At 42.7% G+C, this 72,089-nt stretch overlaps 2 protein-coding genes across 2 annotated transcripts; both read left to right on the forward strand.

Moving 5' to 3' along the window:
- Window positions 1-23,254: 23,254 nt before the first annotated feature.
- On the forward strand, window positions 23,255-26,276 carry LOC142604084 (uncharacterized). Its single transcript, XM_075768674.1, has 9 exons — window positions 23,255-23,596; window positions 23,687-23,836; window positions 24,044-24,214; window positions 24,390-24,431; window positions 24,594-24,678; window positions 24,783-24,836; window positions 24,993-25,062; window positions 25,355-25,530; window positions 25,824-26,276. Exons 1-9 carry the CDS (start codon window positions 23,565-23,567, stop codon window positions 26,274-26,276), a joined length of 1,233 nt encoding a protein of 410 aa, XP_075624789.1. The 5' UTR covers window positions 23,255-23,564.
- Window positions 26,277-26,436: 160 nt separating this feature from the next.
- LOC142600158 (uncharacterized) lies at window positions 26,437-33,851 on the forward strand. Its single transcript, XM_075742958.1, has 5 exons — window positions 26,437-26,587; window positions 26,824-26,949; window positions 27,233-27,288; window positions 27,375-27,534; window positions 32,047-33,851. Exons 1-4 carry the CDS (start codon window positions 26,486-26,488, stop codon window positions 27,493-27,495), a joined length of 405 nt encoding a protein of 134 aa, XP_075599073.1. The 5' UTR covers window positions 26,437-26,485; the 3' UTR covers window positions 27,496-27,534; window positions 32,047-33,851.
- Window positions 33,852-72,089: the final 38,238 nt, after the last annotated feature.

The following is a 72,089-nucleotide window of genomic DNA, read 5'->3' on the forward strand; positions in this document are numbered from 1 at the left end:
ATAGACCCCAACCTACAAGGTAGGATGAATTGCCCTTTGGAGGTGCTTGTCGTGGGATTTACTTTCAGACTCAGACATTGGAATTCAGTAGTCTACAATGTAAGTATTAATGTGTGAGCTAAGGATCTGGACTTTAAGAGTTTTAAGGCCTCCTCCTGTACCTAATCTGTCCCTTTCTTAGAGAGCACGAAATGGTAGCGAAAGATGAAACCTGAGGAGAGATTGAGCTCTGTGTTCAGACAACTAACTTTGTATGACTACAATACAGTTTTAGCTCCCAGTACAGTGAGTGAAGACATAGGGCTCAATTTGTTTGACTAAACAGAAAACATATGATTCCCTAAGGTATCTCTCCTAATCTACAGTGGCCACTCAAGAAAGGCAAGGATCTCTTGTAGGCCAGGCCCATGAGGATAAGGATGTCTTAGGTAATCTGGAGCACCTCAGACAGCAGTAGATGCTTGTCAGGTTGCCCGAATCAAGCCTTAGATCTCCACTGACTAGTATAGAGTTTAGACACCTACATCACATGAAAGGAGGGATTCAGTTATCTAAACACAACTATCTAGTGCCATTTGAAGCACCATAGGATCTGTCAGGGCCTGGTCTCTAGCTGCTGTTCCAAAAGGGTGCAGGTTTCCCATACGTCCTGTGTCTCATCTGCCATGCCCATGCAGTTGTCCTGATTAGCCTAAGTCATCTCACATAGTGGTAGCTACTGAACTCTGGGGTTGAATCCAACTTTTAAAGACCTGTAAATGATTACAGGCTTTAGATAGTTAAACTTAGGACAGATAAATCCAGATTTAAGTGCATATATTCACTGTTTATTTAATAGAAAATAACTAGAGGCTTCTGAGGACCTGAAGTGCTTTCTGCCTAAATGTAGGTTTCTAAGGCACCTAGATCTCTCTAGTGACTATACTGGAGGGGCTTAAATTAAATGACTACCTTAACATTCACTGGATTCTCCTAGTTATGCACACATAGGCATGTAGGAGCAATTGAGATGCTCCAGGGTATGCCATCTGGCATCCAGGTCTCATTCCAGAATGGCACTTCTGTATTTCTGTATCCGATGTTGTGGCTGCCAGCCCCATCTGAATGCCCCAGGTATCCTAGAGCATTTCAAATAGCACTAAATGGCATTTAGGCAACTGAATTGACTCCCTACTGTTCTTTTGGTGCTTAATCACAGACAGATTAAAAAACTACCAGTTTAATCAGAGGCTCATGAACAAAATAAAAGGCAGTTTAATGTATATAAGTGAATGTAACAAAATACTACCTTGTAGACATACAGCAATTGAAGCCATAAGGTGGTAGCTGGAACTGTAAAATGTGATGCTGATGTCCTCTTCTCACTAGACTTTTAGCATGTACATATGAGAATGCCATAGATGCACACACACCTCTAAGTATACATAATGTTGCCATAAATACCCCCCCCTATTTTTTATCAATCCAAAAATAACAGTGAAGTCTCATTTCAACATGAAGACTGAGAAAGCAGACAGGCAAATGATTCCCACCGTAGTAATGAGCTATAATTGTGTGCACACTTAAAGTATTTCCCAGTACAGCATACTGAAAACGTTCCTCCAGGGGGTCTATCTCTGAACTGAAATATGCTGAAAAATTAAAAGCCAAAGGTAAAACAGCTCTCAGTCCTTCCTGGCTATTACAAGAATCTCTAAAAGTATTACAACATTTTATGTAACTTCCTGCAAATGAGGCAATATCTTAATGTAGCAAAGGTAGAAATGTGGAAAAGGTGGAAAAAGGGTAGAGTTGTAGCCCTAAATCATAGTTTTTGTGCTTTTGTTGGACCTACTAGAACATTGCTGTTGGGATAGGGGAATAAAGAGTAGTAGGTTAAAATGTTAGATCCCATAAAGCAGTGCCATTTTGAAATTAAATTGTATTAACACTTAGATATTTCAAAGCCTGCAACTTTTAATGAGGCTATCAATGACTGTTTGTGACCTGTAAGTACTGCCATAGAAAGTGGTATTTTTAAGGACAGAGCTGGGAAAAGAAGCAGTGGACATTTATGGAGGTATTCTGGTAAAGCATTGTAGAGCAGAGTTCCCTTACATGACAATACATATGTCTCTCTTTAAACAGTCTTTTAATTTCACAACTTTCACAAATTGCCCAATAGTTATAGAATTTGCACAAAATGTTGAAACAGTAATTTAATGGACTGGTTGCAAAGCATCTGAAGTGTAAATAAAACCTAAAAAACAACCAAATGATGAGCAACTAAATAAGTAAACAAACAAAAAACCTGAGTTCTGATCTCTCCAGCAGGTAGCTGAAGAGTAGTTCTAAATAAACTCATACATACTATTTAATCCAACTATTGCATCCCCATGTCCTTTGCTGAGCCTATGTCTCTTAGGGCAACATGGACTGTATGAGGGACTACTGCTGTGCAACTGGAATAATCCCCTACAGTTCAATATGGAAGAGACAGAAATATATAAAACCCTCTGGGAAAGCTCTTCTTTAGTTTCTGGATTAGGGACAAAAGGCCTTTGCTATCCTCAGCAATCAGAAAAGTTTGAAATCTCAATCAACCTCTTTTCTGCTGTCTCTCACTGTGACAACATTTTTCTCCTCTCTTTGGATGATCCCTATTTCAGTGCTGTAAGTCACAGCAGTTTCCAGCTGCTGGCTCTTGCCCAACTGACTACAGCAATCAGGAAACAACCTGTTCACTTTCTTACAGTTTGGGGAGATCTCTGAGGAGTGAGACACAGACATTTTTCCTGCTAGTTTGACTAGCCACCTCCAGGGAAGAAAGGCAGCCTTATTATCAAAGGTAATTCCAAGAAGAAAACCTACATCTTTCCAGTGTTTAGCGGGTCCCAGAATCCTTGTGGAACTTCTGCAGGCTAGAAATTACAGTGCCTGGCTCCACTGAATACATCTGAAACTGTTTAATGGAGATTTAAGGCAGGATATTTCAGAACTCCTTCCATCAGTTTGAAGAGAAACTGATCCAATTAATTCTCAGCTGTTCTTCCACTAGTGAAAATACCGGGAATAATCTTAGTTCCACTTCATTTATAATTTAAATGACTATTTGACTGTTTAAATAAAGCTGTATTTTATTTTTGAAAGGGCTTTATTGTCAAGTTAATTGACACTTTAGAATCTGCTGCAAATCCTGGGGAAAATGCTATAAAATAAATGGTTTATTAAAATTTAAATAAACCCTAGTTCATAGGAAATTCAACCAGACCATATATGTCAGGGGAAAAATTCAAATCTGAGTGGTTTGAGGCATGAAATAGGGATGGGGCTTTTTAGCCCAGCTGCAAGGGTTGGCAGGTCTAGAAAGACTGTTTACAGCAATCTAGGAACCTGCGGAACTCTATTGCTGAAACAGCTATCTGCAGCCATTCGGGTACCTGGAAAAATTGTGAGGTTTATGGTCAGACCACAGTATCAAACTTTTCTCTTAACAGGAACACAGACATTCTGAGTGTAGACCACAGCTTAGGTCAGTAGACAGCAAGTGACGGCAAACTTTGTAGTTTGCCTCTGTTCTAGTTCGACCAGCTCATCCCAACGTCCTGTCTGCACAGTCCTTGCCTCTTCGTGTTTCTATTACAGGCATATAACAGCATAGAAAGGTCTAGGAATGAGAGAGGGGATATTCCAGCTGATGCAGGAGTAACGAGTTTTGCTGTCTGCAGTTTTTTCTGGCTCTTCTCACCCTTTAGTCTGGAACAAGATTAGGAATGTATGGACTAGTAAGAGGGGGCAGAAATGGAAGTAGGGAAGTCTGTAGCACCTAGACTGAAGATTTCAAGGAGGTTTCAAGAAAGAAGCTGTTTGAGGGAGTGGCAGGGAAATGATCCTACAGAAGGAAAGTAGACTAGAAGAAAAGAAAGAGAAAAGGGTGGTGCTGCAGCAAATGTTAAGTCACAAACTATATCCTGAGATGCCTATGACTTTACCATTAGCCTGGTTCCCCACTCAATATCCACTTGAGGCTCTCACAACAACTATTGCACACTCCTATCATTTAACAGAAAGCCGTGGTCCCTATTTTCTTCACACAGAAGGTGAAACACACCAAGATGTTCACACTGACTCTGCTGATCATGCTTACAATATTGTGATATCTTACACATTCATGTAGAGGAAGCTGCAAAATACAAGAACAACAGTCTTACAGCTGTAAGGCACATGGATTTCCTGTTTACATGTCCCAAAATTGAGAAGGACAATTCCTACTGGGCCAGGGAAGCTCTGCCTCACCAAGTCTTGTGAAAGTTCTTCAGTAATTCCCAGGGAGTCCCTCCTTTTACAAATTTAACCTCATGTCCCAGCTTATTCTGTTCCAGTATTGAAAAATACCACTGCTTTACTTCTCATCTTTTTTTTTTTTTTCTTCCCCCTCTTGGTTATTGAGTTAATTAGTCACCAATATCTGTCCTACACAATTACTAGAGGGGACCTCATCTGGTTCAAAGCTTCTCTCCCCTAAGCCATCTATATAAAGAAATACACACTCCTTTACACCGTGGATATTAAAAGGAAGATTGCTAATGATTGTGTAGTTCTTGTGCATAACTCCCCAAGAAGTAACTGGGAACTCAGTACACAGACTGCAGCATGTGGGCTTTAGTTCCTTTAGTTTCTCTTCGGAGGTGATATTTTCATTTTAGCTGCCCTTCTTTAAACCTGCCTATCTTTTTGGTACCTAAATGCAGTGTGAAGTGCAGGCGCAAGGGAACTGTTAGTGCTGATTAAGTGACTGATAGGTCTGAGGAGAAGGGAAGACACAAAGAAGAATTATCTACAGCCTTCATTTCCTCATGATTCTTGCTTAAACAGTGCTCACCAATATCTGTTTTCCTAGATGCTGAGAGCTATATTCTCTGTTCCTCTAAATAAAAGCATGGCCCTGCTATCCTACAGAGGAAGTAAAGACTTTTGGCTAAGAGACTAGAAAACAATTCAGTTGGTATTTTCTTAAAAAGCTCAAGATACACAAATATTAGGATCCTGTGGCTAAATAATTCCTGGGTATTACCACACTGCAATTAATAACTTTTGATTTATATGTGTTAGCCTGATCTGAAAATGAAAACATCTGTTTTCAGAAATGGAGACTGTTTTGTTTTATTAAGCTGTAGTAACAACCCAGTATAACTCTGATATTTCAAAGCTCAAGATGTAACCTCTCAGAGATAATAAAGGCAAGGTGCTGTTAATTGCTTGTAATGAATTACATCATCTTATTTCTGAAAACCTTGACATAAACAGGATGTACTCCTTGCCTTCCCCTTTTGAACTGCAATAGCCTTTTTCTGACCTATCTGAAAAGATTTGCTGTCATGAAAAAATAAAACTGCCTCAATTTTACATATTTCAGCACATACATTTCATGTGAAGAATAAGAAGTAGACTTCAGGAACAACCTAGTGACACATACATTTGAAAATGTATAGAACTTGTTTTGTGAAGCCTAGAAAATGGAATGCTACCTCTAAGTATACATTACTATATTCACATTTTCAAAAGTGCATGGTGGTTTGGAGGAAGATCAGTTAAGTGGCAGACCAGGCACACTTTGAAAAGACTTGATTTTCAATAAAACGTTGAGCAACCATCCTTTTATAAACAAGTCTTATTAGGTGTGTTGAGTTTGTGTGGCAAGGTTTTGGTAGTGGGGGGGGGGCTACAGCGGTGGCTTCTGTGAGAAGCTGCTAGAAGCTTCCCCTGTGTCTGACAGAGCCAATGCCAGCCGGCTCCAAGATGGACCCGCCACTGGCCAAGGCCAAGCCAATTAGCGCCTCTGTGATAACATATTTAAGAAAGAGGAAAACAGTCAGAGAGAGCTTTTGCAGCCAGAGAGAGGAGTGAGAAGATGTAAGAACATCTGCAGACACCAAGGTCAGTGCAGAAGGAGGGGCAGGAGGTGCTCCAGGCACCAGAGCAGAGATCCCCCTGCAGCCCGTGGTGAAGACCATGGTGAAGCAGGCTGTCCCCCTGCAGCCCATGGAGGGAGGATGAGGGGGTGTAGAGATTCCACCTGCAGCCCGTGGAGGACCCCACGCCGGAGCAGGTGGAGGCACCTGAAGGAGGCTGTGGCCTGTGGGAAACCCACGCTGGAGCAAGCTCCTGGCAGGACCTGTGGACCCGTGGAGAGGGGAGCCCACGCCAGAGCAGGTTTGCTGGCAGGACTTGTGACCCCGTGGGGGACCCACGCTGGAGCAGTCTGCTCCTGAAGGTCTGCACCCCATGGAAGAGACCCACGCTGGAGCAGTTCGTGAAGGACTGTAGCCCGTGGGAGAGACTCATGTTGGAGAAGTTCATGAAGGACTGTCTCCCATGAGAAGGACTCCATGCTGGAGCAGGGGAACGATGAGAGGAGTCCTCCCCCTGAGGATGAAGAAGCGGCAGAAACACTGTGTGATGAACTGACTGTAACCCCCATTCCCCATCCCCCTGTGCCACTGAGGGGGAGGAGGTTGAAACTGGGAGTGAAGTTGAGCCCGGGAAGATGGGAAGGGTGGGGGGAGGTGTTTTAAGATTTGATTTTATTTCTCATTCCTCTACTCTGTTTTGCTTAGTAATAAATTAGATGAATTCCCTCTCCAAGTTCAGTCTGTTTTGCCCATGATGATAATTAGTGAGTGATCTCTCCTTGTCCTTATCTCAACCCACAAGCTTTTCGTTCTACCTTTTCTCCCCTGTCTAGTTAAGGAGGGGGAGTAATAGAACGGCTCTGGTGGGCACCTGGCCCCAGCCAGGGTCAACCCACCACATTAGGGAATTTGAAGTTAGATGGCCAAAACCTAGTTTATTTTCTTTAGACAGTGGAGGAGATTAATTACACCTTTTCAAAGCAGTAATTTAATCCAGTGATGTTATGATTTGGATGAGACCTATATGTGGCTCACCAAAAACCACTTGGCTACTGAATGCAGACTGCAACTCTTAGACAATTGATTGGACCAAACCCTACTACTACCCATCTACTCCTCAACTGTTCTGAGAAAGAAGACATATGTAGTAGATCATATGCACTCACATAGTTGGACACAAAGCCACTCTTTCACAGCATCACAGCATGGTTGAGGTTGGAAGGTCATCTGGTCCAACCTCCCCTGCTCAAGCTGGGGTTTTGCCACTTTCTTTCTCATGAGGACTTCACTGCTATTTACTTTCCACACAAATACTGCGGAGTTCACAAATGGTAAACCAAAAGGCTACCAAGTAGGCACTGTCAGGCAGATTGTGGATGTGACACTGCATAGTCACTCACTTGTACGTGCACACTTGCTCCGGTCATGCGGCAGACAAGGGAAACATTGCATAGCCTCTGGTATCCCCTAGAAAAAAGTATGGTTGCTACTTCATTCAGCTGGCAAGGGTGTGCACTTGGGCTTAGTCTATTAAATTTAAGGGCTGAAGTAAGATTGCAGTGCCTTATGTTTATTTGTTGCTTACTTTTAAGACAGCATTGAGCTGTTTACCAGTGTGAGGAATATGCACTTACAATAGTCAGAAAAGTGGACAATTCAGGCATCAGTTTATCAAAGTAGAATACATTATTTTCTTGCTTTCCATTACAATAACATACAAGTCCCCCTCCTCCAGCTCAATCCAGCCAAGACTCTGTTCCACTTACTCCCCAGTCCTTCACGTCCATTGTTTGAGAAACCAAGCCACTTCCTTGGCATCCATATGTTTAACACATCTGTCTCACTTTGTCTGGCTAAATTCCTTGAGGCACTCTTGTGGTGCTCCACAGAGAGAAAAAATAAGTTTTTATGTTAGACAATTCCCCACAAATAAGTGAAATGGAGGGGGAAAAAAGTAAAAGGATCCTTATGAGACATTAAATCATTGGAATTTTAATCTTCAAATAAAAGGACTCTTTTTCGGTATTCTCTTTTACTCTCAGGGCAAGCACTAAGAATAATGAAAAATTTTGTAACCCTTCCGTCTCGTTAAATCAGATGGTCATTTTCAGGTCTATGGAATTAAGATAAACATTTTTTTACAACATACGGAATTATTCTCTGCTATGTATTCCCCCTGTTTTTTTTCATTTTTAAGTCATTCAGATAATGGCATTTCTTCTACTTCTCACAAGGAATCTTTCTTGGAGTATTTCAGATGTGCATGTTATTCATACATCATTTTGCTTTGTTTATTTTTCAATATTCATGTCTGATTGTACCAAGCTGAATTATTTCTCCAAATTATTCATTCAGCTTTACTTGTTTTCACTTACACCAATAACACATCAGGAGTAGATATGCCATAAGCCAAACCCACAATTGAGGCGGGACCTCAGCTGTCTGTATATTGAAAATACATGCAATTCCAATTGGATAAACTCTGCCATGAACAAGCACGATGGGGTTAACAGCGAGCAGCCAGTTCCCCAGCTGTGGCTCAGTGACTGACTCACAACAGCTGGGATAGAAGGTTGCAGACCAAGCAAAGTGGGGTGACTGCCGGAGAGGTTGGGACTTGCCTGAAGGAGACTCTTTAGGTACAGTTTAGTAGTGAAGTGCTTTGGGAGTAGTCTGAGAACTCAAAGCCTTAGGTATGCTGGCTGGGAAAAGGCTGAAAATTATCAGTCTTTTTAAGGCTTCTGTTGAGTCACTGAAGGATATCTGATGTGGGCAGCAGGCCAGGAAGCTAGGGTCCTTGTAGGCTGAATATCTTTCCTTACTTCTGGAGTAGGCTCGGGGAGACTGAACCATTTGGGTACTCCCTATGTTCTTCTTCTCATAAGAGAAAATGGTGCTTAAAAAGGAAAGTACCAGACAGTGGAAAGATTTTAAGTAACTCCAGTGAACTACATAAGGTACTGTATCACCACAGAGCAGCAAGTGAAGGGTCTGTATTCAAGGAAAGTGAAATGATCTGGGCATCTGTGGGCTTATAAGCCTGACCTAAATAGGAAGGGATAAAGAGACATCTAAGCAAAGAGATTAATGCTAAGCATACGTTCACCAAAGGTGGATGTGGCAAATTGAGCTGACTTGGAAAAAGAGATTGGATTTTTATAGAGAGAAGAAATGCAGAGCATCTATGTCACTTCAGCAAAGAAGCTGATATGCAGATTGATGAAACAATTGAAAGGTGGATAAAGCGTACTTCAAGGAGAAACCAAAATAGTGTGTACTGACAGGAAATTATTAGTGTTCTATGAAGTTCCTCTTATTTACTATAGTCATTTACTGGTCTTGGCACACAAAAGAAGATGTATGCTGAAGTTACAAGGGTAGGAGACAACACTAACATGAAAGGTGAGCAGAGTATTGTACAAGAAGTGTTAGACGGGAGTATCAGAAATGGGATGTTTTTCTATATGTTCCAAGTGCAAGGCTGCAGCTGAGGGAATCTGTGCTGCTGAGGGAACTGGAAGAGAAACTAGTGGGAGCTCATCACTGGGAAACTGGGGAAGGAAGAGCATTGATTCTGTAATGTCTGAGGGTTGTCAGACAGTGGCTAAGGTAACATTTGTGAAAAAGGTATACAATTCTGGTGAAATATTCCCAGTAAAAGGCATGGAAATATTCCTGCTGTATAAAAGGTGTTAATTAGTCCTCATCTTGAATACCACCTACGGTTCTGATTGCTCAACTTCAAGAGAATTAAACCAGTAAAGGGATTACTAGGATGACTGTGGAAATGCAAAGCAATTGTATGAGAGAAGACTGAAAAAAAAAGATGTGTTTAGTCTAGCAAAGCAAGACTGAATTGAGAAGGGATGTGATTGCTCTCTATAAATACATCGGGGAGGTTAAAGAACTATTTAAGATGAAGTATAGTGCTGGCACAAGAGCAAACATATAAAGTAGCCGTGAATAAATCCAGACTAGAATTAAGCAGAAGTTTAAACCATCAGAGAAAACAGCTTCTGAAACTGAATTTCGATAGGAGTATTGGGAGTTAAATTTAATTGATTTTAAAATGAAACTAGTTCGTTTCAAGAAGAGATCATACCACATAATGCTTATGATTGCTTGGGAATGTCACTGAAAATGTCATGTTCATGGTCCGTACCCCTTTGGTTCTCAAAATACCAAATACCCCTTAGAATAGCTAAGCGCAGTTATCTACCTGCATGGTAAACCCTAACTGCTTGGGAGACTGCTAAGTTAAAAGTGAATTGTTAACCTCTGGTATGATACAACGCTGTTTCTACCACAGAAAATTACGTTCATACTTCAGCCATATCATACACAGAACCCAGCTTTTCACATAGACATGTTCATTGCCAGCCCGTGCTTCTAGAAACAACTGAATGAGATTAGTACATGCAGGTCACTGCTGGTTTTGATGAGGATGGTACAGTGGTAACCAACCCCTTTGAGCTAATAGTGGATTTGGGGTGAGCTGACCCCAAACCCTGCCTCTGAGAGATTACATGAATATCAATTAAAGTCTTATACATACTTCAATTTTTTGAAAGCTATGAATAGATGTTAAAAATGTATTTCAATATGAAAGTCTTGTCATATAGATATGCATAGATATTTAAGATATGATTTTTTTAAATAAAACTTCTTAATAACTCTCAGACTCTACAAACATAGAGCAAATGTTTTTGATTTCACTGAAGAGAAGGTAAACCACCTTTGGACTGTGTTCTGGTTTAGTGCTACTTTTTCTAATTCTAAAAATGTAAGTTAACTCTATTCAAAACTGTAAAGAACTGTAGCTCTAACAATCAGCTCCAACTGCTACTGCAAATACCAATTTCGGAAAAGCAGTATTTTCAGGGCACAGAAAACTAGAAAATTAAGGACGGAGTTTGATTTTGTGCTATTTGTAGTCTAACTTATCCTCTGAAGAGTCCAGCTGGAGACACATTGTGTCATCCATCCATTGGCAATTTTCAAACTCTTTCACTCCAGAGAAGCCTGGTTCCATTTTATATTTCTTTTACTTTCAAATTTAACTTCTTTGACTGTTGATTATCACCAAAATGGACTGACAGATTTACAGTTCTTATAAGCCTTTCGCAATAAGTGCAGCTACAGAGTTTGTAAATCAAGCAAGCATTTGGCCACCTTCCCCATCATGGTAGATGTGAATTTCTTGTACCCTACTTGACAAATGTCTGGAATTCATAATATGCCTTACTGCTGACAGAAAAGTGTGATTTCTCATACTTCCCATGCTGTTTGCAGCACTTACCAATGGCCAGGACTGTGTGTATTACAGTGTAACTGCAGACAAAGGAGAAAATTGTGCTACAACCACCTGCTCCTACATATTTTGTGGAAAATAAGAGTTCAAATTGTAGTGTAGCACAGCCCTATCCTACCAGCAAAAGGTGCTTTTGGTATTGGGAGTAGGGTAGCTGAGGCAAACCCTTCCTGAAGGAAAGGCTGTCCTCTAGCTCCAATCGTCTCGGGGACTCAGAGTCAGATCATGTAAAGCTACGCTATGTTATCCTGAAATCTTCAGCATGGTATATCCTAAGATAAATGGCACTAAATTACTGGGCAAGCAGTCTCCCTGTAGTGTCTGAGGTTAGCATGATTACTGTACAGTTCATATTCACCTTTGTGGTTTGTCCTCCTGGATAAATCACAGACTTAGGGTTTTTTTCTTTGCTATTTCTTCCTCCTCATAACACACTTCCTTCTGAGCTCTTTGGGATCATTAACAATGTAGATTGATGCAGACAGCCTACACTGCAAATGGAAAAGGCTGATTAAGTTATCATGCGATGCTTCTGTTAAGCAAGGATTATCCTCTTGAGCTATTCTAGAGCACTGTGTAATAACATAGTTTTAAATAGATATGGGCCCAAGTGATAAAATTCAGATGAGGTTTTTCTTCCTGAAGTTAGTAGCATTCATATCCAGATTTTCTTCAGGGTCACATTAAGGCAATCAAGGACACTCATCACACCAGGATATGAGGGCCTCACTCTTTTTATACAACTGTGCCCTCGACCCTGCTTGAGAGGGCTGAAAAGGATTCCTTCTCTGCTCCTGGGGAGAAAAAGGAGGAGAATGGTGACGGGAGGAAGAAAAGACCTCAGGAAGAAATACTGAGTCCACTTCCCAGTGGTGGTACCCAAAACAACGTCCACCATTTAATTTGGAAAGATAAATGTTATTTTTAAAGCATATATAAATTTTTATTGTTACATATTCCACATGACTTTTTGTGTATTTACTCTGTTTTATTTGGGAGACTATTCAGGCTGTTCTCATTCATTAATTCTAACCTCTCCCAGCCTGAACTTCTCAGTCTAAAAACTTGTAAAGGTACTTAAAAATGTATTGTCATAGCAAAAATTCTTATTTGTATAAGAAAAATGTATTCCTTCCATAAGTAATATTGCTGTGGAAGAAACAAACTATAGAGTATTAACAGAATAGAGACATACTAAACAGCATTGTTAATTAGTTTGCTTAGTCATGCTTGTGTATCTTTGGTAATAGTTAATCACATTACATCACTGTAAAACCATAGCAGTATTTGTAATGTCATTATAGATTTTTATTTCAGAAGGGAGCATCGTCTTCCAATTGCCTAATGCAAAATAATTTCTAATTAATAATTCCTTTGGAGTAATTACAATTAGCAATATGAATGTGGGGAAACTAATGAATTAGGAAGAAAACTTACATTTTGTGTTTGGATCTGTATGCTAGAATGATTTACAGTTTTTTCTGCTTACTCTGGTAATGGCTATAATTTAATTATGACAACTTCAAGAAATGCTCCTTTTCCGCCTCACTGATTCTATTTTTCCTGCAGCTGTCATTGCATTTGCTCTTTGAGACTGAGTTTTAAAAAAAATAGCTGCAAGAGGTTATGAGAGAAAGGGAGTTAGTCGCTCACCTTCTGCAATGGAGCCTATATGGAAGAGCTAACTTCAGTGGACTGGTCTCTGCAAGATACACTGTGAGCTGCTCATAATGAACCTTGCCTCCCCTGCCCCTCCTTCCTACTATGTTTTGATGTGAAGACCTGTACAGTAATTCGTCCATTGGACTATGTTTCCCAAAAAGACCTGAAGGACAGACAGAGCAGCTCCTCATCCATTTCAAGGGTCTGGTTCTCAGCACTGGGATACAGAGGACAAGCTCTTTTTCAAAGCCACTATCCTGGGACACCTTTGCCTTCCTCTGCCATTATTTTCCATGCCCTCAGGTGTGTCTTAAAAATTCCTTCACTGGAATAGGATAATATGACCCTGAAGACTTTACACCTTTCCTTTAAGACATGTAAACTTTTGCTTTGAATCTTACTGAAATTGCTGTTGTAGGAAGATGGTCATACCTGTGCAATGGCTTGGCAAGAAACTGGATCCCAAAAGTGTCTTAATTCTGGTAAATTCACATATTAAAAAAAAAAAAATAAATAAATTAGTCAGTCCTGGAGAACTATTTCAGGGAATACACAGGCACTGCTCAAAACTAGGACTCTCCAAACAGAAACAGAAAGAATATTCAGGTTGTGAATCCTGGGCAGATCACCTATCATGCTTTGCTTCTGTGAAAGGCAGACAGGCTGACAGCTGTTACCATGCTGTTTTTGGAGCCAATGCTTGAAAATAGTAAAATTTCACATTACCTCAATGCATGTTCTGCTAAATGCTGAAATTATTTTTTGCAAATGGTCTCTGATTTTTTAATAATGTGTGTGTATGTGATCTCTTCTACTTTGAAAAGTGTCCGGTTTACTGTGAAGATAGAAAAAGTAATGAAAGTGGATGTTGGCACTATAGTATCACCTGTCATCTGGACAGACCGAATACTGAATAAGATGTAAGGTCTGGATGACAATTTTGCTGTGCTTGGTCCTAGAGTTAGTATGCGATTGCTGAAAAGCATCTGTACAGAAACAGTTAATGATGTCATCCAGGTGACATGACCCACATTAAGAGTACAAAAAGCTTCCGACCACATTATGGTCTCTAATGCCAATTATGAAATACACTGCAAAGGCTCAGCAAACCAGTAACTCCATCCTTTTAAATAACTGAATTACTCCTATGTGACAATGACCACTCTCAGCTACCATGTCAGCTGGTCTTAACTGACTTTTTTAATCTTAGCCAAGATGCTGTCTGAGTTGTGCTCAGTACAGGATGGCAGAAGATGTAGGACAGGGCAAGGGGAAGCCAAGGGGACTCAGCCTGATCATGTCTGTCATCGTGTTCCTGGGGCGGCAAGCTGATTTGGCCCTTTAGGCTGCCTAAGAGTTGCTCTGTGTGGCAGCCAGATGCCCATGTTTGCAAGGAATCTTTCAGCACACTGCTAGATCATCTTAAAAGGGCCAGAGTAGTTGCCAGGATCCCTGAATTTAAAGTGAGTTTAAAGATCACTAGCATTTTTTATAGCATATTTGAGAATGCTTAATGTACTTTACTTTCTGACTGCTGAAATACCCTTTGTGGGCATCGATGGACTTCAAAAAATTTGTCCTGTGGTTTGTTTCACTGTTTTTAAAACAGTGTTTCCTTTCAGCATGGCTATTCTCATCTTTAAATGTATTATTTCTGCTGAGACATCAATTTTGATTAGAGTTGGCTTCCTAGCCAAGGGGTCTGAAAAAGCAGTCTGGGCTTCCATCGAGGCTGTGATCAGATGTTGTTCTGTCCTACTAGCTACCTTAACAGTGTGTCTTTTTGTATTTATCAGAAACTTCTAAATCCCGAAGAACATGGTTTTCATATATAGCTCCTCAGTAAATGCAGAAATAACATAAACCTAAAGTGTATCCATTTTGGTCATCCTATTATGTTTCCAAACCACTGTTACAATAGAAAACAGTAGTAATATTGAATTGACAGAGTATTATTCATTTGCGTTCTCTCCCCCACAACCCTTGCCTGTCTACCCTGACTCTGACACTAGATAGACAATTAAATCATTTTTTAATCCCTGGGGATTCCACATTCAACCCCACACACGCTTTTTTAAACCAGCGTACTGTCTGCTAATTTCTTGCCAGTGCTGGAGGTTTCTTCTCCAGTCCTTACAATAGGACTCGTGGACCTTCACCTGGGAACATGTGGGAGGCAGTACTGGAACTAACTTGTAGGTCTGGGGAGGCAGAAGCTGCAGGGTACCCTATTTGGAGGGGGTCATGAGCTGTCCTGTGATGGTTACAGCCAGGTCCAGCCAGCTCCAACACCAACCAGCATGAGCACCTCATCGTGACCCAAAGTTGCAGCCAGGCAGGGAGCCCCTGGCGCTCTGGCTCACATATGTTTAAGAAACAAGGGCAGGATACACATGAGAAGATACGTGAAGAAATGTAATTTGGAAATGGAAGGGGACATGCGATGGCACAGGTGGAGATTCACTCATGGAAGGAGGTGACCCACACCAACGCAGGGGCGTCACTCAGGGTCTGAAGCTGTGGGCTATCTATGACACCCCTCAGGGACTGCAGCCCATGGAGGAAGCCCAGAGCAAAGGAAACCAATTCAGCAAGAAGCAGCAGATGGAAACCCTTACTCACACAACCCCAACTTCCTGCATCTTCCAACACCTCACCAAAGGAATTGGAAGGGATGAGTGTATTACATGGCAAAACCAAACAAAATCGAGGCTAGAAAGTGGGGAGAAGAGGTGTTTGACTGAAATAGAGACTCTTTTGCTTGTGACAGAAGCGAGCCTTTTCACCAGTTTTATTGGGAAGGGAAAAAAGGTTCATAAGGATCCTGCAAGAGCAAAACCTGAATTCCATTCCTACCAAGGAATTCCATCAGAGATGTTCGCACATCTGTGATCAAGGGTGACATGATTTGGTCAGGAAATCTAGCTCATGGAACAGAAGAGGGCCAGAAAGCACAAAAATCTTGTGGATTTGGGGAAAAGTCTTATTTCAATAGAAAAATACTGTTTGGGTTTTTTTTCTGCTCTGTGAAAACCAGGTAAGTAATTTCAATGGAAAATTACATTTTTACAATTTATTCATTTCCAAGTGGGAAATAGTTAATCAGTCTTGCTTGGAAGTCTCACTCCAGACCGTTTAGGTAGAATATTAATTAGAGACTTTTCCCAAAGAAGCTCTGTGGGAAACCAGACACAGTCCTCTTAGAAATAAAAGTTGTGGTTGTTAGGAAGGAGAATTAAGTAGTCTATGATAGATTCCCCTTCCCCCCCAGATGGAAGGATGGAAGGTATAGAGGGCTGAGAAAGCCACTTTCATAGATGGGCTGATTCTCCATTTACACTCAGAGCAAGATGAGAGTTTGGATAAAAGGCTAAGATATTATTATATTTCAGTACATACAGTATTTGATACTATTTTGGACTGAATAAAGTAAGTCTTTCATAAGCAAGTGGAATCACTCCAGATACTGCTCAATCTTTATACTGTTCTGCATGGTTTAGGTGAGACACCCTGAAGATAATGTTCTGAAGAAAAGGAGGTCAAAAAGAAAAATTAATGTACCATTTATTAGACATGCAAGAACAGTTTTGCACTACAGTGACTTAATTTCTATTACTTCTCTCAAAATTCTGAGTTTATAGGCATAGCAGTCTCAGAGAACACATTTAATTTCTAGTCCGGATTCTCATGAGGACTTGCAGAAAGACTACTCTCCAGGAAAGTGTCCAGACCTTAAAAATTCCTTGAGATCCAGTAGCATATGTTAAGCCACACAGGAGCATCTCAGAGCTGAGTGTTTTCCACTTCAAAATATACCTGTGTGGGAGCTTTTGAAAATGTAGTCATTATTTAAGGGAATGAACAGAGCAATCTGGTTGTTACATTTCTGAGAACCTGGCTTTTCTGCTATAACTTTTCCAGCTCTCAAACTCCAAATGTTTTGGTAGTGGTATAATCTGAAAATGAAACAAAATGTCTGAGTAGACATTTCTTCAGACTCTTCCGGATGTATTACACCTCAGATACGTTATAATGCAGTTTACCCTATCCCATAACATTTCACAGTAATTCAATAACTGCAAAATTAACTTCATGACTAAAGTACTTAAAGGCCCTCTGGCCTTATGTAATGTATGTATTTTCAGAACCAAAAAATACTGTCACAAATGAAGTTTCAATTGTAATTTGAGGTCTTCTTACTGAAACCTGACTTTATAAATAAATCCCTAATTACAATTGTTTTTTCTGCTCCCAGAAGATTTGGTAATAGGTTCAGGTATTTTTAGAACCAAGGAGTATTCAAATATATTTCAGTCTCCTGTTACAAAGCACAAGCACTCCTCACATGATTACGCAGCTTCTGCAATGTCAACTTTATTTTTCTTGGCAGCTTCAACATATTGCCATGAAATAGAAATTTATAAATAGCTGTTTAAAAATCTCCCCCCTCCTCAATGACTTCTGGGTTTTTCTCTCTCATTTCTTCTTGAAAAGACCACTTGAAACTCAGCTTTCAAGAGACCCCTGGGAGCTGGTTTGTGCTGACCAGACAGAATTTTAGGTACTTAGGTAAGAAAGGGAACTTTATAAAGTCATACAAATAACAGTAATAATAAAAAAAGCTGGTATCCAGTTCTGTGCTTTCCTAATGTCCTCAAGAGATGACATAAAAATGTTAGTGAAGTATAATGCATTTTAAAATGATGCTTAACTAACCAAAGGAGCTTACTGTGATTAAAGTAAAAAAAAAAAAAAAAAATCCAAAAAACTTTGTATAATTTCTAAAAGGCATTAGCTACTTATATGACTAAACAGGCTACTCAGGTTCACCCTGAGAAGAAAGACCTGCACAGCTGGTATAAGAGCATTGAGCGGGCACATCTGGGTTGTTCGTTGCCTGGGGTTTTGGGGGTGTCTCTTTTTGTATAGAAGCATAATTAACATTTAAACAGAAGCTAGGGCTGAAATTTGTATTTGTGTGATTACAGCTTTTTTGAACAGATACACTGCACCGGGTGCAGGTGCCCCAGCGCTGGCAGCAGCAGGGGCTGCAGGGGCCTCTGTGAGGAGAGGCCGGGGCTGCCCCGTGCCGGACACAGACGGTTCCAGCCGGCTCCAACCCACCCACCGCAGGGCACGGCTCAGCCCCACAGACACGGTGGGGGGCACCTCAGAGAAAACAGGTTTAAGAAACAGAAAAAAACTTCACAGAGAAGATGAGGATTGAGGGGGGATAAATGTGTGAGGCACAACCCTGCAGACACCCAGGTGAGGGGAGGAGGTGCTCCAGGTGCTGGAGCAGAGATTCCCCTGCAGCCCGTGGAGGAGACCACACTGGAGCAGGTACTTCCTTCCCTGCGGCCCATAGAGAGGGCCATGCCAGAGCAGATATCCCCAGTGCAGCCCATGGAGGACCTCACGCAGGAATAAGTGGATATGCCCCAAAGGATTGCAGGCCATGGAGAGCCCACGCTGGAGCAAGTTTAGACTGAAGGACTGCAGCCCATGGAGAGAACCCACGCTGGAGCAGGGGATAAGTGTGCAGAGGAAGGAGCGGCAGAGAGGAGCTGCTATGGACTGACCACAGCCTCCATTCCCTGTCCCCCTGTGCTGCTTGGAGGGAGGCAGAGGAGTCTGCAGTGAAGAAGTGAAGTTGAGCCTGGGAAAACAGGGAGAAAAGGTGTTGGATTAATTTGTCTTTGTTTCTCACTATCCAGATCTATTTTATTAGGCAATAAATGAAATTAACTTTCCCCAAGTTGAGTCTGTTTTGCCCATGACAGTAATTGGTAAGTGATCTCCCTGTCTTTACCTTGACCCATGAGCTTTTTCATCCTATTTTCTCCCCCTGTCCCCCCCTGTCCTGCTAAGGAGCAGCTAGCTGGGTGGGCATCTGGCAGCCAGCCAAGGTCAGCCTACTCACACATGCAATAAATTGCTTAGTGGATGAATTGCTGTGGTGGAATTTTGAAAACTTTATATTCCATGGTCCAGGCTTGCAAGATGTCAGTATTTGGTTGTGATGTTCTACCTGAACTCCTTAAGAAGAAATGCCCAAATTTTCACTGAGAAGGGATACACAGTAGCTTGGATTGGCTTTCTCATTGCTGTAGAAGCTTATTGTTTTAGAATATGAGGGCCAAGTTCAGAGTCATTGTAGGGAGATGATGACACCAACTTGGCCTATTAAAATACTCTTTAAAAGGTTTTGGCATATCTTTAAAATGGTAATAAGCCTGATGATCTAATACAACAGACTCCGATAAAAGTGCTGGAAGACCGTCTTAGGGAAATAGGAAAATGTTACTTCAGCATTTGCAATATTTTCTGTTCTTCTGTAATGCATATTTCCTATGAATTGGTGAGTAATATTACTTCATCTAAGTCAATTAGCCAAATGGTCTGTATTTCATATTTTTAAATTTATTTCCCATCAGGGATACAATTTGCTTATCCTCAGTATTTCTATCCTGCACAATTGATTTCTACAGAGTTTTAATTTTCTATTACCTCTATTACCTTAGGCAGTGAGCTGAAGTCTGCATTGAGGGAAACTTGCAAGGAGGAATTTTGCTTTTAGCAAGACCTGAAAATTTAACCTTCCACTCCACAAATACAGGGAAAATAAGAGTTCTGCATTTACAGTGTTCGTGAAAGAAAGTTATTGAGCTGTTCCTCCAGTCACAACCTATAAATGGAGCTATAGAGAGGAAGAGAATACAGTAAAGAACACGATGAGATCCCAACATTTAATCTGTTTCAGGGACTGTAGCCAAATCTGTCATGCATTTGACTTCTGTGAGACTTATGCTTAAATATAAGAATAATCTAATTGCTTATGTTAACGTTTTCTTTAGTTGAGGCCTAAGGAACAGGGCAGAAAAATGAGACAGTGTCAGGGTGAGCTGCTGGCTTTCTAGCTTATGTGTTTGCCGTAGGAAGGGTGGATTATCAATCCAAAAGGTAATTGAGAGAGTGAAGGGCCAAAATGAGTGTAGAGAGGCAGACAAAGCTGTAAGAAGAGACTCTTTATAGGAAAGCAAGGTAGATGACAACAGATGACAAGAGAGACTGATGGCAACAAAGGGAAGTGGCTTCTGTTCACAGACCAGCTAGTCTTGCTGGAGGACCTCTTGATAGCTCACAAAGACCTATCATTTGCTTGGTGCTTTTTAAACTAATCCGGTGGTAAACTAGTACCACACAATGAACTAGCTGCAATCAGGCATTTTGCTATGGGCACAACCTATTGCTTTCAACATGTTAATTTACCAGACACTATCTGTGAAACTCACTCTGGTATTAAAGGGAGAGCAGGAGTAACAGGTGGAGCTGTGTATTTACTGTAATTTTAAAATGACTCTTCAGCAGATGTATTATTTTAAAATGTCATATATTAATATAATTTTTTAAATAACTCAACTGTGTTTATTAGCAATTAACAACACATAGTTTTTTAAAATGCCAAAAACTTGTTTAAATAAGTACTTTACATTGTGTTTATAGAAACTGGCCAAATGCAGATGGTTAGAACAAGAAACAAACAAACAAAGAGTACTTTAGCCCCAATATTTGCTCTCAACTGCACAAGCTATGAAAAATGTATGGAGTATGCTCCCACTAGGTCTCAGCTATGGGGATACAGGATACAAACTTCCTTGGTAGAAGAGGGAACTAAAACTAGAGTGGGATTCAGCTCACTCTAACTTCTGTGTCTATGTTTGGACAAGGTGTCCACACAGCCATTGTAGTGAGTGGATATCAAGGGCTTGATGCAGTGGCCTACACCTGGGCATCATTTGGGTATGATCTGATATTCTACAGGTATGTCCTCTGGCCTCCAACTGTCCCCTCAGAAGGGCAATGCTGTCTATAGGTCCTGTGTCATATCTGCTAGGCTTTAGGTGCTAGTTTCATTACAGATTCTTAAATGGCATTAAGACGTCTGTGTGTAGGAAATCAAACTGAGACCCTAGTCAATACAGTCAGTTAAGTCTAGAGATGTCCTAAAGACATCTACTTTATGACATCATTAATAACTTTTTACTCCACTAACTTAATGGGATCTGAGCCTTCTTTTTTTTTTTAAATATAAGTATCTGCAATATAGCTATCTAAAGTCAGAGGAGCTGAATCTCAACCTGGGTGTCTCATGTTTGAATGGGTGGTCTTAGCATCTCTGGCTAGCTCTTGAAGACAAGCTTTTACTACTCTATCATATGCAAAGGCTGACTAGTAGTGTTCCCGGACTAGATTTTCAGGATTCAGCTGTCATGTGCAATGGGAAAGAGCCTCATGGAGTGGGCTATGGCTGTCCATGCTCAACTGTGACTGAAGTGCTTTTGGAACATCCAGAAAGAAATTTAAGTTTTTGGAGATATTATTATCAAAAACTTTGGTGCTGACAAACTCTGTCACCAGACTGAAGAAAAATATTTTTTAATGTTTTTAATTAATTTTTTAATGATTTTTTTAAGCAATCCCTTACACGATATGCCAAAACCATATTTACATCATGGTTCAGGTGACCATTTTCTCTTGTGAATCTGGAACTTATATACACAAGCTTTACTGTCACTGGTGCAGAAAGGTAAGAGAGCATCGCTGTTCAGGAGAGCTGAACAGGCTGTCCAGGAGGGATAGGCATGGCAGGCGAGGTGGAGTAGCAGCACTGTATGTAAGGGAGAAGTTTGACTTTACAGCACTTACAGTTAGGGATGATGTTGCTGAGAACATGTGGGTGAGGATTAGGGGGATGGAAAAAAAAGATGTCATTGTAGGTGTCTATTATCAATCACCCAGCCAGGATGATAGCACTGATGAGTTATTCTATAGGCAATTACCTGAATGAGGGGACAGAGTGTACCCTCAGCAAATGTGCTGACAATACTAAACTCGGAGGAGTGGCCGACACACCAGAAGGCTGCACTGCCATTCAGTGAGATCTTGACAGACGAGAGAATTGAGCAAAGAAGAATCATATGAAATTCAACAAGGGCAAGTGTAGAGTCCTGCACCTTGGGAAGAACAACCCCAGGCATCAGTACATGCTAGGGGTTGACCTGCTGGGAAGCAGCTCTGCAGAGAAGGCCCTGGGAGTCCAGGTGCACCACAAGCTCTCCACGAGCCAGCAATGTGCCCTTCTGGCCAAGAAGGCCAATGGTATCCTGGGGTGCATTCAGAAGAGCATGGCCAGCAGGTTGAGGGAGGTTATCCTCCCCCTCTACTCTGCCCTGGTAAGGCCACATCTGGAATATTCTGTCCAGTTCTGGGCACCCCGGGTCAAGAAAGACAAGGATCTACTGGAGAGAGTCCAGCGGAGGGCTGTGAGGATGATTAAGGGACTGGGGCATCTCTTGTATGAGGAAAGGCTGAGAAAGCTGGGTCTGTTTAGCCTGGAGAAGAGAAGACTGAGAGAGGATCTCGTCAACGCTTATAAATATCTAAAGGGTGGATGTCTAGAGGAAGGGGCCAGACTCTGTTCAGTGATGCCCAGTGACAGGATAAGGGGCAATGGGCACAACCTGGAATGCAGGAGGTTCCATCTGAACATGAGGAAAAACTTCTTCATTTTGAGGGTGACCGAGCACTGGAACAGGCTGCCCAGAGAGGTTGTAGAGTCTGGAGATATTAAAAACCCTCCTGGACGCAATCCTGTGCAATCTGCTCTGGGTGATTCTGCACTAGCAGGGGGGTTAGACCAGATGATCTCCAGAGGTCCCTTCCAACCCCTACCATTCTGTAATTCTGTGAATTAGGAGAAATCTCTGCACTGGCAGCCCTTGTCCTTATGTGAGATTTCAATTTCCCACACATCAGCTGGGAATACCATACCGTCACTGCTGGGACAAGTAAGGCTGGGAAGTTCCTGAAGTTTGTTGAAGATTGTTTCTTTTCACAAGTGCTCAGTGAGCCAACTAGGAAAGGTGCCCTCCCAGACTTGCTGTCTGTGACTAAAGGAGTCGTGGGAGATGTGATGGTAGGAGGCTGTCATGGCCACACTGATCACAAAGAGGTTGAGTTTCAAATGTTCGGTGTAATGAGAAGAAAGGTCAGCATAACTGCTACTCTAGATATCAAGAGAGCAAACTTAAAGCTACATAGGGAGCTACTTCCTGTGGCCTTCCAGTACCTAAAGGGGGGGGGCTACAAAAAAGCTGGAAAGGGACTGTTTACAAGGGCTAAGCAGCTAGAAAGCAGCATGGTAGAAAAGGCCCTGAGGGTTCCGGCGGACACCAAGTCGACCAGGAGCCAGCAAGGTGCCCTTGCCCAAAGGCGGCTGCGAGTGGTGCCCTGGCCTGCGCTGGGCAAAGCATGGCCAGCAGCTGGAGGGAGGTGACCCTTCCCCTCTGCTCAGCCCCGGGGAGGCCAAGCCTGCAGCGCTGTGCCCAGCTCTGGGCTCCCTGGTACGAGGGACACGGACATCCTGGGGAGAGCCCCCCAGGGCCCCCCCCCCCCCCCCCCCCCCCAGTGCGACCGTTGGGGTTAGAATGCCAAGCTGTGTTGTCCCAACGCTGGCCCGGCAACGGCCCCAGTGCCTGCAGGGACGGTGCACGGAGCGGCACTGGTGACAGTCCAGCTCTTGCCCGGCAGCACCGATTGGCACCGCGACCCCCTTAGTGTCCTCGCTCGGGCCGGCTGGGCACCGCCCTGAGCCCCACCAGCGTGTTCCAGGCGAGACTTCTCCTGGCCTCGGCGGGATGGGCCAGGTGAACTGCTGCCGCGGCCCCAGGTAGGCTCCCCCCGCGGCTCGGGGACACGCCGGCACAGCCGGGCCCCGCAGCAGCCGCCTTTCTCATGCCCGACGCCGTCTGCTCTGCAGGGACGACCCCGACCCCGTGCAGCAGTGCACGCCTGTCCCAGCATCACCCCAGCCGCTGCTCCGCCAGCGCGTGCAGCTGAGCCAGGGCCGTGCGACAAGGAAGAGGGACCTCCTCCTCTTCGGCGACGCCTTGGTCATCGCCAAGCCCAGGTAAGACTCGCGCAGCCCGGCTGCCTTGCCTCCCAAGCCCTGGCCCTGGCCCCAGGGCAGGGACACCCAAGCAGCAGCCCCAGGCCCCCGGCGCCCTGCTGCCGCCGCACGCACCCGTGGCCATGCCCGTGGCAGGCGGACGCTGGAGGGGAGCCACCGGGCTGGGCCACCTCCAGGTCACTCCCTGCCGCTCCTCTCTCTCTGCAGACGGGGCAGCGCCCCGCGCCCGCAGCTCTGCCTGGCCCTGGGCCAGCTGCAGGTGCTGAGCGGCGGCAAGGGGGCAGCCGGGGATGCCGCCCAGGAGGAGGAGGAGGAGGGCCGGCACACCAACTCCCTCGTCCTCGTCTGGCCCTGCGGCTTCTGCGCCGTCACTTTCCCGTGAGTCTGGCTGCCCCGTCCCGCGGCAGGGCTGGGCAGCGCCTCTGTCCTGCCCCACGGGCCTTCGTCCTGCCTCTGCGGCTGTCCCCACGGGGCAGGGCTGTGCCGGCGCCCGCCTCTGCCCGCAGCCTGGGCAGCAGCGGGCACTCAGGCTGTTTCTCCTCTCTCGCCGCAGCTCCCGGGCACTGAAGGAGCTCTGGCTCCGCGCGCTCCTTGGGTAAGCCCAGGCCTGGGGGTCCATGCTCACACCAGGGAGGGTGGAGGGATGCTCGAGGCATAGTGGCCCGACCACGCGCACGGAAATCCCCCTCCGGCGCTGGGGAGAGGTAGCTGGGGTCTCTCTCACAGGGCTCTTTCTCTGCCCCTTCCCCTGGCACAGGCCACCAGAAGGAGTGGAGGGAGCCCGGGTGACCCAGCTGCCCTCCATCAAGCTCCTGCTGCAGGAGCTGAGCGGCCGCAATGCCGTGAGTGTCCCTCCTGCCTCCGCTCTGCCCAGCCCCGAGGCTGCTCCAGCCCAGCATCAGGGGCATGGCTGCTTCTCACCTGCTGCTCTCTTCCCCTTGCCCAGGCCACGACGCTGCACGCCAGCAGCCCGCAGAGGCTGGTCCAGGGCCAGGCAGAGGTGCGGATCGCGCGGATCGCACGGCTCGGGGTGCCAGCTCGGCCGTCCTCACCTCGCACGCAGGGTCGCGGGCCGAGGCAGCTGGCCGGGGAGGCCCCGCCGGGGGGGCCCTTTCTGCTGCGGGGCCGCTCGGTGAGCGCAGCGCCTTTCTTGCAGGCTGGTGCAGAGCAGCGGCCACCTCCCGTCCCCTCCGGCAGCAGCGAAGGTGGCCTTGGCCCCTCGGCTGGTGAGTGCGGATGGAGAAGACGGGGGCAGGCCGGCCCTTCTCCCCTCCTCTGCCCGGCGGCCACTCGTGCTGCACTGGCGCTGCTGCCGCCCTTCCCGCAGGGCACGGCCGTCCCCATCGCTCTGCGGCGGGACAGAGCTGAGCCCCGGGGCCCCTCGCTCCCAAACGGCGCCTCTCTCCCTGCCTCTGCCCCTGCCTTGCTTTCAGCGGCGGGGGGACAGCGCCCAGAGGCCCCGGGAGCGCTCGCCCGGCGCTTCTCCTCCACGGCTCTTTGCTCTCTTGTCCTTGGCAGCAGGCGGGACCCGCAGGAGGAGGAGGGGGCTGCCCTGGCCCTTCGCACGGCGGCGAGGGAGCTCGGCCGCTGCAGAGGCAGCCGGGCAGTCGGGCTCTGGCGGCAGGGGGGCTCTCTTCGGCCGGCCCCTGGCAGCTCTCTGCAGCCAGGACGGCACGCTGCCCCAGCCCATCCAGGTAAGCAAGCCTGGCCAGGGGGTGCCCATCCCGCTGGCTCCTGCGGAGAGGCGCTGTCCCCGGCAGAGGAAGCCCGGCTGGGGCTCGGGGACAAAGCCGGCTCCTCCCCACGGGGGTCCCCCACCTCCGGCCACCCCTCTGTCCCGCCCCGGGGAAAGCAGAGCCGGCCACACTGGCTCCTGCCCAGGAAGGAAGGAAGGAAGGAAGGAAGGAAGGAAGGAAGGAAGGTTGGTTCACCTGGCCCAGGGCCTGTCTCCAGCCCGGCCACTGTCCTCCTCTGTCCCCTCCTGCAGGACCTGCTGGCTCTCCTGGCCGAGCACGGGCCATCCACGGAGGGGATCTTCCGGCTGGCGGTCAAGGAGCACGTCTCCCGGGAGCTGAGGGAGGCCCTCGACAGCGGAGCAGAGGTCCACCTCGCAAGCCAGCCTGCACACCTGCTGGCCGTCCTCCTGAAGATGAACGCTGCTGACCTGGAGCCCGGCAGCTCCCGGCTCTGGGGATGCTGCTGCTGGGCACCTGCGAGAGCAGGAGCCGAAAGCCAGCTGCCTGCTCAGGAGCCCGAGTGCCGGGGATGCTGCCTGTGCTGGCGGCGGCAGTGCTCCAAGCCTCACGCGGAGCCCTTGACATTGCAGAACTTCCTGCGGAAGATCCCCTCTAAGCTCCTCGGGGCAGAGCTCTACGAGGAGTGGATGAGTGCTCTGCAGAAGACCAGCAGGCAGGAGAAGCTGGCAGCACTCAGGGAGTAAGTGGAGACCAGGCGTGGCCAGGGAGCCTTCCCTGGGCTGGGCTTGGGTGAGATCAGCCCCGGAGAGCGGTGATGACAAGGTCTGCTTTCTTCATGTTGCCTTCCTGCTGCCTCAGGGTGGCCGGCAAGTTGCCCCAGGCCAACCTCCCGCTCCTCAAGAGCCTGCTGTCCCTGCTGCAGAGGATCAGCAGAAATGCAGCCAGCAGCAGGATGACTGCCAGCAACCTGGCCATCTGCGTGGGGCCGAACCTGCTCAGCCCACCCGAGGAGCAGACGCTGCCCCTGGACGCCCTGGTGCAGGTGACGGGGCAGGTACGCCGTGTTTACCAGCTGGTAACCAGCTTTACCTTGCGGGTCCAGCCGAGCTTTGGTGTTCAGAGGTGCCTGGCTGCCTCCTCTCTTCAGCAAACGCTGGTGGGGGAGCTGCTGGGAAGAGCATCCCCACAGCTGCAGCTTTCTGCGCAGAAGCGAGGGTCAGGAGTGGGAAAGGCTCCTGTTTGTCCCCTTTTCAGCCACCCAGGTGCAAACCACTGGTTTGCTGTGTGCAGGTGACACAGCTGGTGGAGTTCCTCATTGAGCACCACAGGGAACTCTTTGGGGAGGAGGTGGCCGGGCTTGGCGGCACATCGGCCGAGGAGTCACCGGCACCAGGGCTGGAAGCAGAGACAGCAGAGGTACGTCAGGGCCACAAGCAACGTGACAACAGGAGCCTCCCCCCTCAGAAGGTGGGACTGCCGCCGCTGCAGGGACAAGCAAGGTCATCCCCCAGCCTGCAGCCCTGCAAAAGCGCTGGGAGAGGCTGGTGCAGGCTGGCCGTCACGCTTTGCGCGCTGATCCCGCCAGAACTGTCTGGGCTGAGCTGAGCAAACCCACCCAAGGGATCTGCCTTTGAGAGCTAAGGGAGCAACTGGGCAGGTAGGTCCTTGCCAGCTGGTAACTTCCACATTTCCACTGCAGGTGCCTCCAGTTGCTGCAGAAAGCCAGCACCTGAAGAGCTCCTCTGGGGAGAGAAGGTAAAATGAGCTCACTTTGATTAAGAGCAGGATTGGTTCATATTTATCACAGCTTTCCCTGTCTAACAATACTATTGAATGGAAAGGTTACCAGGCTCTTCACAAGAAAACAGAAAGCGAAAACTGAGCTGTGAAGAGACAAGCGAGGGGCAACCAGGCAGGAAGAGGAGAAGGTTGGGAAGAGAGCTTTCAGGAATGGGCGACTGAGACGAAATCCAGGCAGGGCGAGAAGAACGAGGAGCCCAGGTGTGTAGCAGACCCTGCCATCCCTCTTTCAAGTGCTCTGAGTATAGGAAATATTTCTGTGGTGCACAGAGATGGCCCCAGAGAGGAAGCATGCACCTGCCTTCAGGAGACAAATACCACTGCAGTGTTGGCAGTTTTCATTTTGCACTGGTTAGTGGATGTTAGAGCAGAACCCCTCTCAATCATCTACCAAAGGTCTTGAGAATCTGGAGAGTTTCCCACTGCCTGGAAGCTCACCAGCATTGTTCCTATTTACAAGATGGGTGTGAGAGAAGACCCAGGAAACTACAGGCATGATAGTCTGACCTCAGTACCTGGAAAAGCTATGCATAAGATCATACTGGGTACTATTGCAAGGCGTTTAACATGAAATTTAACTAAAGCAAATGCCAGATTCTGTACTTGGGACAAAGTAACGCTGAAGACAAATACACATTGGGAGAGGAGGGTCTGGAGAGCAGCCCTGCAAAAAGGGATCTGGGAGTGCTGGTCAACAGCAGTGTGCCCTGGCAGCCCAGAGGGCAAACCCCACCACCTGGGGTGCATCACAGAATAACCAGCTGGTCAAAAGAGGTGATTGTCCCACTGTATTCAGCATTGGTGCGGCCTCACCTGGACTACTGTGTGCAGTTCTGGGCCCTGCAGTGTTAAGGTCCTTGAGTGTGTCCAGAGGAGGACAACAAAGCTGGTGAGAGGGCTGGAAGGCATGTCCTATGAGGATTGGCTGAGGACTTGGGCTGCTCTAGTTTGGAGAAAAGGAGGCTGAGGGGTGACCTCATTGCTCTCTACAGCTTCCTGAGGAGGGGACGTGGAGAGGGAGGTGCTGAGCTCTTTTCCCTGGGATCCAGTGAAAGGATGTGTGGGAACGGTCCAAAGCTGTGTCAGGGGAGGTTCAGACTAAATACTAGGAACCGTTTCTTTTCTGAGAGGGAACACTGGAACAGGCTTCCTAGCCAGGTCATCAATGCCCCAAGCCTGTCAGTGTTTAAGAGGTGTTTGGACAGTGCCCTTAATAACGTGCTTTAACTTTTGGTCAGCCCTGAAGTGGTCAGGCAGTTGGACTAGGTGATCATTGTAGGTCCCTTCCAACTCCACTCCTCTTTCTCTTCTCACTGGATTCATGAACAGAGGCTATCACTTCCTCACTAGAACACAGCGAGGCAATATCTCCCATAATACATATATATTAATATTCTCACAGACACTGGAGAAAGCAATGATGACAGCAATTACACTAGGTGCAGTTAGGTTTGAGAGTGACTTTATCTTCACCTGCACTTTGAATCAAACATTTTGTAGAAAGATAGAGGGAACAAACTCTTCTGCAGCAATTGCTGTAACACTGACTGTTAAGGGGAAGAAATATCATTTCTTTGAGGAGTAAAGATCCTAATGATGGAAACAAATACTCCAAGTGAATAAAAAATGTGAGGTTGCCAGAAGATGCATTTCAGGTCATCTTTTTCAGTTCTTCTTAGCCCAAAGTGTCTACAGCTGCCTCTATATTTTTTACTCTTTTTTCAAGAGCCAAAGTTCTTGTCAAAATTATTTACATTTGTCAGAAATATATATATATATTGCTATTCTATCAGAATTTGCAGTGGGAGAACTTGTTCACAGGAACTATTTAGTGCAGAATTGCTTCTATGGAAAGGTGAATACGTAAAATGATGAAGGCAAACGTTCTTCAGATCAGTATAATGCAGGAGTTTCTTGTGAAGATAGTACAGCTGTGTTAGGGTGAGATTAGAGTTAGCCCAATTAGAATCAACCAAACAGGACACTTCGTCAGATGAGTACCCCTAACACTTTGGACATACTGTCTGAGCAGTCGATTGTGCTGACTACATTGGAGAAGGATTAGACAGTTCTTTAATCTTCTCAAATGGAAAAAAAAAAACCTGTCCAGATTCGCTAATATAGTTTTTAGAATTGAAAGAAAAAAGGTAGTATGATACTAGTTGCCACAAGATGTCACAAAAATACCAATTGTTTCTGTCCCGCAGACATCCTTGCTACAACTGGTTACCAGTATGAGTTGGGCAATGTGTCAGTCTCATCTCGAAAAAAAGCAAAGCAAAATTTCTGACTTGTTTTTTTCACTTTTGGTGCCACTGCAAATGTATTAGAAGTCCTCTGAATATACTTAATTTCATTCCAAAGACAGCAGGTCAGGATAAGTGTTCCTCAGTGAAGGATGCTGATGTCACATCCTTTTGGGAAAAGCCCACACTAGATGCCAAAATCTCTTATTTGTAGAGTCTGCAGCCTAGAGATTTGAGTATAAACCCCACTTTTTTATCACCTTTATTTGTGTGAACAATTCCATATTTTCATTCTGGATTGGCATAAATGTGAGAAAGTCATCTAGTCCACATATTTTGTTTTGGTTCTTTTCTTCAGGCGTAAGTCCAAATATCTTCCAAGTATGTCATTAGCATTTATGTAATTTTGCAAAGAAGAAAATGGACTGGGGAGAAGATAAGCCACTTGTTCAAGGTTATAGAGAATGTAAGGGGAAACTGTGGAGTAAGACCAAGACTTCCTGATTCTCTTTCTCCCCCTGCCCATTAGAAACCCTGTAGATGCATGTGTGGTTTCCTGTTTTCCTCATGGCTCCCTGTTAGAGTTTTGTCTCTTTTAATCGCAGATTTCTAACCCTCAAGGTTTGTGAATAATAGCTGAAGACAGGAAACGTCACAGGAAGAGAAAATACATCTCTTCCCAACCAGCTTGCTCTGCCTAGGTTTATCTTAGGCCTACCTTTCTTTTTACCAGTGTTCCTATGCTGCCCAGTACTTTGAAACCATTTCAGCATAAATTTTGGCATAGTGTTGCAGAATCTATGCCACTATTAGGTGTGCTAATAGGGAGGATTGCTGTTGTTTGTCTTCTGTATCCATTGCATTCCCAGTCCTGGTTTTTTTCTCTGCAAAAAATTTTTTTCTACTTTCCATGCTTTTCTTGCATGAAATTTTGGCTATGAGAGAATTTTTGGTGGGTTTAATTTTTTGATAAAACCACGTGCAAGCCATACCCTTCTTCCATGAACAGGACGACAGAGAAAGAAAAATTTGATTATGAAACACTGCTGAAGATGTTAGGGATGAAAGAAGGCAATAGAAATAATGTTGTTCTGTAGTTGGAGTCTGCCCATGTGCACATTGTATACAGCCTGGCTGACTGAATTCTTTCACACTCTGCTTCCCAAAAGGGAACTGGTAGACTCTATAGGTTAAATTAAACAAACGACCAGTTGGTCCTCTGCATAATGACCTGCAGAATAATCCTACTGGTATGAATCAGTTCATCATTTCCTTACAGCCTTCTTTTAGTGGAAAAGTGCTATGACACCATTTTTGTAAGCACAAATATATGTCACATATATGCCTTCATACTCATCCATCCACTGCATTCTTTTTCTTATCAGCATGTTTTAATGACTTATGCTTATGCTAGTAATCTTGGGGGGTGGTAGGGAGATGTTCACTGCCAATATTAGGAATCTGAGTTGAGGCATTTAAACCAAGCTGTTTAGTTTTGACTGCAAGTGCTGTGTGTTTCTCTTCTTTGTTCTTTTTCTACATTCAGAAATCTCCTTCTCTGATATATTACCCAAACTTACTGTTCAAACGGATGTTTCTGCCATGAAATAAATTTGCTACAATATTCAGAGAAATGATGATGACAGGGGAACAAAAGGAACTACAGTGAATTTTGGTCCCCAGAATGTATGTCTGGCCAAGTGCATTGCCTTTGTTTGATATGCCTATTTCAGAAGGCATAACATGAAAAACAAAAATGAAGACTTCCTGAACACACTTGGAAACACCTGGAAGGAGCTGTACCTACACAGGAAACAATGATGAACGGTTATTTGGGCCCCTGTTCTTTCATTATAGCTAGTATTGATTTTAATGGAAGCAAGGTTTCACTGTGAGTTTTGGCTTGGCAGAATAAGCCCTTCCCTGGGAGTCCAAACTTACCCATTCAGCCATGTTAGAGCGCTCTCTCTGCCTCTCTGCAGCTGCTATTGAAGGATAAAGAAGAATTTTGAGTGGAGGAATAGTTTTGTGGTCTGTTTTTTATGTTGGAATGTCTCTTGAGATTGAGGAAATCTTTGGCATATTATTAAAATTTCACCATTTTCAGTAAGAAATTGTTTCTGTGTTTTGTACGCACTTGTTGATTTCTATTATGATTCTTTCCTTTGTTTTACTCATGTTCAGTTTCTCCCTCCATTCTTATTGCAGCTGTATCCAGGCTTGGCCATTTAAGTGTAGATTTATATAGCAGTTGAGTCAAAAGCCCTTGCGGTCACTGAAGCCTCCCTAAACATCCACAATCTAAGTCATTAGTATGATAATACCGATCCCTAATACCCAGCTATAAGGAATCCTGTAGAGGAGGACTATGAATAGGTATTGGATTTCACATCCATGCACGAGTTGCTTGTTATCCTCTCACCCTTGTCCCTAATTGCTGTCTTCTTTTTTCCCTCTCTTTCTCAAGGGAGCTTGCAGAGACTACTGAAGAAATGTGTCACATGGGATGCGATTCTTGTATACCTTAATGGTTCATCAGACTATTCTTCTGAGCAAAAAAGTGTTCTGTCAATTGAAAAACCTACCACACCCTCATGCTGTCACCCTTTTTACTCAGATGGATGGTCTAGAGGAGCTTCGGAGAGTGTGATCACAACTCATTATTTTTCCAGAACGTTCACCAGCAATATGAAGTCTAATGAATAATATATGTTATAACTGTCAAAATAACTGAACAAAGGACACTTGGGAGGTTTTAATGCATTTTTTTCACATACCAATTTGCAACTTTCAAAAATTTGCATTGTTTTTTCAGCCAATAGGGCCAATTAGTTTCTACTGTAAGTAGCTATGTACAGAATAGAGCAGGTCAGTATGATGTAATGTTGTGCTGTCACTCATAAACCAATTGAAGGATAATCTAACTGTTCACGACATCAATGGGACTTTGGAGGAGTGACATCCTTGAATTAACTCACTTTTACCCATTCTCTTCAATGGTGTGATAGGACTGCTGTGGGGTTTTCTTCAAAAGGTTCTCAGGATTGGTATCATCAAAGGCATTTTGATGGTAGTAGACGACCATTGTGCTGTCAGCTAGAGAGTGAACAGAAGCTGAATTTCTCCAAGATGTTTCGCTTTTCCTTTTAAACAGTATGTAAATACACAGTCTGTAGGAAGCTGAGACACTTTTCCCCAAAAGCTTAGAATCAATTTAATGTTAACGAGTCACTGTACTGACAAGTATTGCTAGAAATGACCTAAGATACCTTGTGCACATCCTTTCAAAAGCAGTCACTACATATTCGGACCATCTTTGAATACTGCTTTCTCATTTGACAGAAAAAATACTTTAGAGCCACATATCCCTTTTGAGCTGCAGATTGAGTGCCTTGTGATCCAGCAAGGTGGAAGCAGTGGTGCTGCTGTATTTACGCTTGTGATCATTGGCAAGAATTACATCAACTGCGTTATGTGACACTGCAAACGCACCTTTTCCCCAGCTGTCAGCCAACTGCAGCTGGTTTATTCCAAACCCCAGTGGGCTGTTGCTACCAGGAGCGTAACACTCATTAAAAATGCTCCTGTCATTGCACTTTTACTATTACCCCGTACTGCACACTGTAAAAAGGCACGTATTATTTGCCAGACTTTCCTGTAAGTACGTAGGTAGTGAAATGGACTGCATTTGTCTGAAGTTATTTTCTCCAGGTTGGAGAAAACTGATCGCAAACTCTAAAATGATTTCCCTACTGCATTCGCATACAAGCATATTTGTGGGGACACATATCACTACTGAAATGTTGGCCTTTTGTGCTGATCTTCCTATGCTAGAAAGAATGTGTCTATGTAGCTGCATCATACAGGCAAGCTGTGAGTTTTCTCCTGTTTGACCGGACAGGTGTGCTGGAATGACAGTACATCTCTTACGTGTTAACTATATTGCGATATCACTCCTTAGCCTAACAGTGCTCAGAAGCAATTTGCTTTGAGCCCGATGAAAAAAACCACCAACGCCAACAATAAAAATCATAAAAGCTGATGTCCTGAAGAGCCTCCAAGGTAAATTTATGCAGGTTTTAATGGAAGATAAGAACAAGCAAAATGGAAGCAGTGAACAATGGTCTGTAATGCAGTTTACATAAACAGGGCGGTTACATAGAAAAACATTGTATTACGTTGGCAGTTTTGGCGTATAAATATGTATGTAATATAGAGACACAAGCTTTGTAATAGAATGAAAATATGTAATATGAAAGGTTGCTTATGTAAAAAAGTTCATATTAAACTGTGTTGGTTTCTATGTTCAAGGTGTCAGAGAAAATGTGTGTTTCGCCTTCTAATATGTTGCACAGCCATTCAGGCTTCTATGGGGAAAGCTACGGAAGTTATAAGTAGACCACCTGATAGAAAAGAAGGCAGCCGAGGATTACAAAGCACTGTTTTGCTGTTAGAAGTGCCTTCGGGAGTTTGTTACAGACAGTGTGAAAGTTCTGAAGGAGTCTGAGATACCAGTGATACTCCATTGCTGCCCGAGTTCACTCATGCAAGGGAAAGTAAGCTGCTGTCTGTCTTTCCATCTCTCTGTGCCTTTCTTTCTCTCTGTTATATGGAACAGAGGTAAAACTCTCCTTCAGTAAGGCTGAGATTATAGCTGGTAAGTAATGCAACTAATTGTCTACATGGTTCCCTCATGAAATGGTTAAAGATAAGTGATACAAACCCACACTCTTGGGCATTCTACTACCAGATCACGCAAATTAATACTACCACACAAAAGTGTTGATGGAAGCTCTTTTTATGACAACATTTTCAGTACATGTTCTGAAAGGTGACTGTATTTTTCAACTGGAATAGAGAAGAGCGTAACCCAAAATGTCAGAAGAGTAGAAAGTTACCATTTGGAGGAAGGTACACTCTGTATTGCGTTGTTGGTGTATATTTCTCGATACATCCAACTACAAGGCATGGCAAAGCAGGGACACACTTATGCTGTGGGAGATTTTGATTACATGTATCCTTTTATGCTTTTATTATAGATAAGGATGATATTAGTTGTGCCACTTCGTGGTTCCTCACTGCATTTTCAGCCCTTTATGTCTAATAAAGGCTAATCCGAGTTACACAAGGTATGTGGCCGGCCTACTCACCAGGCCTCCTGGCTGAGCGGGGCTCTTGGCCTGCCTTGTCCCTCTCACCCACTGCTCTCGGGAGGTTTGGAGGATACAACTCTTATACGTGGGGGTCCCAGAAACCCCACGTGAGTATTTTGAAAAATCTCGCTGTCTGCTTCTTCCGACAGTTGGTTCCTGCTTTGACTTCTGGAGGAAAAAAAAGGCTTTCATTGACTACAGAGATAGCCTGGTGATCCTACAATAAACTTAGCTATTGTGAGTGCTCTCCTGCATGTGTCTTCTTGTGGTTCAAGGAACATGCTTACCCAGAGGAAGCTGTGGGTAGAATCTTGTTCTGAGTAAGTGCAGATGTGTGCCGTCAGAAGAGGCAAACTGACATAATTAAGGTTTACAACCAGCATCTTATGGCTACTGCTGTGAAGTAATTCCATTTCTGGCACAGTCTAATGCTTTAATCTGTGTTGGTCTTCAGCGTAATGTATGCAGAATGGACTAGGGAGCATAAATGCCAAAAATATCATGAATGTGACATAGGCCAACTTTAAATTAATAATCACCTATTTTTATGTTGGAGTATCAATGCACAAGCAATCAGAGTAAAACCCAAAGGAATGCAGGGCAAAGATAAGCATTTTTCTGTCACTCAAACGGAGAATGTACTTATTAATATATGTTATAAGCATTTCTGTTTTAAACATCTCCTTGTACTGGTCAACGATGCAATCTTTTGAGAGGTAAGCAGTGAAAAATAGAAGTGTGTAAAGGGCGGAATGGCTTTTATATTATTCATCCCAAGCTATTTGCACATCTGCAGAGTAACTAAAAGGAGGGAGTACACCAAGACTGTCCTTTGGCACTTTAGAACCCAGAATACATTATCCCACAGGAGTCCTTCACTCCATGAAAGAAGAGTAGATGAAAACAGGATCAGAGGAAGGGCTCACTGAGGTCTTACTGAGGACCAGGATCAATAAATCTTTAGTACAAACCTCAAGAACATTGTAGAAACTTCAAAGCCCAAAGGAGCATTGCTTTATGTTCACGCACAGCCTTTCGCTAGTATGATTCAGTCAATATGCCAATTACTCACATAAACTTGGGTGGCCTTCATGTAACAGTAGCTGTTGTTGTCCCATGATTGTTCCACCCAATCTGTGTTGCATTGGTACCTCATGCCTTTTTCATATAGCAGACCTTCCTCCAATCTTTCTGGCATACATGCCTTTGGTCTGTTCCAAGGGGCTGCCCACATGCTTCTGATATCATAAAAACCTCTGAAATGAGGCAGCAGAAATGCAAGATGGGCAGTGTTACAGAGTGAAGCTGGTCCTTAACTGGCATACTCAGGCATGATTTCACCAAAACCAGCTGGCAGTTATTAATTCTGCTCCCTACCTAGTGCTCTGCCACAGTGGGAAGCTCATGTCCTTGACTTTTTAGTATTTCACTATATTCTGCCAGTAGGAGGTTTGGATTTCTTTGAAAAGGTGTATCTATCTCTTCTAATTAACAACTTGCAACTGATCACATTTCAAGATTCCTGTTTCCCTTTGACTTTTCATTTTTGTGTTTGTCTGAAAACAAACAAAGCAGTAACTTTGTGTTGGTCTGAAAACCAACAAAGTCCAGAGGAAAAAGACACACAGCTGAAACTGTGTTATTCTCCTGCACTCTCAGCTAGGCAGAGAGTAAAATCAAGCTTCTTGAAGAGGTCATGTCCTTTCCTTTCGTGACTCAAGTATAATTTCTCAAAGAGAAATAAAAACTCCTGTCTCTTGCTTAACATTTCCAGCATTCTGATTCTGCTTCTCTTTACTAGCCCGTGCAGTGGAAGCACGTGTTGACATCTGCATTTTCAGTGGTTGCCATTCATTACCATAACCTTCTGACAGTAGACAGGATACTCATGGTCTTCAAACTCTGAATCACTTAACAAGCCAGCAACTTCAGGGAGCACTAGGAGGATGTGAAAGCATCAGCAAGATGGTTGTGAAGTTCAGTACTGCAGGGCAATGGAGGTGTGGCAGACAAGAGAATGATGAGTACAAATGGGTGCAGGGGGAGGATGCAGGGCATGGATTCTATCTTCCTCAGTTTGACTGGGACATGGGCTAAACTCCCAGCTCCAGGAGACATGGGACTACATCTGGATCTCACTCTGATTCTTCAAAAAAAAAACCCCATTTTGTTCCTTATGGCCTCTAGGGAATGCTTTGAAAATGGAACTTAAGTTTGATTAGTGTTAACCATAGTCCACAAAAATCGTAGTTCTGATGATAGCTAAAATTATCTCTGTTCATTTTACCTCTGCTTAATGTTCCTCTAAGGAAACTCAGGATTGCCACCTCAGGCTGCAGTCTGGTCTGTTACTCCCACATCATTAAAGCTTCACTAAAGTTGTAGTGTTTAACAGATGCTGCTCTCTTAATTTCTGGCCAGGTTTGTGAAGAGAGTTTCCTCTCCTTAGGAACTCCCACACAGAGTCAAGGAAAACATATTGACAGGGAGAAACATTTCTTTTTACAAAAGACCAAAAAAAAAAAAAAGATCCTACAGTCAGCATAGCAGAAAGCTGTTACATGTAATGCATGCTCACTTCCCTGTCACCTCAAGGACGGAGAGTGCCATGGTTTGCTTAGTGCCCCAGATATATTAATCTAAATCTGGCTTTTTTCATGTCGTATGTTGAGACTTTTTGCTGTGGTAAGGTTTGTAAAGTTTCGAATTGTACCCTGAACCATAAACACTGCACTTTGAGCTTTCAAAAATGCAGTGGCAATACCTGTGAGTATTTTCGTATCCATTTAATGAGGACCAAAAGCCTCACTTGTTATTAGTAGCACTTCATGAGTAGCACATTGACCTCAGTCTTTCTTGGTGGACCATTCAGTTTAATAGCACTTCTCAAGCTGACCTAGCATGAAGATGAGCCCCTGGGGGTGGGACCCATTGAACTTGATTTTGGAAGTCTAGCAGTCCAATGTCAGTCTGAACTAGTCACCCTAAGCTTCCTAGCAGAGAAATAGGTACCTCCAGAGGATGATTCATCTGGCCTATTTTAGGATTAAATGAATCACTACCCAAAGGTACCTGTTTTTCTCTTTTTTGTTATAAAGGGAGCCTGCAATTATGAGCTTTAGACCTAAATGTCAGACTTCTAAATGCTTAGAATAGGAATTTAAACCCTGTCTTGGATATCATCACGGTCAGTGAAATATAGAAGCTTAGAGAGAATGGAAGTAATAAAGTAAAAGTAAATGGATAAACTCTTTTTTATTATTAACAAATAATCAAAACACTTTATGTTTAAAAACTCTTTAAGGTAAACTTGATTCCTTTTTTAAAAATGCTGATTTTCCATGGCTTTGCCTTGTTAATGAGAGTTACCAATCTCTGCTCCAACAGGGCCATTAAGAAGCCACATTTTTACCAATTATTTTTTGCACAGAGGTGATTAAGTTTCTTAACAATTTTAAAGAGTTTCTAGTGCCTACCTAAATATATCCAGCTATAAACTTCTGCTCAGGGAATTAAAGTACTGATTTGACAATCTGCAAAACTGAGGTGGCAGAAACTTCCAGATATGAGTAATCAAGTAATTTCTGGGAAACTGGTGTTAGAGGGAATAGATCAGTCAGTGATACATGAAAAAGTTTTACTGATCAAAGGTGGATTTAGATCCTTTGATCTTTTCTGGATGTTTCCATCCCCTTACTTGCTCTAAATGCTAACAAACTATTCGTGTCATGAAGCTTCACGGCATAAAATTTTCTTGTGGGTAGAGGGAGAGAGAAGGATGATCAATTATTTCCACCCTTCTTTTTCAGAATGATTTTTTTGGCTGTACTAACCTGGCAAAATCAACAACATGAGGCTTTGAATGTCCAGCTCCAGCCTATAAAGGTTAGAATGTCTCCTCGCTTCCTGGGTTTATCAAATAGTTGTCAGGGATCAGATACTGAAAAGTAAGTCGGTGTATTGGTTCAGCTTTCACCAATATTTGGATTCTGAGTGAAAACTTACTGAAATAAATGGAAAAAGTTCCAGCAACAGTCTATCTATTATAGCATTTAACCCATGTTCTGTATCTCCATTCCGTAAAGCAAGAACTAGAGTTTTATAAGCACTACCAGGATTTGCTTTTATTTATTTCGATCATTTGGTACATTGCTTCCAAACAAGGTGTTATATCCGAAGTAAATTAGCTGAGCATCTCTTAAACCCCTCATTTCTCCAATTAAAATAATTTGAGGCACCTCATTTGTTTTCTATGCTTTTAATACCCTGTTAGCAACTGATGAGAGAAAGGTAAAGCTAACAGCAGCCTGTTGCCCATAGACCATCAGCTAATGATTCACACATGGTATTTTAAGAAATTGTCATTTATATAAATGTAGTTTCCAAAGTTGATGTTCAGATAGTGAGGATTTATACTTTTGCTGAAGAATGCCAGCTTTTTTTGTGCTATTCCCTCTCACTCCCTGACTCCATTCAGCTAGGATCATTAAGAAATATAGCAGAGCACTAGCAAGAATTTTGTTGCAATATTTTTGTATGCACTCTTATTCTTTCAGTGCATTATCAAACTACCTTTCAGTGCCTTACAGTACAATAGTAAAGAAGGAATAAAGGAGTAAAATATTTTCAATGCCTTCTTCCATATGCATAGTCATTGTCTAGCCCTTTAGGAGAGAACTAAACTATCAATAAAGTGGATTAATTAATGTTTGTGCAGCATTTTGAAGACTCAAAACGCCCCTTCAAGATACAGGTATTGTTAATAAAAGATGTGAATAGTTGCAATATTACGGTGATCCTCTGAGTTAAATACAATGCAAAAAATAACATGGCCTGATGACAGACAAATATCTAGCCCTCAGTATGAAAACATCAGAAGGTCCTCAGGTAGGGCAGCTATTTTGCTATTCACAGTGCTGCAAGCTAAGCATACATGCTTATTTTTTTCACAAGAGTTAAACTAAACTAAGTAGTTGATTCCAGTTATAACCAGTTAAGCTTTTCCTCTAGTCCCAGAGTGATACCTTATTGTCTGTCATGGACAAACACAAATAATTTTTTTTTCCTCTCCCCTCATTCCCTACAGAAATGTTTGCCATTGGGCTGGTTGATTATCTGTGTTTTTGCACTTAGATGGCTCTGGATCTTGGTAGCAGTGTCTCACACCTGCACTGTTGAACCCCAGCTTATACGGAGTTACGAACACAACAGCTTGACACTTAACGATTAAGCATCCACACTTAAGTGACCACACTTTCAGGCTCTCAGAAAAGCAGAATCATAGAATCATAGAATCTTTAAGGTTGGAAAAGACCTCTAAGATCATCAAGTCCAACCGTCAACCCAACACCACCATGTCTACTAGACCATGTCCCAAAGTGCCATGTCTACATGCTTTTTGAACACCTTTAGGGACAGTGACTCCACCACCTCTCTGGCGAGCCTGTTCCAAAGTCTGACCACCCTTTCAGTGAAGAAATTTTTCCTAATATCTAACCTAAACTTCCCCTGGAACAACTTGAGGCCATTTCCTCTTGTTCTATCACTTGTTGCTTGGGAGAAGAGACCAACACCCACCTCACCACAACCTCCTTTCAGGTAGTTGTAGAGAGCAATAAGGTCTCCCCTCAGCCTCCTCTTCTCCAGCCTAAACAACCCCAGTTCCCTCAGCCACTCCTCATAAGACTTGTGCTCCAGACCCTTGTGCTGGGTTTGTGTGGCAAGGTTTTGGTAGCGGGTGGGGGCTATAGGGGTGGCTCCTGTGAGGAGCTTCTAGAAGCTTCCCCTGTGTCTGACAGAGCCAATGCCAGCCAGCTCCAAGATGGGCCCGCCCCTGGCCAAGGCCAAGCCAATCAGCGCCTCTGTGATAACGTATTTAAGAAGGGAAAAAAAACCCTCCAAACCCGTGGGGGAGGATTTTGCAGCCAGAGAGAGAAGCGTGAAGATGTAACACCAAGGTCAGTGCAGGAGGAGGGGGGAGGAGGTGCTCCAGGCACCAGAGCAGAGATCCCCCTGCAGCCCCTGGTGAAGACCATGGTGAAGCAGGCTGTCCCCCTGCAGCCCATGGAGGAAGGATGAGGGGGTGTAGAGATTCCACCTGCAGCCCGTGGAGGACCCCACACCGGAGCAGGTGGAGGCACCTGAAGGAGGCTGTGGCCCATGGGAAGCCCAGGCTGAAGCAAGTCCCTGGCTGGACCGGTAGACTCGTAGGAGAGGGGACCCCACGCCAGGGCAGGTTTGCTGGCAGGACTTGTGACCCCGTGGGGGATCCAGGCTGGAACAGTTTTCTCCTGAAGGTCTGCCCCCCCCGGAAGAGACCACACCGGAGCAGTTCATGAAGGACTGTAGCCCGTGGGAGAGACTCCATGTTGGAGCAGGGGAACGTTGAGAGAAGTCCTCCCCCTGAGGACAAAGAAGCGGCAGAAACACCATGCGATGAACTGACCGCAACCCCCATTCCGCCCCCCCCGCCTCCGTTCCGCTGAGGGAGCGGAGGTTGAAGCCGGGAGTGAAGTTGAGCCTGGGAAGATGGGAGGGGTGGGGGGAGGTGTTTTAAGACTTGGTGTTATTTTGTCATTGCTCTATTCTGTTTTGTTTAGTAATAAATTAGATGAATCTCCTTTCTAAGTTCAGTCTGTTTTGCTCGTGACGATAATTAGTGAGTGATCTCTCCCTGTCCTTATCTCGACCCAAGCCTTTTGTTATACTTCTCCCCCTCGTGCTGGGAGAGGGGTGAGCAAGCGGCCAATATTGCTGCCGGCTGGGCCTAAACCATGACAACCCTTCACCAGTTTCATTGCCCTTCTCTGGACACACTGCAGCACCTCAGTGTCTTGTGAGGGGCCCAAAACTGAACACAGGACTCGATGTGGGGCCTCACCAGTGCTGAGTACAGGGGGACAATCACTTCTGTAGTCCTGCTGGCCACACTATTCCTGATACAAGCCAGGATACTGTTGGCCTTCTTGGCCACCTGGGCATGCTGCTGGCTCCTATTCAGCTGGCTGTCAACCAGCACCCCCAGGTCCTTTTCCTCCAGGAAATACAGTTTATTCATAGAATAAAACCATGCCAGTGGACTACATTTCTACAGGACATAGAAGCCTGAAGGATGGTGGTTACACTTTCTCTGTGCCTCATCCCTGCACTGGGGGCATCTGTTTATGAATCTTCAGAATTCATCCTGGCCATCATGAAATAATTGATTGTCTTTGTATAAAGGTCATAAGAATTTCTTTTTTTTTTTTTAAACAAGCCCAACATTAATTTAATAAAATGTCTTCAATTTGTGGATGGAAAGAATTTGTAAATGTATTTATTTATTTATGTAATGTATGTATTTATTTATCCTACACGCAGTAGGAATCCAGACACATTTGTATTCCTAGAAGGGTCATTTATTCTGTGATACAGTCTGGGAAAAAATAATTCAGTGCAAAACATTTCGTCCGCTACTCCCTTCCTTGACCAAAGATTCTCACCCAATTTAATACCTTCCTAGTGATTGTATTTTGTTTAATAATTTTTATCATCAAGTTTTGATAATATTTGAAGAGAAGTGAAAAAACCACAACTCTGTTGTATTTATAGCAAGTGAATGGTCATTCCTACACACCTTTACTGAGTGTTTCTAGTACCACACTAGTTTCAGCTGTCTAATATACAGCTGGTTGAACTGTTCCATAAAGGCTGCCTGATCAATCCCAAAGATGACATAAAACGAAGGAGGAGCAGTCTTCCAACACGAGCCACAGGGATGACAAGCTCAATGGAGTGAGTTCCCAAGGGATGTAGCCATTTTCCAACGTATCCTATGGCTTTTCTAGGAGCTTTCCTAGCTCACTGGTACGTCGTCAGTGTCTGAAATGTATTTGCACCTCTCTCCCACACAAAGCACCATCAGTGCCTACCAGCAGTCAGGTGGCTACCAACATATGTTGCTTTGTGCTAGGTACAGTGTAAGTGAATCCTTAAAAAAGCTTCCTAAAGCAGCCATGCTTCCTTTTGCCTAGCTCTGGCTACCCATGTAGGGTCTGCTTCCTCACCCCTCCTTAGAGAGTAATGACAGTGGGGGGGTGACTGGGGGTGTGTGGAAGAGGATGCTGGTTTTTGTAAGCAGCTTTTTAGGTCTGATGACTGCGGGGTGCTCTTTTAGCTATGTAGCGTAAGCAGAGGCCCAATTGCATCATGTAACTCTATCAGAGACTTCTATGCGATAGCTATAGTGGCAGAGGATATAAGTAGCTGGTTTTGTCTTAGAATTGATCCAGCTGCAGTAGCTGTGCTGTGACACACCAACTCTGCATCCAGCTGCCCCATCCCTCCTCTCCTCATTTAGGCACTGAAGGGTTAGTTACAGTTGTCAGCTATATCTTCCTCTTTTCCCCTTTCCCCTGCCACCTCCCTTTTAACTCCATAGCCAGCTCAGCTGAGCTTCATCCTCCATCGTCCTGCTGCACGCTGATAGTGACAGGAGCAGATACCACTGCAGGCAGTGACATCCCTCTGTGTCAGGCAGAATGTCCTAATCAGCGCACACAGCCCTGTGCAGTGCAGCCATCTAATTGTTTACCTTCCAATTTTTCCTGCCCTAGGGAGACAGTGCTCCGAAGAACAGCCCATCAATTGAAGCCCTCAAGACCTGGAAACTTGCCATATGCATCCGACCTGACTGCTGGTCCAGAGGCTGAGGCACAGTTGCTGAGAGAAGCAGGTTCTACATGTCTGAGCTCTTAATCTCTCTTCCTTTTGTTCGCTAGTTTGTGGTTATTCTTTGATATTGTCCTCCTAAAGTGCAGCGCTTAAGCCAATGCCGCTGATGTTAAGAACAGCAACAACAATACTTAGCAATAATCCTTTGCATTTCTAGAGTGTTTTCCATCTATGGAGTTCAAATGCCTTCAGAAAAATTGGTAGTGTCAGTATCCTCATTGTACAGGTCAGAGAGCTGCGAAACAGAATGGAGAATAGCTTCTCATCTCCCTTCTGTTCATTATTTAAGCTATTTTAAAAGCAAGAAAGCAAGGAAGAGGGAGTGTGTGTGAGAGAGAGAGAGAGAAAGAAAGGAAGGAGGGAGGAGAGAGAGGAAGGAAGAGATGGAGGGAGTGGGTCGAGAGGGGAGAAAACAAGAAAAGAAGGAAAGAAGGAAAGATGGCTGAAGCTCAGCCTTGTCATTAGGGCTTCAGTCCCAGGAAAAAGTAATGGAATCATATTGAGCCCAGTACATCAAATTTTAAATGACAGTAATGCGATTAATGTTGATCCACATTACCAGACTGATGGTAAGGAATTGTTGTCAAACTAACCTGATACATACTTTTTTTATGAAGTTAGAACTTCAGCTGATAAAGGTAATTATATTTGCATTTTCTTCTGTGAGGCATTTGATTTGATGGTGTACAGCCTTATGATTAAAACTGAAAACAATAGAAAATCAGCACAATGGATATTAAATGGCGCAAATGCTAGGTAATTGATCATTCAAAAGATATGAGTGAGAAGTCATCACTAAGCAAGTGTCACGCACACGGTCCTGAGTGGATCTGTTCTTCGGCTTTACAGTGCTTTTTATCAGTACAGCAATTTTATCAGTGTTCTGAAATGAACATTACCTCCTACTGATTACACCTGTAGATGATCTAAAGATTAGTGGAGCAGCTAATAATGAAAGAGATCGATAGGTGAGATTGGGCTGTCTTAACTTACTAGCAAATTGAGTGTAAGTAAAAATGTTCTATTTTTAATAGACGTGATTGTGACACCATACATGTAGGAAGACAGAAGGTAGAGCACAATTATCAGATTGTACAGGACAGTGCGTAGCTGCCGTGTGGGGAGATGGTGAAGATTCACTTGAATATTTGGGGATGGACTCCCCAGAGGCCTGAAGGAATAAGCATGGCGAAAAGGGATTCAAGTAAGAATACAGCTCATGCTCAGTGGTTGTTCATAGAAAATCTGAAGATGATCTGCAGTTATTTCACCAGCATATTTAAAAACTCATACACGCACATTCCCAAACACAGATGGAAGTGAGAAAATCAGCAAAATGAGGAAATGAAGAAAAATCCAGTAGCAAGCACACATTCAAAGTTTAGTTAGATTTCTAGTTTTTGTGAATAAGAACTCATAGAAGTCCTGAAGATCTTTTTTCCCTAGAAATCTTTGACAATCACTCAGTTGAAAGGGGTTGAGACACTCTAGTTAATATCTCTTTGGTTGTTTTATCACTGTTGTTTGAATACTGAGGCCGGTTCATTTGTAAACTTCTCAGAAAGACTGCTGAGAAATCAAAAAAGACCCAGGAGCATACAGTAAGGATTGGAAAATATGCCTTATAATGGAAGACTCAAGGGCCTTAGTCAATTTAACTTACTGAAGAAGGCTAAGTCATGATTTGATCAGTCTGTGAGTTACCAATTGAAATTTTGATCAACCAGGTCTGTCAATATAACTGTCTAAAATCCAGTAATGGGAAATTTAGCTTGTATAAATTCATACTAGACAAGAGATAAAGATAGTTAATGGTGCAGGGCAAATGACGCCTGGAACACATAACCAAGGGTTACGGGTAAATTTCCCAAATATGGAGAATTTTCAATCGATTTATGATGGTTTTCTAAAACACATACTCTCTAGTTGATCTTTGACTGATAGATCTGAAATGGGAGCTAGTTTGATGGAAACCCTAGGAACTGAATATTAAAGGAATACCCTGTGTGATGGCATTTAAAAACCATGATAGCTGACTAGGCCTCTGTTGAGCAAGTGACTTCTCAACCTGAGGGAACATAAGTGAAGACAGGTGGCCCCAAGAAACTCACCCAAGCCCAGGACAGGACAGGCAGAGCTGGAACCTCAGTATCCAGAACTGCAGTGACTTATCCTTGGCCCACTGTATCTCAGCTATACTGTTACTGTCAGTGTTTCCTTACCTAAGGACCTAAAGCAGCCCCATTTCAAACATCATTGCCAACTACTGCAGTGGGAATTGAGCTGGGTATTGAAGAAACAAAAAGCAACTCCCATTTCTGCCACATTTCTTCTTTTCTAATAAATGTTGTGTCCCTTTATTACACCTAGAATGTCAAACACCTGTCTCTCTGAGCCTTCTTAAGACTCTACCAAACTACGTATAAAAATAATAACCTCATAAAGCAAACACAAGATGAAGAAGTAGTAAAGAATTACAAAAATGAATGTTATAAAAAGTTAAACTAATCCCCTGAGCAGGAGAGGACTTCATTTTTCAAAAGTATGTCCGACTATGCTAAAGAATTTGCAGTTTTAAATCCCTTCATGGCAGTCACTTTACCAACAGACAATAAAGCTGCAGTTTAAAACTGCATTCATCTTCTGAAAACGGCAGCAGAGAGCTTTCAGTGGGTTTTTAACACCATTCCTTTTCTTGTAGTACCAACTACTCCGGGGGGGGGGGGGGGGGGGGGGGGGGAGGGGAAAGTGCCATTAAAACATTCAATTATCAGGATGTGGCCAATAAACTTTTTTTTCTCCTTCCTACCCCATCACATCTTGTCTTCTCCTCTGGTCTCTGAGGATATACCTGCATATTTGTTCATCCTTCTCTTGTTGCTTGAGCTATAGTAGTGCACCTAAATGTCTTCCAGACCCAACATAGCTCTCCACAGCCATGTCCCAGCCTGAGCAGACGGATGCCTGTCTATCTGTGTAATAGATGTATCTCAGTTCAGTGTGTTTATGCCTTATCTTTTTAGATGCTAAAGTCTCTAAAGAAAGGGCTTATCTTGCTTTTGTGTATGAGCAAAAAGCTCCTTGTATCTCACATCATATGTCCTATGAGAAACTTGTAAATGTCTTGCAATTGCCTGAATGTTACAGTAGGGAGGTGTTTTAAAAGGAAGAAAAAAAGAAAAGAGTAGAAGACCAGGGAAGTATTGCAAGGGAAATGTTCAAGATGATAGGAAAGATTTTGACTAGGTGCCATTAAGATTAAGGAGCAAACGTGTTCCTCCCTGTGGTGGTCTATTGTCCTGGTTTCAGCTGAGATATTGAGTTAATTTTCTTCATAGCAGCTAGTATGGGACTATGATTTGGATTTGTGCTGAAAGCAGTGTTGATAATACAGGGATGTTTTCGTTACTGCTGAGCAGTGCTTACACAGAGCCAAGGTCTTTTCTGCTTCTCACACCACCCCACCAGCGAGGAGGCTGGGGGTGCACAAGGAGTTGGGAGGGGACACAGCCGGGACAGCTGACCCCAACTGATCAAAGAGATATTCCATACCATATGACGTCATGCTCAGCATATAAAGCTGGGGGAAGAAGGAGGAAGGTGGGGGCATTCAGAGTGACGGCGTTCTTCTTCCCAAGTACCCATTACACGTGACGGAGCCCTGCTTTCCTGGAGATGGCTGAACACCTGCCTGCCCATGGGAAGTGGAGAATGAATTCCTTGTCTTGCTTTGCTTGCGTACATCTTTTGCGTGACTTACTAAACTGTCTTTATCTCAACCAATGAGTTTTCTCACTTTTACTCTTCTGATTCTCTTCCCTATCCCACCAGGGGAGAGTTAGAAAGCAGTTGCGTGGTGCTCAGTTGCCAGCCAGGGCTCAGGGCTAAACCACAACACCTGCATGTGATTGAGGTGTAGGACTGTCACACTTGGATGAAATGAGTCTTTTAAGGATTAAGAAGTCTATCTGTCTGTCTGTCTATCTATCTGTCTTCTATGGTTGTCATTATCGCAGCTGCTGAGTGCCTTATGGGCTGTAATGTATGTATCCTCAGAATAACTCTGTGAGTTAGGTAGGTCTCCTGCCACACTGTTTTTTTTCACGGCCAAATTCAATCTCTCATAGAGTTAAAAAAATAATTTGAAGATAAAGAGAAGCTCATTTGACCTTTCAGTAATTAAGTTTTTGGTACTTTCTCCCTGTTATTCACGCTACTCTCCATCATTTTCAACAGCCCCTTGATCTGAAGCACAAAGAAGAGGCCATCTTTCCTGGGGCAGGAAAAATCCTGCTTCACTGAGCTGAATATTAGGATTGCATAAAAAAAGCAACCAAGGTGATTCATCACAGCTCAAGATGTCTGTTTCTCTTAAGCCTCCTGGACGTGGCGTACAGGCAAGGCAACATTACTAGATTCTTAATGACAAGCCTCTCTAAGGTGTGATTTTTAATTTTGCTGGAAAAGAAGCGAGAGCAACAAACCCAGTGTTTTCCTAATGTAATTATTATCGATGATACTCAAGCTTGTCTTCCTCCATGCATCACTGGTTTCCCCTTGTGTACACACTAAGGACATGTAAAGTAACAGCCGGTTGGAAAACTACAGGAAAAAAAAGAATACTTAAAGTTTCTGCCTCATATTAGAAGGCTGTTGCATAGTAATGCATCTTAGTAAGAATGAGCAAAAGGCATGAACACCTGTTAAATATTCAGCATCATGATTAAGTTCTTGGAAACCAAACTATCCAAATTCTTATTTTGTGTCCGGGTTTTTCAGAGTATGAGTCGCCAGCCATTTTTGTGTAGCAGTGTCTTTGGAGAGATCTCACTCAGTAGCCACTGAGATATGCTAAGTCATTAGTTTATTGTGAAAATGAATTCACATGACTGTTCATGGATCAATGAGCCCTGCAGAGACACAGAGCTGAGCAACTGGGATGATTTGAGCCAGGCTTTCAAACTAAACTTCATCCAGACGTGAGCTTAAAGGTGATGTGACACTATGTGGATGTGACACTATCTGGATGAGTATCTTCCCAATGTACATTGTTTGTCATTATAAACACCTATGTCCAGTGCAGTCCCAAAAGCTTAGAATCTGAAAGATGGAAATGGACAGAGTGGGATAGCATGGCCGGTTTTTAGACAGATTGTTTAAACCCCTTGTATGTGTATTCAATTTACTGACAACTTCATTTAAATGTAAAACAGGCATTCAGAAGGAAATACATGACTCATATGTTGCCATTCTGGGGTTGTTTTTTTTCTTTCTTTCCAAAGAGAAGATAACACATCGGTCTCTCAATAGCTGTCTAAAGTCAAAAGGAGGCTGAAAATCCTTATTAGGAAAGAAAAGAAGTCAGAAACATAACTTCTTTTTTCACCTCTAATAAATTATTTCTATGCTACATGTACTTTTTAGACATAGTCAGACAAAGTACATTTCCTGGCATAGGATATGATAGGAACTTTGCAAACAGCTACACTAAACGTCTGGGAGCAAAAATTGTACTGATGTGGGATGGATTTGCTTTTCAGCTCACAGAGGTTCTGTTCTTTGTCACCTTCCCACTCAAAAAAAAAAAAAAAAAAAGGAAAATCAGAATAAAGCTGCAAAGTTTTGCCTGGTTTCCAATCAAAACAGCAAATCCCTGCATTTTGCTTGAAATCTTAGGTTAGATTGACACAGAAGGCTTATGAACTGGAGCTGTATCACAAGATTGCAAAGTAGCCACAGAGGAGAAATGAATGGTGTCTGATAAGGATTGTCATTAAAACTCTTTAACATACTTCAGGTTACATCATGTGCTAGAAAACTGGTGAAAAAGGCTGAGCACATAGCAATAGTGGACAAGTATCCAAATTTCTATACATGCAATACTTGCCAAGAAAATCAAAAGTCTCCTAAATAAAACACATGTATGTTTTACTGCAATCTTATAAAGCTGCCCTATGTTGTTCTTAATAGGTCAAAACATTCTGGAAAATAAGATCTATGCTTGGGTGTTAATAATTTAATAACAGAAGATCATGGTTGTGATTTCTGAGGCTGGAAAAGCCTTTTTTTTTTTTAACAGGCAAGTTGACCTCTGCAGGGAAATACTGCTTTTTCCCCATGAGGCAAGGCCCTAAATGACCCAATAACATGTTTTATCTTTGCTTTAGTATTTACATAGCTTCATCATACTCTTATCTGAACAGCCGATTGATCTTTACAACTCTCTCTGAGCTGGGAAAATAGTATTTGGTGAGATATATACACAGAGATGAGACACAGATGCACTAGAGATCCAAAAAAAGAACTTCACTGTCACTATCTATAATATTGGTAGCTGGAAGTGCCGAATGCCTAGCTTTACACTGGGGAGCCTGGGGAGAATTATGGACATCGGATGGGATAACCAAAACACTCATCATGCATCCACCAGATGAGAGGACAGACAGACAATAAAGCTGGCCCCTAGGAAAATGATGAGGAGAAAGGTGTACTATAAACCCTATAACTACCCAGGATTTTTAAGTTATAGTTACACCTGTGGGGACATCACTTGTATTTTTTTTTTATTGGTATAGTCCTCCTCTAATTCAAAATATGCAGATGCTGGAATCTGAGTTTGGTTCATCTCCCTGTGTGAATGCCCCGCTTACCAAGCTTCAGACTGTGCAGAGAAGAACACAAGATATAATAGGATAGTGACGGTAAAGATTAGAGAGAGTTTGGAGAAATCAGCTTGTCATGGTGAAATTTCAAGCCTTATTCAAGGAGTACTTATTTTATCCAAGTATTACTTCATTAGAGTAGGGAGCAAAATCCAATTCTGTGCACATTCATCTGAAAAATTTCTGCACATAGGATGAAAGAGAAATACATGCATGAGTCTTGTAGAACTTTGCAGAACTGCAGTGCTGAATAAAAGCATGGAAATCTTCATCCTAATGATGCTCTTGAAGTCATGGAAATCTAGATCAAAATAGGAACTTAAGCCATGCCTCCAAGAATTGGGGCTAGCACCATAATGATGGTCATATATTACCGTGTTTCAGCTTAATCCTGCATGTGCCTACGCACATGTTTGGCCCTACACATCATCCTGGTTACATGTCATCTTACACATCATTGAGTCTTGTTGAGATGATGATTTTGGAAGATGTTTAGGGACAAGGCTATTAATATGTGTAAGTATTAAAAGGATTGGGCTGAGAACTGCAAGTAAAAGCCCAACTAATATTCTAAACTGGACAGATGGATATGATATGCTTTTGGCAGGCTTTCGCATTTCCCCCTCAAACAGGTCACAACTGCTTATAAAACAGGGTTTTACTGCAGCATTCACTTATATGATTTATTTTTCCTATGCTTAGAGTTTATAACTCATTTGCTCCATTTCCTATTGGTATTTCTTCCCTCTGTTTATCCCCAATTTGTTTATATATGTACATATATTCCTTTACATAAATAAATATAAATGTTCTCTCCCAAATACTTATGTTTTCCTGAAAACAGTTTATGTTCTTGTATCAAACTATTTAGATAAAAATTAGGAAGATATTAAATTTTAGCTGATTTGATTGCATTCTGTCACTGAGATTGCATTCTGTCATATTACAGTATGTTGAATATTGTGAGCAAAGAATCATGACAGCAGGTAAAGTCAGAATGTGTAACATTTACTACATGCTTGCGTTACAAATCTGGGAAGGAATATTAGAGATAAAAACAGGTCAGAGACAGATTTGTTCTTGTTACAATGATTTATTTTTTTTTACTTTCATATAGAGGAGCATCATGGCATGGGCCCTTTTCTTGATTATAGTTGCCTGGTTCTGATTATGGATTTGGGGTGATCCCACATAGCTCAGGAGACTTCACTGCTACTTCACACTATACCAGTGTGAGAACCAGTCCGGTAATGAAACTGTGCTGATGCAAAGTTGGGAATTATTTGGATCTCATCTTCTCTCCTTCAGCTCACCTGAATAAATCCTGTAGACTTTGAAGGACATTATCATGATTTTCTTGAACCATCCAGCTGTAAGTCATTATTCTTTTTGCAAAAAACTCTGCTGATTTTCTACAGGTAATAATGGTTTCACCATTCTTGACTTTGGTCTGATTTCTATGAATGGATGGAGATACCAGCCACGATTTTGTCTTGGGTGATCAGCAGTAGCAGAACAACTCAAGGCCTTTAAGGAAGGATTTTAAAAACACATTTTACTAGAGTAGGTTTGAGTACAAAATTGTGAGCCAGGTATCTTTATTGTCACCCTCAGTCTCAACTAAAGTCCATAAAAGGCCTCCCATTAATCTCACTGGGAAATGGATCAGGCCCTATCTGCCTTCCTGTGCTCTTCTCCTGCTTTTAAGATGAGACAAAACAGAGGGAAGGGATATCAAGGTAATTTCTCCCACTTCAGAATTTGCAGTAAGCCACACCCTTGCAAATTTTGCTTCAATGGAGATGCTTTTCTGTAGACCTAATGTATTGATGAAAACACCCATGCAAGCAATCTTACTTCATGACATTAATATTGAATGTTAGCTTTTAAAAAATTACCTGGAAAAGTTCCTACCATCTGCCTGTGGTTCTGCATTAAAGAAAATGAGACTGACCCATGGAAACAGTTGCAGTTTTTGACAGTGTTGTTTTCCATAAAAAAACAGTTCCACATCCCTTCCATACTTTAAGGCACCAGATGGCTTCGTTTCTTGCCTCTGTTCTTAAAGACATATTTATATATTCAGAATACCTATGTATACTCAAAAAGATCCATTTTCTCCAATACATGTGAATTCATTTACATTGCCACAGAAATCTACTTCTGTTTGTCCATGTAGCAGAATAACACCTCTATAAAAGGTGTCAAGGAAAGTTTTGGTTGCTCCAAGTGGCTGTTTAATAGATTAAAAAAAAAACTTTCATTGCAGCTTGCATCAAATTGGAGAGTATTAGTAGGTTTTCTGAAATGAATTCCATAGGCACAGTACAGTGAAGTATAAATAGCACAGAAAATAGCAATAGCAGCATAAGTGGAATTAGCTAACACACTTGTTTCTCTTCAGAGAACTCTGTGGATATAGACACGTGCTGGTGACCCCATTTCCTTTGTACTGGTGACCCCAGACAAACAACAGGATGCTGTGGGAAAACTTGTATTGCCATATTCTACCCCTTCTGAGGAGAAACAGCATCAGTTTTCAAGACTATCTTTATTACACAGCAAAAGCAGAACAACAGATGAAGTACTAACCCTGCACTACTGCTATACAAATAACCAATTTTTCAATTTTCTGGCAGTTCTGAATTTGTTTTAGGTTGACCTATAAAGTAATTTGTCATACAGAGTATTCAGCTAGCTTAAAGCAAAAGGAAAAACAATTCCAGCTCTGAATGATGCATTTCTTCAAAAGAGTTGATATTTCTTTGCACAGCTTAATTAAAATTTAAAATTAAATTTTTAATTTTTAAAAAAAAGTTTATTTCGAAAAATTTTAAAGCTGAATGTTTGGGGGTTTGTTAGACTTTTTAGGATTTTGAAAGAATTGGTTTATACTATGTCCATGAAAATGTAGAAAAAATAATGAGATTTTACTGGGGAAAAATATAATTTGATCTTCTTATACCATCCACAGGGTCATGAAGCAGTTGTTTTAGTTAGAGGACCATATCTTCATCAGAACTGATCACATAAGTGTGTCCCTCAAAACAGCTGTGACTGCATGGTTTGCAACACATCAAGTGCCCTTTTCGATATCCCATTTGCCCAGCATCCCTGTGGTAACTACAAGAATTGCTAACATCAGAATAGACTGGGTCCCCAGTGCAGGCTGCCTTTATACATCTGGATCTTCTTATCTGTCTGAATAAATGAATGGAAAGAAGAAGGAATCGGCGTTGAGTGATCTTCCAGCTTTGCATGATTCACTAAGAGAACTAGATAGTCCCACTGCAAATGGCTCAAAGGCTGTAGGTGGGGAATTGTGCTATTTTCGGCTTTGTAGTATTAAACACAGAAAAGTAGCTTTATGGTTCAGCTTATTTGGTAATCCTTTCTTAATTATGGGAATATATATAAATGTAAAATGAAAGCCTATGCTCTTTTAACTTCTCATTTTTCTGTGTACAAATTCCTCTTCAGCCAAAGAGACACCGAGAGTGGGATACATCTCACCTGACCTTACAAGAGTAAAAAATAGGGACCTAATTCAAAGCTGGTCTCCATAGGCTTCCTTTATAATTAATAGAAAGACATAGGTACCTTCACAGAAGGATTCATTTCAGAAGAATTGTTCTGATGCCTACATTAGGATGAGATGAATAGCCTTCTGAAGGTGTCTATCTTTTTCCATTGATTTAAAAGGGACCCTAGTGTGACTTAGATGACTGAGGCAAGTGAGATTAATCCTACCTTGAACCTAAAGGGACAATATGGCTTGGTTTCTATAAATGTACATAGACTTCAACAAGACTAAGGAAATTTCCATTACAGATCAAAAATTTCCTATACTACATATTTTCTGAAGAAGACATTTATAAACATTTGCTTAAGGTATTTCTTATAGCTATTAAATATGAGAAAATAAGAGAACAGGACCTTCCTCTTTCCCACCCTGTCCTCAACAGGATGCTTTTGAGTATCTGCGTTTACATTTTGCTTGACTGATCGAGCCAATTACTAGTATGCAAAAAAGCAGTGCTGAACTTCAGGGGGGGTAGGATCATCCAAAAAGAATGTCCCTGACTTCTATAAAAGGAAAAATGATGACTTTATTAGCACACTTCTATAGTCAGACTAGCATGCCAGGGTGAACAAATGAATGCCACTTTTGAAAGGCTGTGCGTGTATCCTGACCTGGGAAGTGTCTAACAATGGGTGCAATTATCTTTTCCATGATGGCATATCATTAGTTTTCACTTTAATTGTCACACTAGTCACTTGACAAAGATTTATTTGATGTCCAATACTACAAGCCGAGCTGTGGAAATACTCGTGAATTAGAAAGAATTGTACCTTTCCAGGGACAAGGACTGTTGGATCTCCATGCCGAGGTTTAATTACACATAGATTTACAGTGTACTGCTACTTCTAAGAGATGGTGAAGTAGCTAAACATGTATTTCTGAGTGGGAATGGCAAACAAAGAATGAATCCCCGAGCTGTCTTTTTTCAGAGACAGTGGGAGAGGGGAACCAATTTATATGTACTGCCAGAAAACCTAAAATAAATGCAAACTGATAATTATACTGTACACAGATTGACTTTTTTTTTTTATAGTCACAATGTTTGTACTAGCAAAATTTAAATGCAGTCATGTTAATGCACTTGAGCTCTTCCTCATTGTTCCAGCCTCCCCCAGCAGTTGGGGTCAGCGCTAAGGACATGGAGCACGTGAAGTATGGTTGGCCACAGCAAGACCCAGATGCTAAGCTAGGGATGATATCTTTTCAGTAGCTGCATCTGGCTCGTTGGCAGGCTCCACAGGCTGATCTGCTGGCAGGCCTGGATTTGCCTCTGGGTCTGTCATCTGTCATGTTGTTACGCTGTTGATGGGCTGTCTCTGCCGCCTCACCCTCCCAGATTGCATTTGCCTTTCAACCACTTTTGCTGCTGAGGATTATGCTGCTGTTCCAACATTTAAGGACGAGGGGATGGCAGTACATTGCTAAGACATGTAGTTCAGAGTGCAAGACCAGGACAGCATTCTCAGAGTCAGAAATACGCTTGGCACACGCTTGTTAATGCATGTTTTAAAAACCAGCCCTGCAGATTTGGAATTCACTTGCAGCCTATTTGTTATGCTTTGCTGCTACTTAGTAATTCAGGGCTCCGATGACTCATGCACCTTTGTTTTTAATTATGACACTTTCATTTCAACATATACCTGATGATGACATATACAATTGTTGATTAGCAAAGCAGAAGCCTTAATGAGCATGGGGTAGCTTAGTGAGCTGGCTGTAAAATAAATATGAAATGTATCACAGATTTCTCCATTCTCTGCTGCATGGTGCATAATAACTTGAAGAAAACAGTTAAAATAAAATATTAACGGGCTAGCAGAACTGGGAGAACAGCTCACTGTTAACATGCCCAGTAGTGAGAGAAAATTTCAGGTTTCATTGTGTATGCTGCACCATCTGCCTAACAGAGAGCCTAAGCCGTAGGCTCTCCCGAGGGAAATAGCTGTGGATAAGTTATTCAATTAGAACAGCATTATTGGCCAGTTACCTTGGAGAATTGGGTTGATGATGTTGTGATTATCCTGCTCTACATTCCTTCATGTCCCAGACAGCCTGCATTGCTTTGCAACTTCCTTAAGCGTTCACTCAGCTGTACAGTAGGTGAGCAATTGAAACAGGGAATATCAGGGATGCCTGAAAGAAAATCAATTCTGAATGAACTTTCTCTGCTTAGCCACAGCCTACATATTCTGAGTCATATTGTATTTTTGTGGACTTCAGTGTAGTAAGTGACAGAACTGGCAGTGGGAGGAAAGAGAATTTCATTGTGTGCATTTAACCTGTGGCTGGGCACCAGAATTCGTATGGTACGTTACAAAACAGTACAATGCTCCTTCAAGTGCGACATCCTTATTAGCGACACAGAAGCTTTCAAAGACTGCAGCGAAACGTATTTTAAGAAACTACTTTCTCTCTTTGTCACCAAAGTTCCAAAGTGTTTTTTCTCTTCTTTGAAACTTTTTTTTTGCAAAACAGAACAAATCAGGATCTGATCCCAATCTTGCAAGCCTGTTTTTTGCTGACCTCCTGCTGAAGTTAATGACATCTAAGAAGCACCATCATATACTCAAAATAGAACTCAGTCTCACTATGCAACCTGCATAGGAACATGGAAAAACCTGCTTTTTGGTATTTTTTTTTAAATAAGCAATGCTGCACCTTAAAATTTTTATTTAATTTTTTAAAACAAAATCATAAACCCCACCCTTTTTCATTGCCTGGTCTTGCTTTAGTTGCCCCTGATCTACTTTGCTTTCATCAGCAATAGGATTTTAAGACAGTGGGGACTTGCTGTATCATTTTTTTTGATGTCTTGTATCACACAGGCTATAGAATTTTTAATATCATTAAATGAATTGCTGCCCCTTTTAACTACGTGGCAAGGGTTTATGATTTTCCCATCAACACTCAAAAAATCTTTCAATTTTTAATTGTTTCTATGCTCAAAATTGTAGTCATATTTCCTTCCTGGTATGACATGCACCGATCTAGTCTGGAAAATCTAACAGGGAATGTTACAAGGGGAATTCTTGGGAGAGGCACATTTTTTTAACTGTGCTTTAATCAGAGCTGAGCTCTCCTGGAAAGGTGACTTATGCCTGCTCTGAGTTCACATCACTATCAGTAATCTTTTCCTCCTTCTTCAAAGCCGAATGTCTTGTTAAACAAAGATGTACATCATCCACAAGGTCCACAGGAGGGAGGCATTTGCGAGGTGACAAATGAGGTCATTGGCTTTGCAGCTGAAGAGTCCTCAGATGAGTTCAGAAAGGTCCAATCTCTGAAAACAGCAGTGATGCTGCATGACTGATAACACCAGGTCAGTTCATCTCCTTGCCATTTATTTTTCATTGTATATTATGGGTGCAGATGAGCAGCAGGGAGACAGCCTGCCTGTTCACCTTGTCCTTGGTGCCGTGCCTTGCTCAGGAAGAGAAGAAACAGAGTCAGCCATCCCAAACGCCCGGAGCAAGGCAGGCCCTGAAGGAAGGAGAGGGAGGACTGTGAGGCTGTGGGAGCTATTGTGCTTCAGGAAAATTTGGATCATGATAGTTACTTCTTGTGTAAAGTCACTTGAAGGGACAGGATAAAAAACAATGTCTAGGAATGAAGTAATACTATTTATTAATATCTGCTTGCATCAATTGTTTTTAATCCTTTTCTGCAAATCCTCTTCATGATGCATCTTACGTGACTTTATCTCCCAGATCTCATCCTCCCTTTTGTCTGAACAGCTGATACCTCCGGAGGGCATCTGCTGACCAGGGTGACTTGCACCACTACACCTGTGTGACTTTTAGGCAATGGGGCACAGGCTTTAAACTTTGATTGCAGGGCACCAACACATAAGGCATGAATATTGATGAAGTGCTGCTGTGCCACGTGTGCTCATGCTGCTAATGATAAATATGGTAATAATAGGAGTCCCACACCCAGCAAGAAAATCCAGTTTTTCCTTTGTGCTGCCTCACTGAGTGACTCTGGAAAGGACAGGATTCATCTGTCAGCTCCTTGTAGAGCCATAAAATATATTGACTTTTTAACTTCTTTCACATTATGGAATCACATTTTTTGCATACCGACTATGACATGGAGATTAATATGGGACTCCTGGGATATGCAAACCACTGACTGAAGGGAGTTCCATTTTCCTTTTATACTACCAGTGGAAAAAACAGTGCCAGCTGAACCCATCTGCTCCCTTACTGATGAATGTGATGCTGCTACTGGGTCTTCATTCGGAGCTTTCATGTCCATTTGTTGGGTATTGCTACTTGGCACTGTAATTTGAAACTGTGAGATATCTGTGATAGTATATTGTACTAGATAGGCTAGTTGCAATAATGTGTTGTAATCATTAAAGTAATGACATTTTGTATGAATTTTGAGAGTCTTTTTTGGACCAAAGGTTCCAAAAAGAAATGTGTATATTCTTAAACAGGTTTTATCAGGTAGGTCCATTTGGTCCTCATTCTTTATGTCTAGCAGAACAAGAATTATGCCTTTTGTATAACTTAAGCTAAGTCCTGGCTGGGTCTTGGTAGTTTTGCCTTGGGGGTTTGTCATAGGTGTTTTGCCCCTGAGCTCAGCAAGACTGTGGTTTTTTCGTAGCGTCTTCATTCCTGGTGAGGTTTATTCTCTTTCTCCTGTTTCCTTAAATATGCACTTACAATTCAATAACCTCATTAAATGGCATTTTTAAAAATATTTATTGAAATAAACATAGGGTAATAATACATAGGTAGATAAGACTACTATACGTTTAAATAACAGCAGTGAGAGAACCAGGTACTGTGCCTTTGTATCTACACCAGCAAGAAGTTCAACAGTGAGACAGTAAGAACTGAAACAGCTATGGCAGTGGCATTTGACTTGTCTTTGCTCATACTCCAAGAAGGCTACAATTAGATGCACTTCATAAGCCATCAGCTTTTACTTGTGGTTCATTATTGGCATTGCTGCAGACAGATGATATATTTTAAAAAGAGATATTGTATTGCTTTACATTTTTTTTAACTTTGATCTTTGTTGTAGAAGAGTTGCAGAAAACTGTGGTCCTGCTGCTACACCATGTTCTGCTGTGCACAGCTTCCAAAATCACAAGAGCAACCCATGCTCTGTTTAGCTGGAGCATATGTGAACTTCCCATAAGACGTGATTCACTGCCTGAGCAGAAGAACCTGGAAGTGCAGCCCTGGATCTGGCCAGAGGCTGTGGCTGGAGCACGAGGTGCTCTGCACACCATTCCTGTTTGCACAGTGTGTGTCAGTGCGATACTACACCATTCGGACACAGCTGGACCTTCCTGGACAAACTATCTGTGAACTGGTTACTGGTGTTTCCCCAGGTTGCCTGTGACACCCATGAGATGAGTGGACATGCAAGCACCCTGCTCTGCCTGCTCTGCCTGCTCTCCCGCTTTCTCTGGTGGCCATCCTTCCCTCCCAGCCGGGGGAGATGCTCTCCAGTCAGAAGCAGTCAACCACCTAAGTGACACAATATGCAATGAGGCCCTATGAGGTGGAACTTGCATCTTTGAAAAGCTAACAAAATTTTTTTTGCTGGCTTGAGTGGGGACAGGATCAAACCTTCTGGGAGTGTGACCTGACTGTGCTAATGTGCAAAAGTGGCTGGGAGGATCCTCTGCTGCCTCCAAGAAGTTTGGGACCTTCCTCAGCTCAGAAATGGGAAAGAAAAGTTGGGTCAGCGAGACACCTCATTGAAAACTGTGGGTTTTAATTTCAGTTTGCTCAATATTTGTTTAAGTTCCAAGTACTAAGTATAAGAATTTATTATCTTTACTGTCTAAAGAAGAGCTCATACGAGAGAGAGATCATGAAAAGGGCACAAAAAATAAACGAAGCTTGAACTTTGAATCTTGGGTACAGTGAACTAAAGAAAGGGAAAAATGCTCGGTTACAGAGATGTCTAATTGTTCTGTTTTGCTATGGCTTTCCTCATCCAAGCATGAAAAACTCTGAACTTCTCCATTAGCCTGGCTCATGGACTTCCTGAAGAGACCTGACCCTAGGAGGACTTACGAAAGAAAATCATATTCCTCGTAAAGACACCCCGCATAGCAGTGACAACTGGTTGTCCTGGTGGCAAAATTTTCCATGGCAAACCAAGCTAATCAGCTGGCATGATCCTGATCTAGCCAGTGCTGGCGTGAGCTGTGTCAGAAAGCTGGGGCAAGCTGCCTGCATCAGAAGAAAAGGTAAGGCTGGAAAGTCCTAAATGGATCCATGGCTCAGCTCCTCTTCTCAAGCAGCTCCGATTATAAATGAGGGTGCAGGTAGGTAAGGCTCAAGCTGCCACTTGTTGACAAGAAGGATGTACAAGCTCCCAAAACGTAAATTATTAAGTCTTTCTTTGAACACATATGCCTTTTTTTTTTTTTTTACCACATTCTTTGCTGTGGTCATTTCCAGAGTGGGATCTTCCTTTTTTTTAAATTCCGAACTTCAGAGATTTTGGGGTGGTTTTGTAGATTCATTTCCTGAAGGACTGCTTTGCACTTGAGGTTCAGATTAAAAAAAACCCTGTATCAGCTAGTTTAAAAAGAACACTCTTCAACAAAGGATATATTATTACTTAGGCCACTGCAACCACTTATTAATGTTACAGTCAAAAAGACATCTCCAAAGTTACTGAAACAATACTTTACAGAATGTGGGAGGAAGCTAGATGTCCCTACAGGACAGTATCTTTGCCAGTCTGTCATCTGGCATGTGTGTTTATTATTCTAACAGGAGCAGGCAAAGGGCTATGGAGTGCAAAGCAAATGGCACCTCTCCGAAATATCTCTTCTTATTTAACCATTTTAAACCCCTATTTTAAAATGTTGTCTTCATCTAAGTGTTGTGATTGGAGAGATTCCAGGGCTGTCTAATGTTAGTAGAGAACAAGGAGATTTTTTTTTGTACACATCTGCCTTTGAGAATTTCATAATAATGGATATTTGTGTTTCATTTTTGTATATGCTTTCCCCTCAGGGAGAGTTCTGTGTCTGGAAGCACATGTTAATTTAACCCTTGAGTAGAGCTGCAGCAAAACTGGTTTGCCCCTGTGGGAAACTGGTGGTGATGGTGAAGAAACAAGCTGTCAAAGATTGAGAGTATGCTGTTGTTTCTGTCACCTACTTATTTGTGTTGTGAGCATCAGCACATATACATATTTACAGGCAGGAGCAAGTCTTAACATATAAGTAAAAAAACCCCCTTGCTATTGTGCGAGTGTGATAAACAGGATATTGGAGAGACTGGTGTCAACATTGCCACAGAAATGTGAATTCATCTTGTCACAAATGTCAGAAGTGTTCAGGGTTTTTTATAGGTCCTCCATTTTTAAATAGACTCTAAGACTGCCACAAAAGGAAGAAAAAGAGAGAATGGTAGAAGACTGCTGAGAAATTAAGTTGATTTTCCAGGGAAAAGTGCTGAAGAGTTTAGTTTAAAGGGAGAAAAATAATAATTAAAAAAAAGAATCAGAACACATTATCTTTCTTAATTTTTAATGCAGGCTTACTCAGCGTGGGAGAGAAAGGATAAGATTTGGCTTCTGAAAAAACTGTTCTCTCAACGCTTCCTATTAGCTGAATGTCTTCCCATTAGTTGTTATGAACACAGCTAATTGTGCCAGCAATGGGAACCTACGTTTAAAGAATAAGCCCTTGGTCTTTAAATGTTAGCAAGATGGATAGGGAGAGAGAGAACTAATGGTAGATCCTCTTTTCATGGTTGTTTTTGTTGCAGCATTTTTGGTGTGAGTGGTACTTCACAAAGCGATAAGGAGGAAGGCATTTGCCAGCCTTGGGCCCAGTTCATAGCTCTGGCTGATGTCCAGCTGACTCCACAGAAGCCAAGAACTGCCCCAGGTGATGCTCTCTCAGAATTAAGGACAGATTAATCCCTGAAAAAGAGAAGCCTGTTCTTGGACAAGATATTGAAAGAAAGACTATTTAGAGACCTGTAAAACATTCCTATGACTCTGGCATCGTTTGTGCCATTGAAGACCATGGCATTTGTGCTGTAGAGCTGGATAGATGATGGTGGGGAAGTCATCAAAATGCATCCAGTTACCAGTTGGAAAAAGGAATGTACACAGTAGATGTACTTTCATTTGAAAGCCTGGATTCACTGAGCCTTTTTTTTGGAAAAATCCCCCCTCTGCCCCAGTCTACCACATCCCTTACAGTCAGAAAGGGACAATTTGAAGATGCAGCAATGTTCAATGTCCAACTTTGCTCCGGCTTCTACCTCAGACAGACATGACCCAAGTGGGTGTGCTGTGCAATAACACTATTTGATCAAAACGTTGGCAATGTGGTAATTGTAACCAGATCTGGCCTGCACAACTATCTTAAAACCTCAATAATGCGTCTCCAAAAACAATCTGCACACAGCGAGAGGTAATTTCTTTGCATACATTTCCAAGTCCATTTCAACTGACAATTCCAGAACCATTCTCTTTCCCTTTCTTAATGTGGTCGAGTTACCAGATTTCTCTACATCCTTGCTATCTTATCAGCGTCTTTCTGTGCAAAGCTTCACATTCCCAAGCAGCTTTCCGTGCTCCTTAGGTGATGACATGTGCCAGACTTTAGAGAATCCCCTACTCCTCAGGCTTCCTGTGTAACTTTGAATACTCAGAAAATAATCTTTTTAGAGGGAAATGATGGGTTACCAAAACCAAGCAACGCCAGCTCTGAGTTTTGATTTTTTTTCTTAATCAGCCATTCTACAAGCTACCAATGTAAACAAAATGTTTTGCAATGAAAATGAGACATTTAGAGCAGAAATCAGGACTGTATCTGTGTATGATAAAAACATTTCACACCTGGGCAGAAAGAGTGAATGACAACGAATGAACTGCAGTTGGTTTTCACACCATAGGTCATTTTTTCTGCCTGTAAATGAGAAAGAGTTATTGTCTGTATCTGACAAATGGGATTGTTCCTCCTCTGAGTCACCTCAAAAGTTTATTCTTGTTGTTGCAAGAATTTAGTGTCAGCATCAAGATATATAAAAATTCAAGTAAAATTTTTCTTATAGTACCCTGAAATAAGGAAAAGAGGGTGATAATCAGCATCTGGATCTGAGTATGTAGCAGTGACTAGAAATATATTTTCATTTCCACACTAGTCAATTTGTCTGAGCTAATTTGGAAGGAGATTATAGGACCTGCAATTGCTGGGATTGTATTTTCTTAATCAGTTCTGCAGTTTTCTGTCATACAAGCTTTGCACATTTCTTCATAAAATGTACTGTAGCAATTTTTGTGGTGGTCACTTAGAACAAAAACTGCAAGGGGGAATTAGGCAGGAGGAAAATAGATGTGATTATCAGTTTTTAAAGCTGGCAAGCAGAAATCAAGTTTGCACTTAGTTTGTGGATTTATTGTTTCGAGAGCAAAAGCTCACCTATGGAACACAACCTGTGCTTAATTACATACTAATAAAACACTTTCCAGAATATTTAGATCATTTTTGGTGCTATTTGAAACCACATCTGCTTTTCAGTTTTAGTGTCTACCAACTCACCTTAATGCCTAAAGCAGAACCATTCAAATCATCTTCCAAAAGACAGAACTGGTAGGCTAGACTTACTAACATCAATGGCAAAAGTCCCACAGACTTTAGTAGGACCAGCATGTCATCCCTATGGTGTCCCTCACCAATCCTGGCCTTGGCTGATTTCTGGTCTTTTCTAACCGAAGGTGTACTCCCCCTGCTACATGTAGGGCTTCTGCACGTGACTAAGAGCCACATGTACACTCACAGAGAGAGCAAAAATCAAACTGATTTGGGGAAATTAGTTCAAACGGTGCCTACACATTTGGGATCTTTAAGGTCAAGAGTAGCAAGCGCAAAGGCTAAGGTCCAACTTCCCAACAAAACACACACAGATCATGATATTACTTAATCCACCCCACAGCAGTGTGTTTGCATAGGCCTAATGGTTTGCAAACACTTACTGTGGCAGGTGTCTTACCAATGGGGAAAGAACCAACAGAGCAGGAGTCTGGTTATGCTTCTGTTTCCTCTCCTCCCTTTTTTTTTTTTTTTTTTTTTTTTTTTTAATAATAATAGCATTTAAAATAACGATGAAGCAGCTAAGGCCTTAGCCAGCTCTTCTGTCCCATACTATGCTGTTTTAAATAATTTAATCCAGGAGTTCCCTATGATCCTGTTTTCCATGCAGGGAGAAGTATCGCTGCTATAAACAGTGGGATTGATCAGCTTTGCTATCCAGCAGAAACGCACATCAAAATGGCAATGATTAAAAGATGGTTTCTTGGCATTAACATTAACATTTCTTAGCTTTAACATTCTTAACAAGATTAATATCTTACAGCTCCCCACAACCTGCAGCAATATCACCCACCATGCCCATCATGGCATTGTGCATTTCCACTGTTCTACTTCAGTACACCAACTAGCTTGGCCAAAATTTCAGCTTGGTTTGCTTTCTTACCACACAGCTGGCAAAGCAAAGGGGTTTGCTGGTGAAGGTGGCTTCTACGTAATTGTGGTACTTACTATTGGACACAGTTTAAAAAATTGCTGCACCATCGTGGGGAAGTTACTCACCCTGATCATTTTGTGCATCTGTGCTGGCATGATCATAATCTTTGGTCCTCATCATTCAAAGAAGAAACATCCTTCTCATAGAGTTTGAGAGAATATTAAAATAAACTTGCTTGAGACCATTCCAGTAAATGGTTAATAACAAGCTTTCAAGTTTCTATTTGTAAAGGCAAATGAAGGAAGGGCATTGCACACTTAGTTATATGTTTCAGTCAGACAAGGAGCATGGAAAGTAAGACAGAAATAAATTGATTTACACAGAGGAAGAAAGCTCTGGAACCAGAAGGCCTCACAACCTTCTTCACTGAGAAGCACTGTGAAAACAAGAATACAAGTTTTTGAAAGATCTGATAATCCTTTTGCTGCAGATGAAGGTAGCTGCTTTGTGGGCTGCAACTGAAAACATCACAATTTTCTTTGAAGGAAAATGTTCTCCTGTTGCACCATAGCTAGGTTCCTTACTTCGTTTCAAAGCAGTCACAGAGCTGGGCCTACTTTAATGTGACAACATGAAAATAAAAAGTACTAGAATATTCCTATACATGAGAACATACTGTGTTTTCAGCTTAGACTATTACGCAGCACCAAGAAATGGTGGCAGGCCTGTTCAATTGCCTCATTCCAGAACATTGTGACTCAGTAACATTTCCGTTATCTCCAGAGATTTCATTGTCATAATGTAACCAGAATCTGTCACAGAGCCTTACTAAATATCATCAAGCTCTGCTCTGAGGATCCCATTACCCTAATTGAAAACTATGACAGCTGCGTGCTGATCTTGATTACACCAACAGAGGTCTGGAGCCATTTCATGGACCATCCTTAGCATCAGACACTCTGGCCTTTTTGTCTACTGGGCAACAACAGTGGTTCTACTTTTTTTAAAAAAAAAGCAAAAAAAAAAAACCCAAACAAAAAAACCCCCCAAACGAAACAAACTATCAGTGCAACTGCAACTAGTGCAATTGCACTGATAGCGATGAGCTGTGTATAGTGCAATAGCCACTTATAATGAGCAGTCGAGTAATTCTTTGGACTTTGAGTAATTCTTTGGACTTGAATCAGCTTGCATCCTAATAACAATTACTGCCTTTGACCACTTTTCTGAAACATTGCATAAATTCAGGAAATCATTTGCTTGGTTTTAATTTGTCTTCTGTTCTTCAATTAAGAGGAGTTAATCTTGCTATTGAGAGTCATGATTACTGCAGCTACACATTCCATCTCTGCAGGAATCCAAACAAACAGAAATATCCCAGTATTAGGAAAATACACATCTGGAAACTTACATTGGCTGTCTTACACTACTACTGTTCCTTAGATGGGGTGAAAAAAGTGCAGGATCTTCTCATCTCATAATACTGTAGTCATGTCACTGTAGGCAAAAAAATGAAAGATTCCCTAAAATCAGATACTGTTTTAGTTCCACTGGTGGCAATTTGAGATACTAAAGAAGACTAATGGGATAAAAGAGCAAGCTGAAGTCACATTGGTGCACGTGCCATCTCACAGTTAGAGATCCCTAAAGTGCCCAACGTATAGGAGCTCCCAGGATGAAAATTTAGTATTGCCTTCATCCTACTATGAACAGGGGAGGGTTCATTTAACCAAAGAGATATCTGCAATGTAGATACCTACATCTGAACTCCCATTACACACCTAGTAGAGAAAAGGTACTTCAAGGGCATAATTAATTTCATTCTAAACCAGAGATTAAATAGATGACATTAACTGAGTTTTAAAAGTGCTTTTTTATTTCCATTGAAGTGGGTTACTAGGATAAGGAGTTCAGATGTAAGGAGACAAAATTAGAGGAGAGGTTTCCCATCCCTGGGACTGAGTCTTTGACATCCCTAACGTCCATCCAATGGCACATGGAAAAGAAGTAATGAGACTTAAGTTGCAGTAAGGCAGATTTAGGTGAGACATTATAATATCTGGCAGGAGGCATTTCAGTAATTTGTTTGGAGAGGACATGGAACGTCCAGCAGTGGAAGATTTTAAGAACATACTACTTATTGCAAATACAACAGATCCTGTCTTGGGGCAATTAAATAGCTCTCAGGGTCTCAAGGTGACCTCTCAAGGTCCTTTCCAGCCTTCTTGGTGATTATAACTAGAATGAGGAGGGGAAATACAATTAAATTCTCTAAATAACACTGCAAAACAGCAAGGTTCAAGGCACTTCTGTGTAGAGTGCTACCTGTTGGTAGGTAATGACCTTGGTCATATGCATATTGCCACACTATTCTTTCCCCGTTATGGTCCACATGTCCCATTGCTCAATGAATCTCAGCACTAGATTCCTTTGCAGTTTCCAAAATACTCTTTCTTGCTGACTTTCATTTTAATAATGGCATTCTGCCTTGTATTTAATATCAATTGTAAGTGCTTTAGCAACTTTATGCTCAATGCCCTTCTGTAACCTCTCACAAGCCTAAAAAACACCAGAGAAAATAAGCATTTTCAAATGCATATGTGTTCTTCTTTTCCCAAAGTTTATTCATTATGTTTATGCAAGTTTTACTAAATGTGCAGAGTAGTTTACAATGCAACACATATGTTTAAACTGGTAAATCAATAACAAATTGGGGAATTGAGGGTGGGATGGTGGAGCTGCATTCTTTTCCACTGAAAATGTGACAAAGCAGATGTGTAGCTGCTGGTGAGGTAGGAAAACAACCTTAAGAATTACAAGTGCTTCATCTCCTCACTGATTTCTGCCCTTTTTCAATTTTGTTCAAGTCCTTATCAGAGGATCAGGGAAGCCAGAGCAACCTCTTGCTGAGCTCACACAGTTACTATACGTTGGAAGTGCTGACCAAACAACCCTCAGGTGCATAGCTACGGCTGGGGAAATTGTGATTATTGTTCTGAGGACTTGCCATGGGGAAGCTAACCATGGATGCTTAATGTGTACCAGATGGGACCACAGCTCTTACTTTTTGCAGAGAAGTATTTAGAAGCACTCTGAGAATAAGTATGACAGCCTGCAGATTAGTGCTAACATGAATTTTATGCGAATTAAAACTATTTGCCACATCCAGGGAGAACACAAATGGAAATGCAATGAGTTTTTAGAACCATGTCCAACAGTTTTTTAAACTGTTCTATAAAATGTGAATTTAACCTCGTGAGTTTTTCTTCTTTAATATATTGCTTATGTGAAGATCCAGAATAGTTTCTCAGGCACTGAGTGGAGGGATGACGGATTCATCTCAGCTGCCCTTACATTCTGTCTACAACCAAGATGCTCACTTTCAATCCTCTCATCTCGCTCTACAGTGAATGGTGAGAATCAGGCACTTACACGAATCACAATGATTCATTTGCTGCTGAAGTACTCCGAGGTGAGTTGGTCTCTACATGTGCCTGTTTCTCTCCTTTGTCCATGAGGAGAGCCCAGAGAGCTAGGCAGATGTAAATGCCTAAATCTGGACTAAAGTCTGACCCCATAGTCCCCTCTTTGCTGTTACAGGCGGAGCGGAAAGAATGACTTTAACTGCCAGCTCCTCCTCCAGCTTCTCTGCTGAGTGTGTTGAGGGGTTTTAAGATAGTGGTGTTTGGCAAATAGGCTCTAGAAATAGTATGAAAGGTATGAATTTTCTTAAGTTAGGGCACTACCAACAAGCAGTAATCATTCCTGACCAAAAGTTATGGAGGTAGGCACCAAACCAACAGAGCACTTAAGTACGTGCTTAACTTTAAATATGCAATTAGCAGTACTGACAAGTTAAGCACTTGCTTAAGTGCTCTGCTGGATCTAAGCCCTCTTTTTTAACCAACATCCACCTTCCTCTTGCCAATAGAGCTCTGATGGGAATGAATTACTCAGTTGGGATGTTCTACAAAGGAAAAGCATGTCTTCTGTGACTGAAACAAAGGTACCCTTTGGATTTTAATGAGAAACCTTATTTTTAAAATAATAGGAGGAAAAAAAGATGAGGGAAAATTTTCCCTTTCAGCTCGGTTCTGTAAAGCCATGAGTCAATATTTTTATTAAAACAAGCCGTGTTTCTTTTGTTCCACCCCCCTGTTAACTTGTAAAATCTAAAGTACTTTTACAAGGAAAATCTACAATTCTACTTGGCACGCAGAATGCTAGAGAAAAATGCTAAATTGGCAAAGAAGGAAAATATTTGTACTTGTCAACTTTACTGATTGAATAATAGAATTTAGAGTAAGAAGTCATAAAAATTGTTCTGATAAAGAAAGCACCTGACAAAAAGGTTTTGCCTAAAAGAAAACCAACTTCTGATGGACAGAACCCATCCAAAACTTTTACATATAATTTTTCTTGCTAGATATTTAATAATGTTTCTTTCTCTGCTTCTCTTTTTAGAGTTATACATATTCTGTTTGATCTAAGGTTGCACCAAGCAGTGTTCAAATTGATGTTTTACATGCACAAATTCAGGAAATCCATATTTAATGTTCCTACATTAACTGAAACTCATATTGAAGATATGTCTCCAAACTGAACACAGTTGTTAAATTATTTACCTCAATCCATTGAAAGTGAAAATACCAGTCGGTTGATGAAGATGGTCTTGGCTTAATCTAAAATACTAATGATATCAAAGCTCTCCTATTGCAATTCAAAAATTTCTACATCTAAACCTATCTTCACTTGTAATTGCCTCTGTCCCTCATAAAACAACAAAAAAAAATTGTGGAAAATAAAGAATTTTTTGCAACATGCATAAAGGTTAACTCAGGCAATGCTAAACAGAGAAGGACATCAAGGAGGCCATGCAATTTCCAAATTAAAGGGGTGTTGTGGAAAATGCTTCATGAATAGTCATTTTTCTTTTCACATCACTGAGTTCAGTTTCAGAACATTTGCCAACTACATCTGTATCATAGAATCATAGAATCATAGAATCATAGAATGGTTTGGGTTGGAATGGACCTTAAAGATCATCTAGTTCCAACCCCTCTGCTGCGGGCAGGAACACCCTCCACTAGACCACGTTGCCCAACATGGCATCTATATGCCCAACATATATGTCGCAGCATAAGATAACATCCTCATGCACATAGAAAACCAAGTTACTGCTGGTATTAGAACTTTCAGAGAATTTCCTGACTCTTGTACAACAAAAACCTCGCATCCACCATAGTGCAAAGTCATAGACAGGAAAAGTACACAGCATTGAAATTATTAGCAGAACACACATTAAGGAACTCATTGCCTGCCCCAATAACTATAGGCAGCTGCAGCTTTGGCAGAAACAGCTTTATGCATGGGCCTCGGTGTGATATGTAGGGTTTGATTCCTATGGCTGCATGGAGCTCTGGCAACTTTGCAGGGAATCCAGACTTCCATTTGGGTTCAGGACACCAAAGGACTCAATTCTAGAGGTAAATGCATTGTATTCATTTTTATAGAGGGCACTGTCCAACCCCTCCTCCTTAAATTTATATCCCTCTGTATTTGGTTTGTGGGGCAAGGTTTTGGTAGTGGGGGGCTACAGGGGTGGCTTCTGTGAGAAGCTGCTAGAAGCTTCCCCTGTGTCTGATAGAGCCAATGCCAGCCAGCTCCAAGGTGGACCCGCCGCTGGCCAAGGCCAAGCCAATCAGCCATGGTGGTAGCACCTCTGGGATAACATATTTAAGAAGAAGAAAAAAAAAAAAGGAACAGGATTTTTTGCAGCCGGAGAGAGGAGTGAGAAGATGTAAGAAACTCTGCTGACACCAACGTCAGTGCAGAAGGAGGGGGAGGAGGTGCTCCAGGCGTTGGCACAGAGATGCCCCTGCAGCCCATGGAGAAGACCATGGTGAGGCAGGCTGTTCCTCTGCAGCCCATGGAGGTTGATGGGGGAGCAGAGATTCCACCTGCAGCCGTGGAGGACCCCACACCAGAGCAGGTGGATGGACCCAAAGGAGGCTGTGACCCCTCATGGGAAGCCCACGCTGGAGCAAGCTCCTGGCAGGACCTGTGGCCCCATGGACAGAGGAGCCCACGCCAGAGCAGGTTTGCTGGCAGGACTTGTGACCCCGTGGGGGACCCACGCTGGAGCAGTCTGCTCCTGAAGGTCTGCACCCCGTGGAATGGACCCACGCTGGAGCAGTTCATGAAGGACTGTAGCCCATGGGAAGGACTCACATTGGAGAAGTTCATGGAGAACTGTCTCCCGTGGGAGGCACCCCATGCTGGAGCAGGGGCAGAGTGTGAGGAGTCCTCCCCATGAGGAGGAAGGAGCAGCAGAGACGACATGTGATGAACCGACCACAACCCCCATTCCGCGTCCTCCTGTGCTGCTGGGGGAGAGGAGGGAGAGAATTTGGGAGTGAAGTTGAGCCCAGGAAGAAGGGAGGGATGGAGGGAGGTGTTTTAATATTTGGTTTTATTTCTCATTACTCTGTTTTGCTTGGTAGTAAATTAGATGAATTTTTTTTTAAGTTGAGTCTGTTTTGCCCGTGACAGTAATTGGTGAGTGATCTCTCCCTGTCCTTGACCCACGAGCCTTTCATTATATTTTCTCTCCCTTGTCCAGCTGAGGAGGGCAGTGACAGAGTGGCTTTGGTGGGCACCTGGCCTCCAGCTAAGGTCAAACCACCACATCCTCTATAGCATTCATCCATTTCAGTGAGATTTTATAAAAATAAACTGAAACTAGCCCATACAGACTCCTTCTGTTGACCCACTTCTGCTAGGGCAGCTACTGTTGCTTTTGTTGACTCTTTTCACCTGAGGAATTTGTGAAATAAGATCCAGATGTTAAATTCAAGCACTTTCTTCTCTTTATAGAATAACACTCTGGTCTTATGGGCAACGAAGCTGGTGAAGGGTCTAGAAGCAAGTCTTATGAGGGAGGGAACTGGGGTTGTTCAGCCTTGAGAAGAGAAGGCTGAGGGGAGACCTTATCAATCTCTACAACTACCTGAAAGGCCGTTGTAGCCAGGTGGGTGTTGGTCTCTTCTCCAAAGTAACACATGACAGGACAAGAGGAAATGGCCTCAAGTTGTGCCAGGGGAGGTTTAGGTTGGTTATTAGGAAAATTTCTTCACCAGAAAGGTTGTCAATCATTGGAACAGGCTGCCCAGGGAAGTGATTGAGTCACCATCCCTGGAGGGATTTAACAGATGCGTAGATGTGGTGCTTAGGGACATGGTTTAGTGGTGGACTTGGCAGTGCTAGGTTTACGGTTGGACTTGATGATCTTAAAGGTCTTTTCCAACCAAAACAATTCTATGATTCTATGGTTCTAAGGGCTCCTCATCTGTGGTAACCTCCATAGTACTGCCTCACTTGAAATTTCTTCTCATTCAAATTCATGTTGTTCTCAGGATGTGCTGAAGTCATGTTAAAATACCATCTTTATTTCATTGGTTCAAAATGTTTCAACATGATTCAGAGGGCACCTAATCTTTCTCAAAGTAATTAGGAAGAACTAGGGGCTGTTTGTTTTCTCTGCTCCCTACTGCTCCCAAATACCATTTAAATGTCAACTTGCATACATAATAAAATAATAAGTAAATTTATTTAAAATAAAAATTATTCACCTTAATACTTTATCACTGAATGAGGCAATACCTTCCAGTTCAAAATGAGGTAGCTGTCAGAATCTATTGCTAAATAGATTGCAGGTTTAAAATATACATTTAAAAGTTGTTAATTGTGGACCATATTTTGAAAAGTTGCTACTTGGGGTTTTTTTAGGTACCTCCATTTTTTGGGAAACTATGTTTTGGACCCTACCAAGTATTATAGTGTCCATTCCTTTAAGGGGACTTTGGATGCCCAGACCCAATACCTACTCTGACTGGAGGGAGTGTATTCAAAGGGGAAGGCTTTGAAGTGTCCTG

Source organism: Balearica regulorum, chromosome 1 (assembly GCF_011004875.1).
Source record: "Balearica regulorum gibbericeps isolate bBalReg1 chromosome 1, bBalReg1.pri, whole genome shotgun sequence".
Lineage (NCBI taxonomy): Eukaryota > Metazoa > Chordata > Aves > Gruiformes > Gruidae > Balearica > Balearica regulorum.

Bases quoted from the DNA above. Each gene is read 5' to 3' on its own strand.
- LOC142600158 (XM_075742958.1), top strand. From the start codon at position 26,486: ATGACTGCCAGCAACCTGGCCATCTGCGTGGGGCCGAACCTGCTCAGC. The intron at 26,588-26,823 runs GTACGCCGTGTT...TGCTGTGTGCAG, and splicing joins TGGTGCAGGTGACGGGGCAG to GTGACACAGCTGGTGGAGTT. The intron at 26,950-27,232 runs GTACGTCAGGGC...TTTCCACTGCAG, and splicing joins TGGAAGCAGAGACAGCAGAG to GTGCCTCCAGTTGCTGCAGA.
- LOC142604084 (XM_075768674.1), top strand. From the start codon at position 23,565: ATGGGCCAGGTGAACTGCTGCCGCGGCCCCAG. The intron at 24,432-24,593 runs GTAAGCCCAGGC...CCCCTGGCACAG, and splicing joins TGGCTCCGCGCGCTCCTTGG to GCCACCAGAAGGAGTGGAGG. The intron at 25,531-25,823 runs GTAAGCAAGCCT...CCCCTCCTGCAG, and splicing joins CGCTGCCCCAGCCCATCCAG to GACCTGCTGGCTCTCCTGGC.